General features: G+C 38.6%; 1 protein-coding gene across 8 annotated transcripts; it reads right to left on the bottom strand.

The window, feature by feature from the left end:
- Positions 1-20,265: 20,265 nt before the first annotated feature.
- Positions 20,266-55,592, bottom strand: CD36 (CD36 molecule (CD36 blood group)). 8 transcript variants are annotated; one of them, XM_064702946.1, is made up of 14 exons: positions 55,467-55,592; positions 43,439-43,675; positions 35,724-35,884; positions 33,438-33,582; positions 32,133-32,312; positions 31,901-31,992; positions 31,425-31,471; positions 29,029-29,098; positions 26,777-26,964; positions 25,833-25,951; positions 24,484-24,557; positions 23,723-23,777; positions 23,357-23,521; positions 20,266-22,656 (listed from the first exon to the last, which is right to left on the bottom strand). In XM_064702946.1, exons 2-13 carry the CDS (start codon positions 43,556-43,558, stop codon positions 23,357-23,359), a joined length of 1,416 nt encoding a protein of 471 aa, XP_064559016.1. In that variant the 5' UTR covers positions 43,559-43,675; positions 55,467-55,592; the 3' UTR covers positions 20,266-22,656. The 8 variants fall into 8 exon arrangements, with proteins under 8 accessions (XP_064559016.1, XP_064559022.1, XP_064559023.1 ...); XM_064702952.1 differs by having other exon boundaries at positions 43,439-43,672; positions 55,467-55,565; XM_064702953.1 differs by having other exon boundaries at positions 55,433-55,558.
- Positions 55,593-72,089: the final 16,497 nt, after the last annotated feature.

Here is a 72,089-nt window from a genome sequence, read left to right as displayed (position 1 = left end):
GAGAACTCCAGTATATAAATATAATAAGCTTCTGTCAGTGCATAACTGGTCCAAGCTTCCATGCTCTAGGAGCCTTTCTGCATGTATAGAGAATCAGGAACCAGACACTCAGCTGATATAAACTAATGTAACTTCCCTGTTGTCCTTACAGCTACTGGGGTTGATACCAGCTGAGTGTTTGGCCTTAAATGTACAGAATAGACAAACTGCAATTTTTGTTTAAAGTAGCCCCTCTACTGTAGGTAACACCAAAATTTAAGACTGTAATATTATTTGTGCTATTTAATACTTCCTATTTGGAGGATTTCTAAATAATGTATATAATTTTATTCCTTAAAAAAAATGCAAAAGCAAAATGACTTCTAGGCATAACTTCACCAAATGTAAAGATATGTTCTCTGCCAAGAACTTCACTGTGTACTGGTATTTTTTTTTGCCTTTTTATTTTGTGTAGTTTGTAAAGTTTGCTGAAATCTTGACCTAACAATGTGTTCTTTGCAATTGTTGTTACTGTAGATATGCGTGTTTTATTAAGAGAATCTTGGTTTTAAAACTGTAGGTATGTGTATAAGTTCCTAGCATGATGAAACTGTCATGACAGTGAATATGCATCATATAGTGTGTAAGAAAGAACAAAATGTAGTTTAACATAGTGCTATTTAATTGAATATCTAAAATGCCCAACAAAATAAAGTGTGTTGCAACATTTAAAAATTTGTTGATTCCCCCTTATGGATGTGCATTAAAAAAGAACTTCTTTTTTTTTTTTTTTTTCTTATTAAGAAAAGAAGCTGAAAAGCAATTCCCTAGATTTTCCAAATAAGTTCAAGAAAATATTTGGAGCATCAGATATAGTGGCTGGTCAGTTCCCAGCCCTGCTCTGGACTGAAGCCCCAGTCACGGAGATAACAAGGAACTCATGAGGAGTCAGAGATTAATTCTTTCAGAGATTATTCCATATAAGCACTTTGCATAAAAGCAGGTTACTTTAATTCATTGTTTAAAAAGAGAATTTAAAAAATTGTTTTCTCCTAGGACTATAAAGTAAATCAGAAATGTCTGACTAAAAGAGGGGAGTGAAGTGCAAATGCTTTTTGCTTTTATTAAACTGTGGAGGGGAAAAAACCCCACACATTCTGTGAAATCCTGATTCTTTCAGCTGAGGCTCCTGGCATTCTCCAGGCACCTCTGCAGGGAGGACAGGCTGCTGGGGCTGCACCTCAGGGAGTCACAGCTCTCTCCCTGTTTCCTGGCTTGTACTTGGAGTGAAATAACCTGCCTGACACCTACAGTACACTCCTTTTTCCTGCAGTTATCATCTGAGCATTGTTATTGCTGCTCTTCTTACTGGCTGTTTATCCAGATGGGTTTTAAAAGGAAGCATAGGTCTTCATCAGTTCCTTGGGATAATAATTGAAAATTGAATGTCACAAATACTGACCTTTACAACAAGGTTCTGGGTTGTTAAACCCAGATTTTGATTTCCCAGATAGATAGGTTGCTGCAAGGCTTTATGAGGTGTGAATGGATAAGATGACCTCACTCCGGGATTTCTGTGCTGGCTGGTTCCTAGATGTGCTGATCTTGGATAGTTACCTGCTCAGCACTCAGACCAGTCTGGGTCAGAAGCTGAGTATCCCAGCACTCCCACATGCTGTAGGAAATGTTTGGATAAGGCTCCAAAGCAGATGGACATTTATCTGAGTTTTACACTCTGAGAAAACTTTACCAGCTCTGCTCCTCTGTCCATCCTGCTCAGTTGTCTTTTGCTGATCTTCCCTGATTCATTTTTGCCCTCTCCTGAAGGGTTCAGCACTTAAGGTTTTGATCCCTTTGCTCCGAGCCCTGGCAAAACAAGACCTGGATTTCAGATGTGAGAACTCTAGGTGTCTAACACTTCTCCCTTGACTTTCAAACGTCTGTTAGATCACTTTTCTTCCTCCATTGGGAGCTACTGCTTTTTCTAAGGTCTCCCTTCTGGTAGCAATACCTTTCTAAGGTTTCCCTTTGAGTAAGTGCAGGATGCAGAACTCAGGCACTTTCTCACAAGACTGAGCAGTGTCAAGCACAGCCCCTTCCAGGCAGCCACAGAAGCCCAGAGGTGACCAGTGAAAAATGTTCCCTGCACAGGAGGGGCTGCCAACACTGGTGTGGCTCCCAGTGCTGCCAGATTATTGTTGCCTCTGGAATTAAGTGTTGCCTCCAGAATGAAGTCAGCAGATGTAATTCTGTTGTGCAGGCCATTAAAAAAACAGGTTGTGGCATTGCCTGAAGCACAGGTCTCAGGAAATCAGTGCTTCTTTATCCTTTGCACTGAGCCCTTCTCATGCATCCCCAGTGAGTTCCTGTGCTGTGAGCCCAAGTACAACCACACAGAACCAGAGCAGGTCCCAGATACACACGCATGCACACACCTACCTGCATACAGAGGAGCTTTGTTTCCATGCAGTATTTACCTTTCTTTAACATTGATGTGTGTCCTCTTCTCTTTCCACACGTGCAGAATCCGTCCTCACAGTCCCAAGACATCAACAGCTTGTCAATATTGCCATTACCATCTCTGAGAGCATTTTAAAGATAAGTAATTAGTCAACAAAAGTTGTTCTATTCACTCTCCGTTCCAGCTTACCTTGTTCTATACCATCTCAACAAAAACTTCCTTTTAGCATCAGGAGACTAGCACTAGTGACTAGTGTAAGTAATAAAACACTAGATTAGTGTAAGTAATAAAAAATGTGTTGTCATTTAACATGTCTAATCTAAACTAAAGGCTGAGATTTAGAGATGCTTTGGCATTCTGAACACACCAAGAAGCAAATTCAACACAGCTGGCTCAGCAGTCAACAAATAATTACTCTACAGTGATAGACTGTCCTATATCCCAGGATTCATTATTGAATTCCATATACAGCCTTACAAAGCAAACAGCATTTGTGTATTCTTAGCACTCTATCAGCTTCATTATTCCTGATTTGAATGCCTGATAAACAAACAGCCTCATATGCTGGCCTTATAAATGAACCTGAATGTTTGCTGAGCTCCACATTCAAGACAGTTTAGGCAAAAGGATTTCAACATATCCAACATTTTATAGAGCCATATATTTTTTTTCTAAAGGATTTTAGGAAAAAAAAAAAAAAGCCAAATTAAAAAAAGGTGATTATTGTTGTCTGTGGTAAAAGAGAGTTGATAACAAGGATTGTTTTCCAGCTTGTACAGCAACATGCAACGTGGGGAAGGAGTAAGAAAAATGCATTGCTTAACCTTGGGTTCACAACCCTTTGGATAGCTGCTGTTCCTTGGCTCTTTGCAGTAGTCCTTTCTCCAGTATCTGCTCTCCCTGTCTGCATTTCAAGGCCCCTATGAGCCGTGCAGTTTTTACTTTTTTTCAAGCTGACAACTTAAGACATAATGTCCAGGGCTTCTTTTCAGGATTTTTGTACAATAAAACCTCAGTAAAAGCTGTATTACATACAGATTTGCCTACAATATCTGCCTAAGAAATTTCATTATTTGATTCAATATTTGGAAAAAATCTTGTAATATTTGTAAGGCTTTGCTGAAAATGGCACAGAGAGAAGGAGAAGACCCCAGAAATAAGCAGAGCAATGGAACATGCCATGATACTTACATGAACACTGTGAACATTTCCTCACTGCTGCATGCTGTTATATGATGGACAAATATTGTTTTTATATTAGCCTTGAAAGCCCAATTTTCCCATAGGTTAAAGCTCACTAAGACTAAGGTCCTTTCACTGCTCACAATAAGATTCTAGTTGAGACCTTTGAAGAGCTTTTATGCCCCACCTAATTTTGGTTAAAAATTTAACCATTTCCTCCTTAAAAGCTCTTCTTTAGGGTTCTATTCCTCCTTCTCTCTATGGACTCTTCTTTATTGTTTTCATTTCCTCAGCTAAACTCATGCTGATAGTCCCACTTTAATTTAACTCTTTTCATTATAACCCTTTCTTACTCTGAAATATACTCTGAAATATATTATCTTTTATAATCTTCAAAAGATGCTGCACTTCATTTGTTTCATCAAGTTTTTTTGCTTTAAATAAAATATAAAAAGTATGAAACCCCTCCAAGGTGTTTGTAGCCTTTGAGCTTAAGAAGAAAGATTGGAACTAAACTACTAGCTACATGTATAAGTTAACACTCAAGAAACATTAAAATAATATTTTGTTCCATTATTTTCAGCACTACATTCAGGTTGCAGAGTGTTCTTTATTCCATACCTGACACTAAAAGTATCCTAGCTAGGACTTTGTTTTGAGGAACTTGAGATATAGATTTAAAATATCAATAGATTATATTATACAGATCTATTTGCCAGACTGTCAGTATTAAACACCTTCAGTTAAATTACCTGTAGGAGAAATTATTTTGTAACTCAGGTAAATAATGAGAATAATTAGTCCAATTATCCAAACGAGTGAGCTCAAAAATTGTCCCTGTGTTCTTTGGAGGGGGTAAAAGCTTTTGCCACAGAAGTGAAAGATCACTTTTATTATTACAGCAACAAATCCAGGTGCCTCCTTCACCTATATGGAACAATAAGGAGCTTACAAGTTTTCTTCCCTTTGCAAGTTTTTTAAAGATTAGAAAGATTAATGATATTTACCTATAAATGGATTTTTCCTATGCATGAATCTATCCTGTGCTGTGCCTTCCAGCTAGAGATGTCAGAGCTCTGAGGAAATGGTTAAAGCAGAGAATACCAGGAATGCTGAGCTATCCAGGGCTGCAGAAGTAGGGAATAACTTAAGCTTGGTGCCATTTGGTGACCACCTGGCCCTCTGGAGAAAGCTGGTCATCCCCCTCCCTGCAGTGGGGCTGCTGTGGCGCAGCACACAGGCCAAATGGAGTTAGAGACAGTTCATTTTCTAGTGTTGCTGGAGCCCAGCTAGAGATTAACAAAGAAAGAATTGCCTTGCCAGTTTATTCGTTCCTGTCAAGAAGGCAAGCTGTTATTTTGAAAGGAGCTAACGACACGATGGCGAAAACCATATAAGCTGAACAGAAACTTCCCCTGTATCCTCCAGCCAACTGTAAATTCAGCCAGCAGAAATCTTGGAAATGGTACAAGCTTTCCTGCTTTGAGAGCACTCAGGTTGGGGTGCCAGGAATAAATCTCCCTCTGAGGGAAACCTCTGAAGTAACTGCTGTTGACTGAGCTGTTCCTGGCTGCGAAGGCAGAGCTGAGTGTGGCAGACAGTGTCGTGCCATGCCAGATGCTGCATCCCCCCGGCTCTGTTTACACCAGATTTTGCCTTACTTGTCAGGGTGGGAAGAGAAGGAAATGCTGCATTTCCCCTTCCTTTGCCTCAGAGTGGCAGCCCTGGGCCTCTCCTTCCATTTACTCCAGCTACGCTGTGCTGTCCCAGAAAGCTGAGACATCATAAGCACCATTGAACTGCTTGATTAAGTCAGTTCACGGCTGCTTTTCATCATCAGAATTTTGCAAAGCAACCATTGGGCCCAGGCCATTATTTTGAGTCCCTCCATGAGGGCAGAGCACCAAGTTGCACAAAGACAGAGTTGGGTCATGCCAGCATCCCAAAGAAGGGCACGTGCAGCAAGCAGGAACTCTGACTTGCAAATAATTCTTGGCAGTGACCTTTTCCAGATGTAAGATGGGAGAATAGTTTCTTAAATTTTTACAGCATGCTGCACACTTTTATTTCACTAAACAAGGTGCAATATACTTTAAACTTGAAGTTTAGATACTGAAAAAAAAAAGCAGAAAATACATAATTCATAAAAGAGCCAGAATTTAAGTCAAGGAAGTTCATGCTAAAATACCCTGAGTCTTAAGCAATGTCATAAACTCCTTGGCTAATGCATTCATAATCTAGCAATTCCTATCCACAGATCCTAGGAAAGATCCAGCAAGCATTTCCTTGAAGACTTATTAAATTGCAGCCCAGTCCAATGCAGTCCCTTTCTCAGTTCCTTAAGCCAGGCTCGTAGTGAAAACTCCTACTGACATTACTCAGCTTGGATCAGTGAGGGCTGAACAAGACCTGTGGGATTTTGCTTTCTAAGAACCATGCTCACTCTCCTTTTCCTCTGTCCAGGGTCTTCTGAATTGGAAATCTTTCTCACCACCTGGTCAAGGGTGATCTATAAACTCTCCTCATAAATTCATTCCAAATCACTGAGAAGAACATTTATTTTCTGTGTTATTTATTTTAGGTTACTATGGTCATAGTTGCCATACACAAATTTAGATTATTGCAAACACACAGTAATGAGAAAATATTCAGAATATATGGGGGAAAAAAAGGGGGAAAAAATGGCCTCAGTAACATCAAGAAAAAATCAAACCCCCAAAATTAGAATTAAATTATCTCCTAAACATTCAGGCATTATGTAGAAATTAAAATGCACTCTGATGCTGATTTTATTTAACAAACCTGTCATAACTGCAATAATTTTATTCCTCTCTATCATCTCCACACCCCAAAGCTCTGGATTATTTCCTGTCCTCTGGGTGATTAGTAAGGTTGCTAAACAGTTTCTTCACTGGATGTTCTCCCTTGTAGGAAGAGCCAGGTTTTTCCAGGAGTGAATTCAGTGCTAAACCAAACGGAGCCACATGGATGGATTTGTAAGCCCAGCTGTCCTGTGGCTGTGCTGTTTAGCCCATCAGCTCCAACACCACCATTGCTGCCAGTCTGATGGATTGTGGCAGCTGGGACCTGTTTGCTGCCTTGAAGTTGCCTTTAAAGCTGGCTAGATGGTGCTAGAACACGCTGCATTGCATTAACGAGCATATGGCTCACATTGCTCTCACTGCTGAGCAGAGACTGCATAAAACTGGGGTTTACAATGTGCCTCCACACTTAACTATTGTAAAATGAGCCAGTTCTACAGTTCACTCCTGGACTAGAAACTGTTAGCAGTGCACTGCTAACCAAACAGTGTTTTGGTTTTAAGGATGAAATTTTTTGAAATGTAAATTTAAAAATCCCTTCCATTGCCGTAGGTAACAGCTGCTTGGCCATGTAACAGGGCTTTGTACCTCTGAAGTTTGTCTTCCTAACAAAGGCATTTCTACCACTTGTGCAGCTTAATTTTTCTTGCTGCCACAAATCTTGACTCTTGATCTCTCTAACTGTCTTTGCAGGGTGGTTCTGTGTTTTTTTTGTTTTTGCTTGTTTTCCTGTAACTCACTTGGGTCCATATGTAATTTAATTAATACGGCAAAGCTGCAGACACAGTTGAGCATAGCCTGAATTTATATTTTCATTTGGCTGGTCAGAAAATTGGTTGCAATTCAAAAGGAGTATGTCATTCCAGATCTCTCACTCTGGTCTGTGGACAGCTACACACACATAGCAACAGCTAAAATGAAAATGCAAGTCTCAGAAGACATTTAACCTCCAATATTTTCAGCCTCTCTTATCACCACTGACCTCACATTGCATACTGGCCTTTCCACAAAGATAAAAATGGATTCAAGCTGATGAAAAAGGAGTTATAGCAAATAAACACAATGTATATCTATACAGCCCTTATATTCTGGTTGTAAGCAAACAACTGCTGATATTTTATAACTAGCTTTGGGAGGATGATTTAGACTTGCTGATGTTGGCTAGCTGAGTGCTGTAAAGCCTGCAGGGGCATCCTACCCTGCCCAGTGATTTCCAGGCACATGAGCAAGCTGACCACAGCTCAGCCACTGCCATGGATGCAGCTTCAGGTTTGTAAAATAGCAGCAGGATCCTTTTCACCTCCCATTTTAAATCTGAATTCGCAAAGAGATTTTTTTTGCAACCCATGTACTGGAGAAAACACACAGAAAAAGAAGAGAACTGACACAGAGAAAACACTTTTCTGTTAAGGTAATATTGATACAGCTGTTTATTGCCCAGCACACTGAGGGAAACAATACCTCAACAAGGTCAAAGGGCTTTCAAATAAACATTAACACACTTTCTGCAGGAGTGAGTTTCAAATTATTGCAGAAGGATGTGTCACATGAATTCAGATTTCATTGATTCATTCATTCAGGATTTGCTGCTGTCAGTCCTCCTTCCTGAGCAAGAGGTGTTGAGCAAGACTCAGGCCACAGCGCTGGGCTGCTCTGTGCAGCGTGAACGAGGAGAAAGCTCTGGGCTGGATTTCAGTGAAATTGAGCAAGAGGGAGGTTTAATGCTCAAAGAAAACAGAGTGTTGGTTTGAATGTCAGGTGATAATCTTGAATAATTTGCTACTGAGGCTTGTGAGGCTTCTTTTTTCCTTTTTTTTTTCCATGCAAAGCCAAACAACAGCAGCACGAGATACTTAAATACCCTGCTCAAGATGCACCAAGAGAGTTTATCCCAAACTGGCTGAGAGAAGTAAATATACAATCTCTTCTGGTTGGGGAGCAATTGGCATTTGAGTTAGGCATGACCTATGGCTGAAATGGGAGGAAGAGAAGAGTCCTCCTCTGGATGTGTTCATCTGGCTTGTACATAATCTGAGAACAGTTGGAGACTCATACTGTTTAATCAGAATAATATTTGCTGTGGAAAGCCTCAAATCTTCTAAGAGCTTAGGTGACTGCTGTGCTCACCTGTGGGCAGATGACACTTATCTAATTGTGGCCAGAGAGCAGGTCAAGTGGGAGTTTTGATTTAGGCACCCAGAGAGAGAGATGCGACACATTGAAGAGACAGTTCTCCTGAACACAGGTCCCATGATCAATGCAAAAGATTAATTTTAAGATAAAACCCAAGACTTTCTCTCTAGTGCTGGACAGCCCTAAACTCAGCAAATACTGAGAATGGAGCTATTTCCTTCATGTTGCACTGTGACAGGCCCAGGCCAGGCCTCTGCTCTTGGCCCTGGTCAGATAACACAAGTGATGGGGTCCTTGTAGATCAGCAGAGCAGGGAAGCAGCAGCAGTCACAGGCAGTACAGCTGAAAGGCTGCAGCAATAACTGAGCTCCTCAGCAGATAACACAGGAATGATCACTGACCTCTCTGTTCCTGGGGATCTGCTCCCAGGAGCTGCTTCCTCCACCTTATCCACCTTCTGCAACAGAACAGATACACAAACTTAATGTTCTTTCTGAAAAGTAACTCAGACTACCCAGCACACCTCTGTGACCACAGCACCTGATCAAACTTGATTTTAAATTACCTAATTTAATTGTAGGAAATGGCCTTTGGCCTTAAGCCACTGCTTTTAAAAGAATTGCTCCAGCTCCAGTCATTATATTTATGCATGAACCACCCACTTTGATATGGAAATTGTTGCAGCCCAAGGGGATTTCATTAAGTAATTAGGGAGGAGAGCATATAATGTCATTTGCTGTAACTGGATCTACAGAGTCAATCAATAAGTGACCATATGTGCATGAGCCTGGAGCATTTCAATACCCTTAGCACCCTTGTGAAAAAGAAAAACAATGCAAGAGGGATCTCCTTTATCAGTGACACAATCTTGCAGCACAGGGCGTATTTTCATTGCTTAAAAGAATTGCACGAGCCATGCTGTCATATCAAACTGCACAAACCAGCCAGATTTATTGTCTGCCTGGAAATGCTCTGCAAGCAAAGAGCTTTGTGGTTCCAAGTCCAAGGCTTGACAAGCACTGTAAGAATAAAACCTGCTTTCTATCAGAGCTTTCAGAATCGGGCCGTGTTTTGCATTTATATTCCAAGTTTGCTACTCTTAAAGGTCAGTTTTGTTCTTGAGTCTGATAGAAATTCGTGTTATTAAGTGTTAATGCAGCTGTAAATACAGCTTTCTAGCTTTTTTTTTTTTTTAATCATTATTTGTTCTCCTGTTCTGTTGGCTAAAACCCTAGACAGCTGGTGTTTGCTAGATTGCATTCTTAGGGTGAAGAGTTTGTCCTACACACACAGAATGTGTTCATTCCTCAGGAATCAAGTGACCACACCAGAGCTAAACAATACATAAAGTTTACAATTTATTCTGGACTATGATTTCTCCAGATGCTTAAAGCTGGTACATTTATTAACTCTTGACTACAAACCACTGATTTTCAGTAGAAAAATTCTTAAAAGAAAGAGCAAAATTTTTACTGGGAGGCATTATTTGAAACTTTGCTAAATTCTTGCTGCTTCTCATTTGAAGTAAAATCTCAGCAAAATCTCTGGACATAGAAACGAGACAGAGTGGATGAATTTTCGTTTGCAAGAAACCTACCAGTAAGGCCATATGTCTTGAACTGACACTGGCTGCACTAAAGGAAGAATTTCCATTGGGTTTTTGGCAGCTGGGGTGGGCCATCTGCTTGAAGGCAGAGTAGGTCAGACATGTTCATGTCTGGCTTGCCATCCAAGCCTGTGCTGTTTAAATGGCATCCATTGCAGTTAGGTTTGGGTTCTGCTCCTCAGCTGCTCTTTGGGTTGGGTGGGTGTCTGCTGGCATCATGATCCTTTGCCCTGAGCTCACATTTTCATGGCCCATTGCAACCACAGCAACCTGAGCCTTGGGCCTGAGGTCCAGGGTAGCTGACTAACTGTTGTTTAAGGTGCCCTGAAATTGTTAGAAACCATAAATGTCAGCAGTGCTGGGATCTCTGGGAACATTTGGGTGTGAACACCCTGCCCATGGAGGTTTGAGCTGCAGAAGGCAGAACTGCTGCCTGAGGGAAGTCCCTCTCTGAGCCCCACCTGCAGCGACCAAGGGCAGGAACAATGGCCTGGAAAAGGTGTAAAGGGGTTTTATCCTTTGGCAGCACAGTTATAAAACACCTCAGTCCTGCCAGGAAACCTGTGACTCTTTTCCAATCCTTTTCCCAATCCTGTAATGTTCAGGAATTGATGACACCAGGAAATGGCTGTGCTTTTTTGCAGTCAGACTGCCAGCACGAGGCTGCCCATCTCAGACTCTGCAGCCTCTTGCTCTAGCTACACTGTTGGCACACATTGAATAAATCCCTGATATTCCATGAGGAAAAGCCCTGGAAACACATATTTTCACTGAAACCAAGGTTTCTTTAAGCAGAGGGGCTGGTGGGAGCTTGAAGACCTTATCAGTCTCATGTCTGGGGCTGCTTTATGCAGGGAAAATATAGATCATGTCCAAAAACAAGTTTGTGCACATTTTCCTATACTGAATTCAGTTTAATTTTGTTTATTTATGACAGTAAAGTTGCTCAAGACTGTGAGGCCACACCTAACTAAAGGGACATAATACATTTTTTCTTTCCAAATGTGTTCCTGTTATCTCGCTGCCATCTGACTTTGAATGTCCAATCCTGATTAATTGGGGATTCCAGGTAAGGTTTGCAGGGAGCTGGAGTCATTATCAAAGCAATAGGTGGTTATCAATTCAAAGAAATGGGTGAGGAGAGTGTGATGTAGCCCAGGATGTCATGGGTGTGTTTGCAGATGGTGAAATGGAGAGTTCCAGCCTTGTACAAGGTGAAGCAATTTTACTCTTTGGTTTTGTTTATGTGGGTATGCAGTAATGATGTCATGTGTGCAGTGACTCCTGCTTCACAATATCTCTTTTTTTGCTGGTTGCCAATGCCTGGCTGGAGGATCCCATGGCAGCCACTGCTGAGGGCTGGAGGAACCAGAGTAATGGGACAGAAGCCCCAAAAGAGGATTTTGTCCTTCAGCAGCTGTGTGAGCTCCCTCAGGATCCAGCAGCTGGAGATGAATCCACAGAATGGCAGCTGCCCATGAAATCTCCTTTGGCAAAGCCATTAATGGAGAAAGTTTAATGCACATTGTAAATCTGTCATTTTAAAATGCTTCCACCACTTCCTCAGACCTGGCAATGCTCTCCTTGCCCTCCAAACACCCAGCATGGAGCTCAGTCTTCATCAGGGAGATAAACTACCGTGTGCTGAGCTTCCACCAGGGAAGACTTGCTGCAAAGCTCATTTGTGGAGCTAATTTGGGTAATGGATACAAGTTTCTAAATAATTTAATGCACAACAACACAAAAGCCTTCACTATGGTTGGTACCAGGTTCCCCACAGGATTGCCTCTGTGCCAAGTTCTGCTCGTATGGGTAAAGATATTTAAAATTCATTTTTCTTCAGTGACAAAAACTAATTTTCTAAATAAAGGAGATTGGTATCCTATCTCCATAAATCTGTGAAGTACATAAATGTTAGGTTTAAAAAATACACAAGGAGGGATGGATAAATACATTAATGGACAAATGGATTAATAAAATGGATTAATAAAAAATGGACAGAGGTGAAGAGTAGTCATGTTTTCAACTAGACCTGTACAGCTTGCTGAGGTGCTGCTTCTCACCAGGGCTTTACCTGTTGCTTTGACAACAAGGGTCAGAAATGGCTCATAGACTGCTTACTCTGAAAACCCTACAGAACATTCTCTAGACACATTTTTGGAGGCAGACTAAAAGTAAAGTTTGCTATGTGCATGGGTTTTTTGGGGATTTTTTTATTCCAGTCATTTATGACTGCTATCATGGGCATCTTATTAACTGGATATTGTTATCATATGTCTTCTCAACTTATAACTATCTAGCCATTTATTTTTTTGTAAATATGTTTGTTCTTTCCATATACAAAAAATAGAAACATATCCTCCTTTCTCTGCAACCAAACATGCAGAGTCCTGCAGTAAAGGCAATATATCCTTTAATGGTTAGAGCTTTGATTTACAACAGAATATCTGAGAGGGATATTGTATCCACATTTAAGCAAATATCTTAAATACAAAATTACATAAATCCATACAGAGTCATTTCTAGACTCAACAGCATTTCTGCAAAACTGAGATAAAATGTTTGTGATCATTGTCAGGTGTCCTTTTAGCCCCAGGAAACAGGGAAAATCAGAGCAGGTGGGTTTTTTGGCTGGAGAAAAGAAGGAAAAGTGAGAGCTGATGCTCTGATGGTATGGTAATAACTTTATATTATCTGTCTCCTGGAAAAGCTGCAACCATCCACACTGTGTGAGGCAGTGGTCTGATGCATATTTTTTATGCTCTGGATTAATGTGAAATAAAAGGCTCCACAGCTGAAGGCTCAGCACACCCAAGTGTATCCACCCAAAACCCGGTGCAGGGTGAGCTGTTCTGGACAGGATACTCCAGGACATTTGGAGGATTTGGGGCTGCCTAGATATTGCATTGCCATCTAGTGAACATCACTGAAACTGCATGGTGAGGCCGGGAAGTTGAGATTCCCAGCGCTGGACAAATGGAAAAAGAGGCAGAGGCTTCAGAAATGCTCGGTTGGACAATCATTATGCAATGGCAGAAAGAAAGTATTATTAGAACTCCCCAGGCTCCTTCCTTCTTTTTCTGGAGGAGGACGAATTAATTTTGTGAAGGCACAGTAGGAGAAATTTGAAACTCTCAGCTCTTTCATTTTCCTTTCCTGGATGGAAAACAAGGATGGAACTCAGGGAAGAGTCCTTGGTACTCCCTCCCTGTAAATGCAGAAAGGACAAGCTGCAGGTGTTGCACACTTGCACAGCGTTTCCTCCTTCAGCTCAGTATTTCCTTGAAAAGAGAATGCAAATATGGAATTCTCATTTCTCATTCAAAATTTTTCACTGTTTGCCTTTGGAGTGCTCCACAGTTTGCACATTACTCCCACAATGTGACGCAGAGTTGTAAAGCCTTGGTCTGTGCCACTTTCTGCTGGCTCTGTGGCATTGCCAGGCTTTGCTGCATGGATGCATGTGGACCATCCTGGCCGGACACCAGATGCCTACCAAAGCCAGTCTAGCCCTACCCTGCCCAGCTAGGCTGGGGAGAGGAAATACGGGAAATGAAAGGCTTGAGGGTGAAGGTAAGGGCAGGGAGAGATCAGTCACCAGTTACTGTCCTGTGCAAAACAAACCCAACTTGGGGAAACTTGTTTAATGTATTATCAATTAAATCGGAGTAGGGAAATGAGAAATAAACCCAAATCTTAAAAATACCTGTTCTCCCACCCCTCCCCTCTTGCTGACCATATCTTTATTCACAGCTCTCTACTTCCATCCTGCCAGTGGCACAGGGGGACAGGGAGTGGAGGTTGTGGTCAGTTCCTCACACCTTGCCTCTGGTGCCCTTTCCTCCTTGGGGGAAGAACTCCACAGAATCTTCTCCTGCCCCAGGGTGGGCTCCATCCCATGGCAGACAGCCCTTCATGAAGCTCTGCAGTGTGGGTCCTTCCCCCAGGCTGCAGTTCTTCATGAACTGCTCCAGCATGTGTCACTCCATGGGCTGAATTCCTTCAGGAGCACAATGCTACAGCATGGCACAGGGTCACAAACCTGCTCCACTGTGGGCTTGGACAATGCCACAGCCTCCTTTGGGCATCCTTGTGCTCTGGCAAGGGTTCTTCTACCCTGCAGGTGGATCTCTGCTCCCCCATGGGCCTCCCTGGGCTGCGGGGCCACAGCTGCCCCACCAGGAGCTGCCCCAGGGGCTGCAGGGGAATCTGCTCTGGCACCTGGAGCACCTCCTGCCCCTCCTTCTGCGCTGACCCTCGAGCCTGCAGGGCTCTCTCTGATATCCTCACTCCTCTCTCCAGCTGCAATTTCAGAACTTTTCCCCCTTCTTGGCTATGTTATCCTAGGGGCACTACCACTATCATTGATGGCTTGGGCCTTGGCCAGCAGTGGGTCCATCTTGTGGCCATCTGGCTCTGTCTGGCATGAGGGACAAAAATAATAATTTCAAAACAGTAAAATATGTCTTTTCGTATCAAACCATGACATTTTGGGTTTCAGGCTGCAAGAGAGCATTTCTTCCAAAACACTGTTTTGGAATATCCAAGAAGTGACTGTGAAAAATAAAACACTTAGAAGAGATTAGCAAGAGAAGTTAATAGAAAACTGCTCCTGAATTATTTAGTTAGGTATTCTTGCAATTCATTTCTTATGCTTAGAAAGAGGTTTATGGGAGGTACCATAAAAGGGCTAAGGTGTGAATAAAGAACAGGAAAGGATTTAAACTTTAAATGCATGGTCCCATACCAGTGAATAAGGTAATTTAGCTGCTCATCAAGGGAGGACTGGGGCAGTTTTCTCAGAGGAACTCTGAGAAAATCAGAAAATCTAGACATATCAGTGCCCGACCTCCTGCATGACTTTTGTGGCCTCCTGCACTCGTGACCTCTCTTTCTGCCTGGTTTTCAGCTCAATAGATGTGTTAAAAAGCCCAGTCTGGAAAAATGCAGCTATAGAAAAAGATTGTAAAATTACCTAGCAAGACTTCTCACAGAACATCCCCCAGGATATTTGAGGTAACCATGAGTGACATATGGTATGATATGAATTCAGTGACTTCCTAAACCAGATACTAATAAAAAAATTATATGTCCTGAGATAGATTGCATTTATATTGATAGGTAATATTATTAGACTGTTCTGAGAATTCCTGCTTTCCCTGGTTGGCTTGCACATGTTAGGCACACACCCACGCTTGGCAGAGTATCAGTGGTGAGCAGCTGGGGGCTGCAAACTCACCAGTGATATGAGGTTCAGGGTGTCCCAACCTGTGCAGTGCCCAAGGCTCTCTGTGATCAGCTTTCTAGTTCTTCTTGTGAAGCTCTTCACCTTGCCTTTCACTTTCTAGTTTTCAGCCTACAGATCCTTACCTACATCTGCAGCCATTCTCCCTATCCTGCTCTTCCAGAGTGCTGCTATCCTCATTGCTTTGCAAGGGGGCACTCAAGAATTGCTGATATGGCGGTGCAGTTAGTTTTTGTCAAAAGTCATTCCCGTCACCATTTGAGATGCCCTTCATTCTTCCCTACCTCTGCATTTCATTCCTAATTTGCAATTTTTACTTTAAAGCCATGTATTAGGGACATGGTAGAGCACAGTAGATGAGTTGCTGAAATAGACAATTAGCATTTCCCAGTAATGTGCACACACAAGGCTCAGCAATCAATTAGAGCAGCAAAATCTGTTCCAGACTGAAGCACATCTCAGCAAGCTCTTTTAGCACAATGGCACAATAGCAAGATAACATATAATAGCAGATACTTGGAAAATAGTATTTACAGGCAATGCTTTACTGGAAAAGATGTCCTGAAAAGGATATTCATCTGAAGGGAGCTCTGTAATTTCTTGTAGTGCCACTATCTCCTGTACTTCTTTGAGCTTTGTTTTGGAAGAGTTGCTGTTACACTTTCTGTATACCATGAGCTATGGACATGACAAATACATATTTCATGTAATACATGAAAATAAATACATATTGCTTGTAAACAAATTTCATCATCCTTTGTGCAATACTGAGAACTTCTGGTCTTCTAGGGCTGATGACTAAATAGGTGAATTTAACCCCTTGTCAAAAATTTAAGCACTCATAAAGCTATGTAACAAGTCTCAGTCAGATCTGATTGATCAGAGGTAACTGCCTAAATGGTCTCATCTGTGTGCTGCATTACAGAGATTGAAACACAAAGTCAAATGTACTAATTCACTCGTAAATGGTTTAAACTCAGATATCTGTTTGATTTCTTCTGTCTCAATCCTTTGTGAGAATGTTAATAAGATTCCAATATCAGCTTTTATTGAATAATGAGATATTAGACATTATGGAATAATGGCTTTAATTTCTATCTGGAAGGCTTTGATGTGCTGTGGTTTAGCCTCTACCACCACAGCCAAGGCTGCTGACCATTCATGTTCCTGAAGCTGTGAAGTCTTGAAGGACTCTCTTACCAGATGAGTTTAATACACTTTTTAATGTTTTCACAGTGGCATGAGGCATTGCCATGATAAGCCATCTGTGTATATTTGTTCTTTATTTTTGTGTAAAATTTCAGGGACCACCAGCCTCTTCACTCAGGAATTCCAGACAGAATACCCCCTTTGAAGTGAAAAACAGCCTGTAACAGAAGTACTTAAATATTTTGAGAGTTGGTTCTCCAATGCCTAGGGAGTGCTTGGCTCCAGAATAGAATTCAGGTGAAACACAGTGTAAAGTCTGGATTTTCATCTGGATTAATAAAATCTGGTGTTCCAAGATCATCCAAACTAAAAACTGATCCACCTTTGTCCTTCCTTGAAGAGATGAATTTAGCACTTGTGTTAAGAGGTTCTACACCAGGATAGAAAGGGAGATAGAGAGTTTCTGGCTCTAGGTTTTTGACTACTTCTGATTCTAACCCAGTAAGAATTAAAACTAGCAGAAAGAGTTCTCTATTTCTCAACCAGTATTCAAACAGACCTAAAATCCCCTTCATCTTTGTGGATTAAAAATCATCTTCCTCTTGGACTTTAGCTTCATGTGAAGGAATAATTTCAACCCTAGAATGGCCTTCATCAAAGTTAGTATAATCAGAATAGGAGCTTTTGGAATGCACATATTCCACATTCTGGCTGATACTTATGGCCATTAACGTGTTCTTACTGCTAGAAAAATTGTGTGATTTGTGTGTCTGTTAGACTTGTTCAGATCATCTGTACCAAGATGACATTCATGTACATCCATTCAGCAAAGCAGGTGATGCTCCTGGATGCCAGGAAAGTCTTTGTCTGCTGCCTGGAAGATTTGATGTCTACTGGAAGAGATTTCCTGAATTAAGCTCTTAACTGCACTGACTTGTCATAGAATTAAAGTCTATGCTTTGCCAGAAGTGCTTTCTTAATGCATTCCCACTACTCATAGAAAAGATGGAAATAATTAGTGGCTTCTGGTAACCTTTTTCTCCTTGTTTGCTGTCAGAGTGACTCTGTGAATGTCAATAGTGTTCTTCATTTTCTCCTGCTGAAGACAACCAGGCTGAGCTTGTAAAGACTGCAGAATAAAATGCAGCTCCCACCACAACACAGTGTGTGTTTGTGGAGGGGGTGCTTTCACTGTAGTGATAACTTATTTCACAAAACAGACCCAGTGTTTGACCAGCATAAAGACAGTTACACCTGTGGAGTGAATGCATGGAAAAGGAAATGCTTCCACATTTATAGCAAAAACACAAGAAATGTCTGTACCCAAGAGTACCTGCACCTCTAGCAGGTACTCCAGAAGGCTTTCACCTTCTACCGCTGGGTTTAGTTCCTATCATGAAAGTATCAATCCAGACATTTAACTTCAGAAGCATTCACATGGGGGCTTTTCAGCTGGAAAAATTATGAGGGCAAAGTAAGGGCAAAAATGTGACTTTCCCAATCCCACACACAGATCTGGTAAAGTTAAAATTGCAAATCTGTCACATGAAAGAGCATACACAGAGCTCTGTGTAATTCCTGATTCATACACACATCCTTGGTGCTACACAAAGGGTGCTGAGCAAGAAGTAGAGTCCTGGAAACTTTGGGTGGGTTTATTTATATAATCAACCATGTATTTTATAAAAACACCAATTAGTATAACTTAAAGGAAACCCTAGTCTTAGTAAAACACTACAGAATATTAATGGCGATCAAAATCTGTCTTAGAGCTGCATTCAACAATCTCTCATCTAGCTGACACTTATGATGGACTTTTTGCTTTACTGCTTTAAAAGTTTTGTAATTGTATCTAGTGATGCTAACTCACAGGGGTACCAAAACTTCATTATGGCCAGCAGAATTTTTGACTGCCTGTGCCGAGGTGAAGCAAGAGAACTTGTGAAAACCTGGATATCCTTTGGGTGGCGCCTGCTGCAAAGCATTTGCTTTCTCTTCTTACAAAACAGAAGTGAAAAAGGTCCCAGCCTGGTGTTGCCCAGGTGGGCTGCAAATCCCTTCCTGCTTCAGGTACTGCTGGGAGAGGGTGAAACCACTGAGCATCAGGGCCAACTGATAGGCAAGGAGGGAACAGAGAATGGAAAACAAATAGCATTTATTTGCAAATGCAGTTTACATTTGGTATGCGCAAGTCATTTGTCTTTCTGATTTCTGTTTTTATATGACTACTGAGAAGAAAAAAAAAAAAAAAGAAGCTGCAAGCATATTTTATTAGTTATTAAATTTATTGTTTTATTATGCTGATGTTTAGACCCGTGAACAAAACAAGCCCTTCCCTACTTTCACAGTTAAAAGGACGTAGAAGGCAATAATTGTCTTTCTTTTTCGGGGTATAGTAACATGTTTGTATTACCTTGTCAGACAGTGGTAGGCGAGGTGGGAAGAGCAGGTTTTAACACATGCTTTGAATGCATAATTACAGTTAGAGATCAAGAGCTGGCACACCTGCTCTGGGTGTAAGTGTGTGGGCTGTCAGGTCTTTGTTCAGAGCCGACTTTCACAAGCAATTATCACACTTAAGGACCTGGGGTGGGTGGGGAACGTGAGGAATGGGCATGGTCAGTCTTGCCTGACACCCAACCTGCTGGGCCAGCCGAGCCAGGAAACGGTGTTGTAAGGTGTACTGGATGTGCCAACACCATCCTGCCAACACATCCAGCTCCAGGGATTTGGAAACAGGCCTCTCTCCCTGCTTGGATTCCTGGGGTTTTTTTAGAATTGCCACAGTTTAGACGTGCTGGTGCTTACCTTGTTCCACAAAGTCTTCTCTTTTTTGTGATCCAGAACATAAATCACAGAATCAAAGCGTACTGAGGTGGAAGGGATCCACAAGGGTCATTGAATCCAGCTCTTCAGTGAATTGCCCACACAGGAATCAAATGCACAACACTGGTGTTATTAGCACTGGGTTCTGACCAACAGAGACAGTGAATGCTGTATGCCACTGATATTTCTAATGTAGCACACAGAAACATGCCCTTCTAGGGAGCTGCAGCATGCCTGAGCAAAATGATTTAACAAGGTTAGCCATAGCCTAGAGTAAATGCAGGGAGCCCCTGACACAGGGAGTGATTGGCTTTTGACTCCACTGATTCAGAAGGCTGAACAATTGCTTTATTAAACTATATTACATTATACTACACTATATTAAAGAGATACTGTACTGTACTATAATATACTATACTATACCATACCACACCACACCATACTATACTATACTATACTATACCATACCATACTATTACTATTACTATACTATACTATATTAATTACATACTAAAAAAACTCATGACTGTCTGCCCACAGCCAGGACACAGCTTTGACCCAATAGGCCAATTAATATAAACAATCATTACCAGAGTCCCATTAAGAACTTACTTCAGGTAAACAATCTTCCCAACACGTTCTACATGGGCAAAACAACAGGAGCAGCAAGTAAAGATAAGAATTGTTTCCTCTTCTTCTGTCTGTGCTTCTCCAGGAAAAAAAACGGAGAGAGAGAATTATCTCTCTCTGTTCAGAGAATGTGAATGCCACAATAGCCTCAGTTATTTATCAATTCCCAAAAGTGGTTTTCTAGAAAAAGAAAACATACCCCAAAATACCAAGAAAAGAGACACAAGAGCTTAATTATTCAACACAGAAGGCTTTATTTACAATTAAACATAAGGATATCTGAAAAAAATATTTGAGCTTTATTTTATTTGTATTTTCATTAATGTTTTTAATGAAAGTTTACCCTGCACTGTTTGAACAAATGTAAATACTTAACATTAGGCTTAGTATAATGAATTTACAATAACTGTAACTGATGCTTTGGATGAAGAAACTAAAAATTACAATTCAAGTGCAGTCTAGGTGCTGGACACAGCTTAAAAGCCAAAACTTGCATTGAGATCAATGAGATTATACATATGGACAAACCATATAAAATTTGGCCCTGAGACATTTTAAATCATGGCCTGACTTGCTGGATCACTTCTGCTGGAGCACCACATAGCTCTAAATGACACTAGTAAAGCAAACACTAACTTACTGACGATGTACTTGAAGTCAAATAAAATGAAATTGAAATCTTAGCATATCAAGAACTACATGAGCACTTCTGTTGTTCCTTTCATGTTAGATCCTGACACAAAAGATATTTTATTATAGGAAGTTGGTTTCAGATTTTGAGCCCCAGCAGAGCTGTGTTTACCTCAGAGGAGATGTGGCTTAATGACTTCAGCTGTCCTCATACTTTTTTGAGCAGTCCATAGGACTCTAGGGATGGCTTCAGTTGTGTCAAATTGTCCCCAGGCTAATATGGGAACAGAGCATCACGCATGACACCAGCAATAATGTGAATATGAGAAAAAGGTGTTTTCCATTGACTACCCAGCACCATGAGTAATCAAATACACTGCTGAGAGCAGCCCTTCCCTCCAGTGTCACACCAGCTGCTCACAGCTGAAAGGAGAGTGCAGCCATGTACCTCCTTACAGACCTCACCTGCAAGAATAATTTCTTGGGATTTCTGTGGCTCATCAGCTCTACTGACAGCTACAAAACTTTGTCCACGAAGAACAATGCAATAAAACACCAGCATTATGGTCAGTTGGATTTTCCCTTTATTTCCAAAGATAAGAACACCTTACTAAAGATACCCAGCCAAAGACATTGTACTTTATTAGCAACTTTCTGGTTTAAAGTCCATTGTAGCATTGTTTCCAAACAGCAGGATGTGACAGGCTGGCCATGTTTGATTTCCCTTTTTCTTTCCAGGTCCTAAATAAGGGGATAAAAGATCCTAAACAAAATCTTAGAAAATGCTAAACTTAGACTCTTCTGAATTTATTGAATCCATGGAAAGAGACGCAGCAACATTCTGCATTTGCCCCATTTACTGTCAGAATAAAACACAGCATTCAGATCAAATGAAAAAGTCAACTATTTATGGGGATGCCAGTGTTTGCTACCTGTCTACAAGCTGATGCACCTCATTAAACAAATGGTTGTACAAATTTCCTTGTGGCAGATGGTTTATCAATAAGTAATTGGGGCTACTTGTTTTCATTTATGGGCTTCTATAGCAAGTGGGACCCTCTGATGTTTGATCAAAAATCATTATCTCAGTCCTTCCTGTCTCTGAAGCATTTTGGAATATTTTCTCTTGTCCTGTCAGGTGACATATCAGATCATTCTCCAAGGGAGGCCTCGGGCCAAGTGGGCTTAGGGCAGTGCAGAGGCTGTTCAAACAAGAGCCAGAAATACAAGCTCACAGGAGACAACGGGAAGAGCAGTGGAGCAGGTTGGGAGTTAGGGAGTGGTTCAGATTAACAAACAGCTGTGGAGCCAAATGCTGATGAGCTCCATCAGCATATGGATTGTGGTGTATCTGTGAGCCATGTCCGTATAAAATGCATGAACCACGTGTTTTAGTAAGTCTTTTATAAACTTCATGTATTGCAGTTAGTAACTTTACAAAATAAACTTCACATTCAATGCAATTCACATCCCTGAATAGAGGACAGAGAGCAGTACTATGGCAGCAGCTTCCATTCCTTGAAGGAACGGAGGGAAATATTGCAATGAGAGCAGCTAGAGCACAGCGTGAGCTCCAAGTCGTTGTCATTCCCAGCCTGTGCTCGGAGACGAAACATCAGCAAGCGGCTTTCGTTTCCTTGCAAATCCAGAAGAAAATGAGTGGCAAGTTGCTTAAATGGCAGAAGGTGGACTAAAATCCAACTGCACCTTCAGTCTGCATAACTGCAATTTAAAATGTATAACAAGTTTCAGATAAAGTCTTTTGATAGTGTAGTTTCCAGAGTGGCCTCTTTGGTGATGTCAGAAGTGTGGACCTTCAGAAACATCAGCTTATTTGGGTTAGTAAGCTGGTCTTCTCAAAATGGAAAAACATGTTGAGTTCCACAGCACATGAGTTGACTGTGCCTTGAGTCATACCTTTTGTCTCTGAATTTTAACAAGCTGCTTAGCTGAAATATCAATTAAACATTGACTGCCTCTGAAGTCTTTTCACCTGTTGTGAAATAAAATCAGAATTCAGCAAGTCTTCAGCTTAAGAATACCTCTTTATTACAGCATACTTTCCACCATAATGTTCATGTCTCTGCAATTTTTTTACATAACTCCAAAAATGTGTTTGCTTCCCCAGGCACCAGCACATTAATCCACCACTTGGTCAGTCTACCCTGATGAGAGTATATTTCCTCTGTGGGCTAGGTACATCCAGGGGGTGCTCAGACTGACATTACAGGCATGCACCACTGAGAGAAAGAAGTGAGAAATCAGCACTCAATAGAAATTGAGTGTCATTTACAGCGGGTTCTCTGAACCTCAGGCAGGGGTATGTCCTAGGAGAGCACAGCAATCTGCAGCTGTGTGGCCTCTGTCTCAGAAAGGTGCTGGAGGGCACTTCTCAGCAGTTTAACAGCCTTGGACTAAATGTCAGTCTTAAGGAAATCACAACAAACAAAAATGTTGCTCTTCTGATGAAGTTCCCAATGACCTCCCCTGAGTTAAGAGCATCCTGAAAGATTTAGGATGGGAAGAGAACTTGAAAACATCAGGCCAATTATCTGGATGATTTCCTACACAACAACTACTGAATTTTTTAGCATGTAAAAAAAATAACAACAGCGAAATAGGCAACGATTCTGAACTCCTAAAACCCTGAGGAGAAGTCACTGCCGAGGACTGAGCTGTTAAAGGTTACTTACTTATTTTAATTTCTTTGACCTGCATATGAAAAAGGAGCCCAGGAAGGCCAGGAAGATCACGGAGCCCCCGATCATCAGCGCCATCTGCAGCGTGCTCAGCATCTGGAGCCGGCCGGAGATTTTAGATCTGAACATTGCTGCTTTCTCATCCCCAATAACAGCAGACTGAAACAGCGCAAGAAAAAAACATCACTGAAGGGTACATATGCAAGACCTCACTTGGTGAATATACTCTTGGTGCACTGCAAATCACAGTGTGAGTTTAATCACCCAGTTTCAGGGCACTAAGACTGGAAAAGATAGGTATTTATTTTTTGTTTATTTGTTTCAAATCAGAGAATATTAATAGACATAAAATATACTAACCTCATTTAGCCAAAGAATAGGGAACACATAGGATTTTTTAACTTTTTTTAAAGGTCTGAAATGAGAAAAAAAGTACAGCATGTTACTTTCAGTTTCTTACATGAGCCCACTCTCTACTTAAACATTTTTTTCTTCTCTAACTATATTTCTGTCTTTCAGATGTACCTTTTAAATATACTTTTGGAGTGAAAAAAAAAACCAAATCAAAACTACAATTAATAGCTGCCATTTTACATATTGGGCAACCATAATTTCCTGTCTAATCTTCTGTATATGGGCAGTCAGACACAGAGAGGGATAAAGATCTGAGTGGTGTTATTATGCACAAGATGCTGGTCCACCATATGTACAAGATTTTTATCCATGTGCATTTGGGCCATTGAAGAGGAGAAAAAAAAACAACTTGAGTCACATTTACCCTTGTGATAAAACCATCTAGTGACAGGGAATGCATAAATTCTCTTTCTCATTGGATTTATTAGAGAAAATAATAAAAGTTTGTCTTTCTGTTCATCCTCATGGCTCCATTTGGGTTTTATAAGAATGTTATTTTTAAGAAAATTTTGCCTTGTAACCTTCTGTAGGGAAATCAAATGTGTTTTAAAATATCTGGGCAGTGTCCTGCTCAGGAAGATTTACTATGAACAAGCTTTGGGGAAGTATTTTTATTCCTTCTTCAAGACATTTCTACTGATGCTCTCATAGACCAATCAGCCCAATTAAAAAATTCTTTAAAAATAAAATAAAGAAGTAGCACTTACTCAATTCTGTCTGAAGGCTTCACAAGAAGGTTTACTTGCAGCCTTTTTGCAAATCGTAGTGTAAAACCAGTCACCTAAAACCAGTGAAAAACATCCAACAAGACATTAATTTAAATTTCTTAATTAGATGCCAAAGTCTATATATAGACTTGTCAAAAAACACTTTTGGAATATTTTATCCTTATGTTTTGAAGGATTAATTTTTATGAAATGGTTATGTTTCTAAGGGTTTCTCATTTCTCACAGAAGTTCTAATTTTGTGGCTTTACCGTAGTTACTTTTGTAATTTACATTTAGATATGAAGACAAAGTTAAATCAGTCATGGCATATTTCATATAAAGATATGATTCAGGGTTTTTTTCCACCAAAAATAAGCTAAATTTTCTTTTTCAAAATGAAGGATATTTAACTTGCATAGGGCTGAAAACAAACTTTTCACATCTGGACAAACAGATGTATATAAAGGTCAAATATTTTCTTCATATCTTTCTTCTACTCTGTCTTTCACAAAAATGGCTGTGATTCTTGAAAATTTTGTGTAACATTTAGGAAAATCTGGTTGATGTCTCTATTTCAAATAAGGTGAAAAGATTAACTTCAAAGATTTAACTTCATTTCTCCTCACTGAAGTTACATAGCTTAATTGCCTAATTTTAGTGAGAAATTATTAATTTTATTTTTTCATTCAAAGTAAGAGCAAAATAGAATTTTGGAACCTTGGAGTTCATCATACAATTCAGAAAACTTTGGTAAGTACACTTAAAGATCTGAATCACTGAAACAGAAATAGAGATAAATTTTTAGGAAGTCAAAATAAATTCATTCTGTTTGGGAGATCTGCTGGACAATTCAAGTCACTTAAATTAGGTCTATCTAAATCAGACTCTCCAGAGTTCTAGTACTAGGAAATAAACCCATCTATGTTTATTGAGTTTCAATTGAGATAGTAATTATCCAAAAAATGACTAGTTATAGATTTTTTATAAAAAAACAAAGTGTAGAAGAAACAGAAGTTTTTTCATAGAATATAATTTTCTCAAAGCACCTGAAGATCATAGAAAAGCTACAACATACTTCACAGTTTGCAGAACGTATCTTGTTCAATCCCATGTTTCCAATAAGTAAAAACCAAAACAGATTTACCAAACTTTGAAGGTCAGAGTGAGGTAAAGTTCTGCTCTAAATTTCCCCTGCTGAAACCATACCACTTTGAGAGCAGACCTTAGAAAAGCAAGCATGAAAATATTGCATCTTCTGCTTGTCCCTCTGGTAAAAGGCACACTCTACTACTATTAAATTTAAACATTGCAGGTTTCCCAAGGTACAAGTATTAAATACTTGGACTTACAGGCTCTATGTCTAGATATGTCTCATGCTCCAATTCATTTGGGCTCAGGCCTTCCACGTCGTTTAATACAGATTCACTTGCATGAAGAAAATGAGGAAGAGAGATATATACTGGTTTTTCTATTAAAAAAAACCAAACAAACAGTCTTGAACCATTAAGCCTTGCTTTGGCATTCATCTTCACATGTCATTTCTAAACATAGTCGTGCTACATAGATGTACAATCCTGATAAAAATGTTAATAGTCTAGCCCCACCACCCAAAAAAAACCCAGAAACAAAAGCCCCAACCCAAACCAAAAAAACTCCAAAATTCAAGAATTTTTGTGATTTTTTTGCTGTAAAGAGGAAAATTTGCATAGTGAAATAAACTGCGGTTATAAATGCTGCTTGTCTTGTGCCTACACTGTGGAGCTGGCAGTGCTCCCATTCTCATGCTGAGGTGAGGACATCACTGTCACTGTCCCTGCCCACCTTCACGATCTTGTTTTAGCCTGGAGGGACCTCTCACAGTTCACCGTGCACCAAATGCAGACTCAGTTTGTATTTATTTCACCAGCACCGCACTGAGCCAGCATTGTCTGTGTACATACATGCAGCTGTGGGCATACCCACCCTGCTGCGTGTGTGAATTGCCTCAGACACAAGGTGCTGAGCTATCTCTAGCTTTCGTTTCTTTCTCTCCCTCCTTTCCTTTCTCTACACACACTCCTGCAGTTTCAGTACACAATCCACAGTACCCCAACTTTGCACTGCACTATCTAAAATACAGAAAAATCATAGTGCTCATTTTGGGCAACAGGGTTTCAGAAATGTGAGGGGTCTACAAGCAACCTGTGGAAGAATTCACAAATATCCTAGATATCAGAGTAACACCCCAGCTACAGCACAAGTGTGTTGTCCCCAGTTCAGTGGCTTGTGTGGCAGTACTGTGTCACCACCATACTTTCTTTGCAGGCACTGATGTCCAGGACTCCAGCTATGGTGCAGTTCTTTGATATTTCTCTATCCGTGCAGAAGCAATAATTGTCTGGGACTTCAGTTGGTGCTGCAAACGCTTCGCGAGGAACCACGAAACGATACAGTGTGATCCCCTTCACAACCTGCTCGCTGTGGAAAACTCCATAGATTGACCTGAACACAAAAGAGGAGATATGTGTTTCCAAGCCTTTTGGATTAAAAGTCTAAATTCGTGGCAATGCTCTTGAAGGATCTCCCCAGCTGCCTCTCTCTTAAAAGGAACAATCCCCCCAGGGACCCAATGTCCAGGCTCCTGCTGCACTCTTCAGCAAATTGTGGGGGTGTTTCTCTGTAATGGAGAATATTCCACACCTTCTCTAAAGGATGTACCAGCTCAGTGGTGAACATGACAATACACAAAACAACAAACAAAATTTCAAATACTAATGATAAACAATATAGACAAAACGAACAAATTAATTGAGATCTCTTTTCTCTACACACAGCTACATCCACAGTCATTCCGAGGTTTTCGAAAGTTTCTGGACTGCAATAGAGATGCTTATCCTTATAAAGCATCTCTGACACAGTTTTTTGCTGACCTTAGGGTAATCTAAGCTTTATGATGCAGATAACATCTTGCATATAACCTTATTCTGTTGCATATGAATCAGAATACTACTTAAGCTTCTTTTTGCTAATTCATTATGAGCTGATGCAGAGGTATGGTTGCTACACAGTAATGCAACCAGGACACCAACACTTTGTATTGCAGCCAAACAAAAGAAGGGTTTTGCAACATGGACAGAACAATTTTTCCTGACCCTGCTTCTGCAGGACCTTTGGACAGCTGTTATTGTCCTTTACTGTTTATGAATTGTGAGAATTAAATGGCTGGAGGGATCTCTCAAACTGTGAGTGCAATCAATCCAAAGAATTTTATCATTTCTCCTCTGCATAGAATTCTGTTTTCTATGAATTGGGAAATGTTTTCCAGTTTGTGGATAAAATTCCTTAAAAAAAAAATCTTCATGTAAAAACATTAATCTTAAAAAAACCCCACCACTCTGCAAAGCAAATGACCCATTTTAAACCTAGTAAAAAGGAAGCATCTGTTTCCAGTCAGCAAAATAAATATAGGGTATGAACTTCCCAAAGTAAATATACTGTGATGCGCTTGAAATCTTTAATATTTCTTTCAGTGATCCCACTGGAGAACCTGGGGACACTGGATGGCCCAGCAGAAGCAGCAGGCTTAAAAGTCATCAGCACGGGATTAAATAAGCAGGCTTGTTTGTAAATACATAAAAATAAAATATGTAAAAATATCCCGTGAGAAAAATTTTTGAGTATCTATTGAGTGACAGTACACACTGTTCTGCATAAATGATTTCTTCCAGACGTGCCTAAGATGGACTTAACTGGACCCTGCTGTACCTGTTGCTTTCTCAGACCAAACAAGGCTGGGTCCTGACCTAACAAGTTGTTCATGACATTGAATCCTGTGGTCCTCAGTGCCTTTTAAAGTCGTCTAACAGCTCAATGTCACATTTTCCTGAATATACATCTGTAACTGGCTGAAATAAAGTACATTGTATTAGCTTGTTATTTGACATAAGAGTGGTAGAATCAGTCTCTGAATCATGAACACATCACAAGTTTACTTGTGTTTCAGGTGCAAAGTTTATGTTGCACTGCCTGGTTGACCTGAGCCCAAGCACAGCCACTGCAGCCACCCTCTGAAAACAAAGAGCCCCCAGAGGCACAGCTGGGTGTGAGCCCTCAGAGGCACACTGGTGTTGGGAATTTCACTGACTAGAGACTGGAAAAGTACAAGGCTGTGGCTAATTCCAAGTCCTGCACCTGCAAGATAGCGTGTCCTTGGGCCTAGCTGGGTATGATAACAAGTGGACAGAGAGATGTGGGAAATAGAGAATGTAGGCCCAAAGGAATGAGGAAGAGTTGATGGTATAGTTTAACCAATAGATCGCTTGGTTTACAGAATATTCATAAACTTATTACTTGCTGTATAAGTGTTTGATGCTCTCTTCAATAAACGGAACTTGCTTATCACTCATATTGAGCCCCGAGTTTTTCCTGCAACCGACAAATGGTTCATCCCCGACAAAGGCCGCATTCTGCGACACACTGGGGTGTGAGCACTCAGAGGCACACTTGGGTGTGAGCACTCAGAGGCACATTTTGGTGTGAACACACTCCAGGGAGGGAGCAGCCTACCTGCAAATGTCAGAGGAGAAGAAGCGCAGTACCTGATCCTTCTTAACAAACGGTGGGAAGGATGCTCCATCTGTGGGTAAAAGAAAACAAGAGCTTGAAAGCAATTCTGCTTAGAAGACATGGCTTAATTTCTAGCTCAGTACTCAGTTGTTACTTTCCTGTAAAGCTGTGATGAAAGTAAACAATATGAGTCATTTGTGGGAAAACGTTTATGTAAGTTATTGCACATTGACAGGCACTTCACAGATAACATGTAATTGTTCTTGAAAGTGAGCCAAGATATAGCAGCTTTTTTTTTTTTTTGCCCCCAGATTTGAAGCTATGTTATCAAACTCATTTAAAACAGAGGATATTAAAAAAAAAAGAAACAACGAAACTGCTTAATATGAAGCAAAAATTCTGTTGCCGTTGCTTCAAGGTTTATGCACCTATGTTTATAGACCTAAACCTTTCTAAAGATCCTTGAGTCAAATGCAATTATGACACTCAGTGCTCATAAGAAACACACCTTTAGACTTCAACACTGTCTATTTAACAATCAGTGCTAAACCTTTTCCATCAAAGATTGCTCAAGCAAGTCTCTAAGCTGAGGCCCTTCTAGAACTAATGGAGAGGAGGAAGCCACTTCTAGAGCACAAATCCACATCACCCCATGGTAGAAATGCAAAATAATTCAGAGGAGCAGCACTTGGGTGTTGTTTCTCTCCACTTTCTCTAAAAGAGTGCAGACACTCAGATTTGTATTTCTGCATTGCAAGCACCCACAGTTATGTAAGAGGAGCCTCTGCCATTTTCCTATTAAGGTGTTGCAACAAACCTTTAGCCAGTACATTTGTTAGTTTTTGCAGCAATTTCTGTTTAGTTTCTTAGGCAGCAGCCATAACCAAACAATTGCAACCATCTGTGATGTCTTTGAATCACAGTTGGCATGAGCGCCAAGGCTAAATTACACACTGCCACTTGCCCACTGCTGACAGAAGCACTTTTTTTAAACACTCAAAATCATCCTAAGCACACACTGTCTTTCTAAATCTTGGCATTCTTGTAAGGTTGGCAAACATGGAGTCCTGTCAAGCCCCATACAAATATACTGTTTTATATTTTTATCTTTATTATCTTTATTTTTATATTTTCCTATACATGTTGAGCTTTCGTGTGAAACCTTACAAGATAAGGTAGAATTCTCACACTTTCAAGATTTTTAAACCTGTTATGTCTTCAAATACAGCAATGTCACACTGAATGACCTTGTGAACTGTGCAGCAATCTTTGCTCACAAGTAAAAGCTCATTTTCACCGTAGAGCACTTAATTAGTTAGCAGCATATGTTTATTCCATCAGTTACAGAAGAAAAATAAACAAAAAAGCTGACCCTGGCTAAAAAAAAAAAAATTCTATGCCCCATAAGAAAGAGGGGAAGTCCTAGAATGTAAGATAATATTGTTTCTTATAAAATTAATTACATGGTTTAAAAAGGAACTAATCCTTTGTGGCTCACAGAGTTGTGGAAAATCAGAATCTTGTGATATATTTTAAATACTTCAAATACTTGGCTGCACAGTCTGGGTTAAAAGGAAAATTATCTATGCCAGGTAAAGCAGAATGGAAAATAGACGTGAAAAAGTCCAAACAAAACAACCCAACACAAAAGCCTTTATTTACTGAAGGTCTGGAGCTTTCTGCAAAAGCCTTCACCAAGACACCTGCCAGCCTCAGCTCTACAGATTGTGGTGTCCTCACAGCAATGCTTTCACTAACCAAAAAGAAAAATATTACCTTGAACAAATGTATCTCAAACAACTCAGCTGTTTACCCATGCACTCCAAAAGAAAATTCAAAAATATTTGTCTGTAGTCTATTCATCCCAGTCTAAATTGCTTTTCTTCTTCATCCCTTTTCATTTTCTAGTGATCTACAAGCCATTCATCTGACAGCCTCCTCCTTCGTTGCCTTAATTTTTTTTCATATATAAGGATATCCATTCTGGTGCATTTAATTAAATTTTCAACAGTGTAAATGAATGTGCATTATTAAAATGCCAAGATAATTTTCAACTACTATAGCAAAGAAACAGACTCTTAATTATATTGTCATATGAATATAATTAGTAGAAACAAGAGAACTGGATAATTTTGTTTCTCTTCCACATTTACTCTAGATGTAGAGGCTGTGTGCATGCATAGATAAAATTATGTGCAGTAATAAATAATTCATCTATTTTAATAGATACACAAATATGCATATACCATAGTAGTAGTATGCATATATAGAGATATTTAATATACAGAATACAGAACTGGCAAAGCCCAGGGTAGTTAATTTAAATATTGTAGCTCATTATTCCCTTGAAATATCAAGAAAAGTGTTGAAATTTTAAAAAGCTTTAATAGGCTCACCTGTGCCATTGACCATATCACAGTGGCCTTCCCAGTATGAAAGAGTCCTGTAAGATAAAATAAGAGTCATGCTGCATGTAGTAGATTTTACCATGCAAGTACTTTGATTACCTGTATTACCAAATAAACTGTTCCTGGATATCCTGACCCATTAGCAAAGGCACAGGATAGAGATGTTCATTAATTCAGATAAATTACAGGATCCATTAGAAGAGGTTAAAACGAAACTATCTACTTAAGAATACAAACCAGAAGTAAATACTTGTATCAAAGAATCAATAACTGTTTTAAGTCCAAGCTCCTAACAGAACTACTGAAAACTGAAACAAAGTGATGGTTTTGCTAAGCCCAAGGTTGATCCTGTTTCCTTTGAATCATTGTAGTTTTTTCTATTTATCTATAGCTCTTAGTGAATCAAGTATTTAAAGCCATACCTTGAAAATGTATTTTTTTTTTACTCTACAATGTTATGATACCTTTTATTTTTATAGCTTTCAATTATTGCTGTTTTTGTAATATTTTCTGTCCCAGTATACACACTGTACGGTCCATCAGTTGTCCCATTATACTGTAACAGATGCAAGAAGAAGGAATAACAGTCAGAAATATTGAACAAATTTACAGCATTTTCTTCCTCAGAGCAGCTTTCTTAAGTTTTATTCACAGAATGATAACTGAAGGCATCGCCTCCTCATTGGTTTCACTTACCGGGTAGAAGACTCCCACAAAAGACTTCACAGGGAAGGGGATGCGGTCTAGGAAGGGATCTGTGTATCCCCACAGTATTTCGTTGACTGTTCTGTTCTGCAGTATGGCTGAATTGGATTTTTTAATCCAAGAGTTTAGCATTGATAGCACGAAAGTGTTTGTGTATAAGGAAGGTACAGCCTACAAAGGCAAAAAAATCAATGTTTAGTATAAAATTCTGCATGTGCTTCGAATTAAAATCACAGAGACCGACTCCAAGAAATGTCTGCCAAAGCCAGTTCCCAAATTTACAACTCCCTGAAGTTAAGTTTCTACATAAAACTGACACTTCTTAACTAAACAATTACTGGCCATAAGTTACACAAAAGCAGAAAATGTTTCTTGACTGTTTACTTGACTGATTCACTAGATCAGCTTTAATCACAGGATGACAGAACAGCTGAAGTTCTCAGGGAGCCCTGGGGACCCTCTGGTCCAACCCCTGCTCAAGCAGCACCATTGAGAGCCAGTTGCCCAGGACCATGGCCAGATGGGCTTCTCAATAGCTGCAAGTAATGATTTCCAAAAAGCTGTGATCAGATCAGATGATCCTCTGAAGTGCCCTCCAACATGGGCTCTTCTGTGATTCTGTGACTGCTGGCGTGGTTTTATTTTGTATTTGCACCAACAATCTTCATACTCTGCCCCTTGCAGACACCTCCTCACAGCAATCCTGAGCACTCATGCAAACACCAGAAAGTTGGTGCAACACAACCAGGGCTGAATATAAGTAAGAAAACTATAAATATTAGTCATAGGCAAACATTCTCAGCCTGTGATAAGACAAAAACACCATGACTAAAAAGGCTCAAGCACCATTCTAGGTGAAGATCCCTATGTTCTTTGAACAACTAATGCTCAGTAGGACAGAATTGCACCTTGGGGCCCAGGATTTGTGGTGGCAAGACCATGCAGACCCTGGGTGTAGGAATCAATGCAGCCTCCCCTGCCAGGCAGACCTGAGGGTATTTTGGAAAGAGCATGGCAAATCCACCCTGTACTGTTCATGCTGTACATGAACATGTTCATGCTCTCACACAAAGGGAACCCATCCACAAACTCTTGATTTATTCCCATATTAAAATTGACTAGGAGGATGTTTTATGAGCTTTGAACACACTGTGGTGTCCCTGCCCACAACAGGAGGGCTGGAACTAGATGGTCTTTGAGGTCCCTTCCAACCCAAACCATTCTATGATTCTATGAACTTCTCCCCTATTCTCTCAACATTTGTATCTGGACATTATGGCTTTTTTCTTTACTTACTACAACAGCGAGGTTGAGGACGGTCAAGGTGTCATTTTCTGTCCCAACAGACAAATCAGGTTCAAAATGAGCAATATTAGGCAACATGTAGGTTATCGTGCCATTCTCACCTTCCGTGACATTTTCTTTGGGTAAATATCTCACCCTGGAAATACAAAACACAAACAGAGAATATTTTTTATCTTTGAATTTTGAGAAAACACATAAGTATGTCTGGCTGAAGGTTTTTGAGGAGTTGATGAACACTTTGGTAAAATGAATGTTGAACATCTGACTAAGAGGTTTATAAACTTTTCATGTGATTACATGTAAAATTCAATTTTCTACAAATATTGTTATTTTGGAAATATTTCCTTATTGGCAAATGAAATAATCTTTCTTGATACTAAAATAAAAGCAATTCATTTATAAAGGAAATGGACCTTATAATTGTTAATAATTTTTAAATGAATTATGATTTTTCACACTTCATAAGCTGGTTGCATGTAATTAGAAGGTGGTGCATGTAATTAGAAGGTGGTGACACAGACATAAAAACTCAGATATTTAATCTGATAGACTTGTCTTGCAATGAAACAGGTTAAACCCATAATGTTACTTTGATGATATTTAATATGATGTAGAGGTTTATAAGCAATCTTTCAGTCCCACTGAAGAGATCAGAGAGCAGATCTCTAAGGTACAAATTTCTGCTGCAGTTCTAGCTTTAGCTCCATTCTTCCAGTCCCACTCTCTTGCTGACCCTTCTGTGGGACAGCAGCCAGCAGGGATCAAATAGCAGGGATCCTGTGCTGTAGGTCCAGAGAGCTTATCACAGCTCATCCCAGAAGGGATCTTTAAGATATTTCAGGATCTGATCTTCCAGCATGAGTGTAGGGGAGTGCAAAGGATACAGAGAACATTTCCCCATGGTGCAGATGTAGCCAGTGCAGGTAGGTCTCACCTGAAGAGCACCTGGATCTTGTAATTATTGGCCTAATGTGTAGAGCACTCACCTAAAAGCTGGGAGATTTTCTTTCCTAATTAATGTGTTTTTGAATTGTTCTACACTGTAATAAATTATTAACTGTTTAAAGGGAGGTTGAGAGAGAGACTCAATGTCACAGTTACTCAGGTAGACCAAATATCCTAGGAAGGCAGCAGTGAGAGGGGCCTTCATTTCATAGCCATCATTTCTGACTTAGTCAGACTTAAGCTTCTGGCTGAGATTTGTCCCTGAGAAAAAAAGGCATCATCATCAGCACCAGAGTAAAATGTTTCTGTTTGGTGGGAATTCACCTTCTGCAGTATTTCTTAACCATTCTTTTCTCATTCCTATGTAATCCTTTCCTCTGTCTTCCCAGGTACTCTGTGAAACAAAATTTATCTGTTTCCATTGAGAAATAAGTAAGTGTTTAGGCATAAAGGCACTTTGGCTGAAGATGCTGAAATGGAAAACTACCCTGTGAATATAATCTACATCCCTAAAGTTATCAAAAAAGAAATGTCTTATCATCATAGGAAAAAAATATTCTAACACAGGTACCAGTGATAGCAAATATAAGCTTTATATAACTGTAAGATAATAATATAATTAATGAATTCTATGATCATTAATAGATTCATTATATATTATAATTAATTATATATTATATTTGATTATATAATTATTAATTATAATATATAATTTATATAATAATATAGTTAATATAATATAAGCTTAATATAAGCTTATGAGCTTAATAACTCAGGAAGTATCAGCTAGTTCAGGAAGTTCTATGTCAACATCATATTTAACATTAAACAAATAATAAAACCTTCCTGCATCTATGTCCTAGCTAGTCCACTCAGAAAAAAAGAATGCTTTTCTGAGCAAAATTTGAAAAAAAGAAAAGCTATTGACTAAGAAAGTCATAACGGTGAAAAAACAAAACCAAACCACATTATTAAAATAAGTCATTAGTAATGTATGGATGATAAGATAATCTCTTGGTTTTGGGGCATCTGGCACATTTTCTCCTGTTATAAAACTGGTGAAAACGGAACAGGAAGGAACACAACCATCTCTGTGATATTGTGGCTAATGAATTATTGTTTTTCTCAAGAGCAAGCAGCTTCACATCCTGTTACCTATCTCCATTTTTGTTTTCATTATGTTAGACACAATCCAGAAAAAGTTTGGGATTCCTGTGTCTAGCTGCAATTTACGCATTTTTATCATGTCTAACTGAAGTATGATGATGGAATTTCAAGAATAAATTGTATCTCAGTAGATATGGTGCCACATATTAAAGGGTCTTTTCTTACCTGTATGTGTAAGGTCCTCTTTGTTCAAATTTTGGTTGAGCCCCCTCCTCAATAACCTCTGAAGGATTTACCACATGGAAAATCCAAAATTCCCTGTAAACTGTGCTTCCTGGCACAAGCCAATTTTGAAAAGCAGTGGTACCATTGACAATGACAGCTTCCTGAAAGTACAAAAATCAAAGTCAAAATTACTCACAAAAGAAACAAGTGAGAATTTGCATTTGCTTTTTAGGTGATTGTTGAAGATTTAAAAGCAAACAGAATAAAAACACCATTTTAGCATCAGTATGAGATGTAGAGCCCAGTTGGCCAACATCTGGAGGCAGCTTGACATTCCTGCTCAGCCAGAGCAAAAGGGAGTTCTCCAAAAACAAATGAGCACAAAAACTGATACAATTGCTGATGCAGCCAGTAGCAAAACTTCGCCATTGCTGCGGAGGGGCACTCCCTCAGTTCTCAAACACTTGCCAAAACCACTGATCATTTTTAAAGGAAAATCTTTGGTGACTGAGTGATACCCAGCAGGTTACAGAATCCAAAAACTTCTTCTCATATACTGAAAATAGCCCAAGGGAGGAAATGAGAGTTTTGTCTGAGCACTTTTCAGGCTCTAGATAATTTTGCACCCAGAGAAATCACACAGTGCTCTTGAAGGACTGTTTCTTTGACAGAAAATTTTTGTCACCAGAACTGTAACTTTCTAAAAATCTCTCTAATTCTGATAACATTTTATTAGGAAATTTTCCCAGATCTAAGGAAGAAGAGACAAAACAGTACATCTGGAAGCCCTCTAGAGGAATCATCAGCTTTAAGTCAGTGCCACATATGGCAAATGGCAATTCAGGCCTCAGGACTGTACAGTAAGAGTTTTAAAGTATGTAATCAGGGGAATGCCTGCTTTGCCTAGTCTGTATCAGGCTTCTTCTGTGGAATTTTCCCAAACCTTGGGATAATGTAATTTTTCTCCTTGGTGGTAAAGATTCATAAAAGTGTTTTTCAATAAGAAGAAAATTCTAGACTGCATGTCTGCAACATAAAAGATGCCTTTTCTTTATTAAAGTGATTGAAGATGAATTAGCTAATTTGCACAACTCATAAAGTCCAGAAATTAAGAGCTTCTAATTTCTCTAGAGAGCAAGGAAAGATATTTTAAATTAAAAGTTGCTAATATTTTTTTTCTAGTTTAAGTTTGTGCTTCTAAAGCTCACTTGGCAATCACCAGGTAAACAAAATAGATACTGCCAGTTACCACCTCCTGCAGTTAGAAACAAATATCTTATCTTGGAGAATAACACAGCCAGGGTTCTGTCTGTGAAAAGCCTTTGTATGGTGCAGTTGCAAACACCTTGCTAGCAATGTAAAGCCCTGGGCTTGCTGCCTGAATGCCTGCTATAATTTATGTGAATTTGTGTGAGGGGAAGGAAACCTTGCTGCAGCAATTGTGATATCATCTTGAGGCCTCACACTCAAACCTCACAAGGCCAAAGACCTGTGGCCCAGCGTGGGGCAGATCATCTCCTGGATGAAAAGGGAAAAGCTTACATGGCTCAGAAATTGCCTTCCCAGTTTCCACAGAGAATTGCCCCAAGAATCTGGGAGAAGCAGGATGATATGAAAAGCGCAGCTCAGTCTGCCCAGGGTCTGCCTGTGATCTGCGCTCAGCAGGGTCCTGAGATGGGGACAGATGCCAGGACCTGACCTCCCACTGTGCAACTGGAGTGGGCAAATTGTTAAATTTCTAGCACAAATATGGTCAAGAAGACAAACTAATCTCTCTAAAAGACAATACTCAGGAACAGAGAATAGAGAAGTTTCAACCTTGTGACAATAGATCTATTTAACAGATCTTTAAGTGGTGTTACGTACATTTCAAAATTCTTCCCCTCCATCCATTCCCCTCCTCTTTTTAGCCCTCTGCCAGGGGCTGGAGAGGTGCAGATGACCTGCCAGCTCTGCCAGTGCGCTCTGCCAGGTCACAAAGTGTGAATTTGCAGCCCAGCATTCACTGTGACACTGATGTCACCGAGGACACCCTTGAGGAGCACTTCAAGGGTAAAACTGATCTAATCTGGCATCCAAAGGGGCAACTGGCCCTGGCAGTCCACAGCTCCTGATCTATCTATTGCACCAGCTCTTATGCCTCAGGGAGCTGTTTCTGCCTGCCAGACAGGAGGAACATAATTCCCTTATTTTTTTTTGCTTTCTGTGTTACCTTTCTACCCATTGGCCATTTGGCTCAGGGGTCTGTGTAGAGGGAATCAGCATTAGAACATGGGAAGCAGCAGGACAAAAGAAGGAGGAGGAAGGAAGATAACAAGACCATTATTTTCAGTGGCATTTAGCCATTATTGTTAACAATATTTCTCCCACAAAAGAGGTGTGTATGATTCTCTGTCACATACTTTGAGAGTGCAAATGGTAGGTGAAAGTGGAATAAAAATCTGGAGCTCTTTTTCATGTCCTCAAACTAATACCCTCACACCGGCAAGCCCTTTGTTTTTGCTGTTTGATCACTGCTGATCTAATCTAAATATTACCCCTCTCTCTGGCTGAGCATTCATATATTTCCCTAACAGCACTGCTGTGCTTTGGGATGTTATGAGAGGAGGAGCAATTTTGGAAGCTAATATGCAACTGATAGTACAAAACACTTCTCAGCTCCCTAGTCCATCTGCACCAGCTCTAATATCGCAATATTTAATGCAATCTTTAATGCAATAATTAACTACTGTCAGCAAAAGCAGCTGCTCAAATGCCATTGCCACACAGCCAAGCTCATACCACGACCCAGCTGTGCAAGACTGAGTGAAACCAGTGGGAACTTTGACCCTTTTTGTTTCTGACAATTTCCCCCACTAGAGATGGGTCAAATAGCAATCCATAAATTCAAGAAATGTTGAGCAGTCAGCAATAGAAACTTGCTGTACTTTGCTGATTCAAAGTAAATGAAGCCATTATGATTTCTGATGAAGAAACACAAAATTTAAGACAAAGTTTCTGTCTTGACAAAGAATCTGGCCAGATGGCAAAAGATGCCATTTTCAGGGAAGTGAGAAGTGTCACAAGTACTTTGGACTGTAACAAAATTGTGTATGTTGCCCTGCCAACATAAACTGGAAGAAACAAACAATACAATTCTGTAAAACTGAAAAAGTAAAGCTCAAGAAAAGCAAATAATCTTTCCCCATTTTGCAGCTGGAAGAATGACTCCTATTACTTGTTAAATGATGATTATTAGCTTATTGCTAGTCTTTCTTCTCAGACTTTTTTTGATCATAACTTTTATTTCTTTTCAGTCCTTGGTAACAGAATTGTGGGACTAAATAAAGCTTAAAATTGATAATCTGGGAATATGTGTTGTGTTCTGCTGAGAGCCAGCAGTTGCTTTAGCTTTATTAGTTTGTGTAAAGAAGGCAAATGAATGTCACAAGACAGTTTTAAATTGATATAATCTGGCCAATCACAGATCACAGATATGTAGAGACAAATGAATAAACATAATAATAGCTACAATTGAAGGCCTTATTCCTAAAAATAACTGAGACTAAGCCAGTACAGCACTGAGGCATTGTGGCAAATTGTTCTCCATTCTGTATTATCAGTTCATCAGGAGTTCAATATATTAGGTGTTATTACATGGCTTCTGTTCAGCTCCTGAGCAAATGCACTCAGGTGGAAAGCAGATCTTAGAGAAGAGGTGATAAAGGTTTTCTAGCAAATTAATCCACTACCAATAGCTTTGAGTGGTTAAGCCTAGCTGGGAAAAAAACCCTATAACGGAAGTGTTGGGATGTTTGCCTAAAAAGATAATATTGTTTTAAGGAGGGAAAGGCAAAAAGTAGAAATTGAGCTACATCAAAATATTTTTTTCCAGCAATATCAGATCAAATCTTTCTGATTTGTTGTTTTGAATACTCCTTTCCTTTCTTTTTTTTTTTAATTTGAGACATAATTATATCTAGTATTAATGACAACAGACATGATAATGTTCAACTGAAATGTGTAGAGTCAGTTAAAAAGGTGTATTTTATAACCTCAAGCAGAGAACTCTCAAACTTCCATGTTTCACTCATAACTCTACTAGGATCAATTTTATAAACCCCTATGACATTAATGGAAAGATCTCTCCCCTCTGGACTGATTCAGTGTTCGTAGAAATTAGGACAGGACTTTTGCCCTTTGCTCCTGAAATCAAAGGCACCTTTCCATGAATAGTATCAGGGCTGAAATAGTTTAGCACTAATCTCCTTTTGTGGATCCCTGCCAAGGTGCTGCTGCTGCTGGTGTCATTTTTCAAGTGACAGTTTCTTTAAAGAGCCTTGAAAACAATTCAGAATATAAATATACATATAAATGTACACACACACATATATATTATGTATACACACACATATGTATCTATACAATTTTTTTTACACTCTGTCCTTTGCTGGAGATTAGAGTTGAAACAACTTATCCAAATTTTTGTAGACACAGGTAAAGCATTCTGAGGCTAGTAAACATAGCCGTGTGCTCTGATTTGAGGCACAGATGTCTGATAATGAATTGGAACAAATGAAGATGTGACATCTGGGTGTTTTATGTTACATGAACTTTGTTTGGTTTGTCCACTCATGGACTGCTCATGGGTGGAGAACAGCACCCACCCAGCAGGAGAAAACAGCTGATAGAGTGTCCAGTTCCTAAGGGCACCTGAGATCTTCTGTACGCTTGCAGATGCTTTCATTTTGCTTCAAAAACAGTTTGCAGCCCTTTCAGCACAATATACCCTGCTGTGTTTACTCTGACTAATCTCTCAATGACTGCAATAAAGGAGAAATGAGGCTGCTAAAGTGTAAAGACGTGTGTGCTTAAGGGAAGGTTAAGAGAAATATGGTTAGACTTCTGCTGCTAGCAGAAAAGGACAAAAACTCTATTGATTGCAATGTTTTTTGCAATTAAAGTCCCTCCAATTCGTTGGGAGATGCTAGAGAAATTCATCTGGACTTGATTCATCTTGCTTTAGAGTAAATTGACTGCAATGTTATTTGACTAAACCTTGATAACAAGTTAATTTAGGCCAATTTGTCTTGCTATAGTACAGAGTGTCCTAAAACTATTCAACATTTGTTATTTTAATCCAGCAATAACATTTGATACGAGCTTACATTTCCAAAAATATAGAATTGGTCCTACTACTGTGCAATAGACTAGAATTTTTTTGAGATAGGATGGGCAGAGGAAAAACTAGGGGTCTTTTTTCAAGTTTTGACTGTGAAGAATTTAAGACAAGATTTTGTCTCTACTGTTTGTGTCTGAAACAGTTTTTTACCTTTCATTAGACATATGGCATACTGAGCTTTCATCCACTGGGTGAGGACATCTTTTAGATCTTTTCCTCATATGAGTGCAAATGGAAATAACATTGATTCAGTAAGGCTGGAAAAGACCTCCAAGATCATCCAGTTCAAACTTTGACTCCAGTGCTCACTAAACCACATCTATAAGAGCATCTCTACTAATGTTTTGAACCCTTCCAGGGCTGGTGGCTACAACATTTCCCTAGGCAATCTGCTCCACATAAATGCTTACAGGCCATATCTGTAAGAACATCTCACTCTGTTATTTTCCTGTCCTACAGTTACTAGTCTTAAGAAATTCCAAAGAAATTTGTCATGGAAGCTGATCTGTTTCTACCCAAGATTTTTCCATAAAAATTACATTTCCAAAAGTGAAATAGTTCAGAAAAAAAAGTATTTTGAGCACTCTGTGCTTCGCAGATCTGTTTCCTTTGCAGTCAGCTCCATATTTATCTTAAATATAACTGCAATGAAGAACAAATTTGTTTTTATTAACAGACCTTTCATCAACACGGCAAAATAAGAATTAATTCAAGCCCCTCCAGAGCATGTGCTGTACTGATCACATATTTCAGCTGTTGTACCTGGGCTCATCTTGTCTGAAATGGAATTGCTTTAAAGTCTTATGGTGTTTCTGAATAGTCAGCACATTAAACAGAAAGACAATAGTCTGGTATGACTTGTGCTTAGGGAAAAACATCCATTTACTTAAGTAAATAAAGCCTCTGCAAATGTACTCTTATGTTTTATGTGATTACTGGCACATTTTATATATATACATCAAACAAGCTGCCTTGAAATAGGTACAAGCATCTGAAACATGATCACAAAGAAGAAAATTAAAAAGTGGTTGAGGGGAAAATTACTCCCTCTAACGCTACCACTACAGACTCATGCAGGTATAATTGACTATGTAGACATTTGCAAACCATGCTGTACAACTGGTTCACCACTGTTAGTAAATGGATGAGCACATAACACTATTTGTAATTTGCTTTCAAAATATTGAATGGTATGAGACAACACTCAGGATTAATATAAATATGTATTCAATATAAGGAGATATAATTTTTTTAATTTATATGCTTTTTAGGAAACCTGTCATTTCCTCAATATGGCAAACAATTAAAATTGTGACTTTTTTGTAAAATGCTGAAAGGTGGTTGAGACATGATTTAGTGAGGGTTATTTTTTAATTCTCTATAAGCCTTAAAATTCTTTAAATTTTTGAAAAATACAATAACAATTGGAAAATCCCTCTACAGGTTGGTTTTCATTGGATTGCCTGAAAAATTAAGATGTTTATAGGAGCTATTTTTTTTCTTTTTTTTTTTTTTTAATGATACTATAATATATCCAGGGCCTCAACAGACAGTTCAGCATTTCCTGGGAGTTCATGTATCCACCTCTTCAACTGACTACAACAACTACTGGGCTAAGGCTACTCTTCCAGAAGAACCTTTGGATAAGTGTTTCCAAGATGTCCAAATTCTTCAGCACCACAGAGGATAAATAGCAGGACTAAGCAATAGCCAAAGATCTTAAGATTTTCAGATTTTTGACCATCAGAGAACCAACTCTGGGGGCAGTGACCCTAAGGAGATTTTATGTCACCATAGTGGACATGCCAGGTCTTCTATTCCAGATTACTCCATGACTTAAATCCCCAGTTATGTATACTTTTCACCAAAGATCTAGCAAATTAATATTTTTTCTGTTTTCTTTGCATGAAAACCTAAATTTTAGGGACAGAAAATAATCTAATAATCAGGAAATAATGGTATCTGCCAGGTCTAAAACATCTTGTTTCAATCAATCTTCCCACTCAAAATGGAGAGATGCATTTTATTAGAGCCTCCAGTCATGGGGAGAGCATCTACTCGGATCATAGAATCATCACCTCACAGAATGTGAGGTGAATGCATGAAGTGTAGGATTAGATTCTGCAGCAGAAGATTGTTCAGATTATTTGCAGTATATGAATATAACTGCATAGAGTGAGTACCAAAGTATGAAAATAAAATTAAAAGAAGAGAAAAATAAAGAAACATGAAAAAATCATAAACGCAATAAAATAAAACCTGCTTACTTCTAAACTGTGTTCTGAAAACACAGTATTTTTTAGCTTCTAATGTGAAGCACAAGAGAGAGCAAACAAGTGAATGTGGAAATATAAATAATGTATTTTTTAAAATTTTGCCGTTACATGTATTTCCAGGGAAATTTGGAGCACCTAATTTATAAAAACTATGTTTTACAAAGTAATGAAAAAAAAAGAAAAGAAAAGAAACAGAAGCAGAACATAAGATTTAAAAATAATGAGTATTCAATAACCACAAATTAAATGTCCGGGGGAGGTGAAAAGAAATAAAGTACCTTTTTTACTGCTTTGTTTATAAGATGATCTCCAAGAGGTATCAGAACTCCTCCGAAGATGGCCAGGACAGCCCCAATGATGGCCCCAGCGAGGAGCCCACAGTTCCTGTTACAGCCCATTCCTCCTCTCTGTTAGGGTGCTAGTGAACAGTGCACAAATATTCTTGCTGTGAGGCTTGATGGCTTTTCCTCTCTTCCTGGTCCAGACAAACGCACGGATCTTCCTCAGAGAAGCTGCTAATATAAGCAGAGAGTGAACAAAAATATCAAATTCCAAAGCTCAAAGTACAAAGTACATGAGATGAAACACATAGGAAGATAACAAGACAAAACCAGCCAGCCTGGCAAAAAATAAACAAAAAAAAACCCCAAACAAACCCAAACAGACTAAAGAAACAAACAAAGTTGTAGGTACTTTTTGCTTATTGCCAACTGCTTATTATGTATGATTATCTTCATTCCAGTTGCCTAAACCAACTGGTAAGTTTCATTTATCAGTCTTTTTTTTTTTTTTTTTTTTTTTTTTTTTTGGCTCCGTTGCATTAGGGCAAGCTGACATTGTTATTATTCATATGACATTCTTCCTGATGTAGACATCTCTGAATCTCCCTCTGCCAAAGGAGGAGGCTATAGATAGCTCTGCTTTTATCTCAGCCCATGGCTCCCACACCAGGCAGCAGCAGGAGTTGCACTGCTCTGGAATGAGCCCCCCTGCCTTGTAACAGTAGGATCAATCTGAGTTTTTAAAGCAAGACTAGAACTTGATCCTTGAAAGTTCCTTGAAATACCTGTAATTTAAAGATTATTCATTCTCAGAAGAAAAATATCTGTGGTTAGTCATTGGAAAAGAAGATTTGCTAGTCATACATGTTAATATGTCTTACAAGCTGGCTCCCAGTGAAAGGGGGGGTAAAGAAAATCAGAATGACACTGATGCTGAAGTGGTAAAATATAAGCTCCCAGTGATATTTTTTCAGATTTTTTTATTGTTTATGAATAATTGAGACAAAGAGCTGCCAAATTTACAATTTATTCTTTATGATTATGAATTAATCAAATACACAGAATTTGAAAGTTGGTTATTTGCTTTAGACCTCCAGTTAACAGATAATCTGCCCTTTTCTGTTTTAGATGTCACTGTGCATGTCCTTTTTATTCTTACTAATTTCTGTTTGTTGACGTGTTGCAAACATCTCTAAATCAATTTTAAACCAGGCAATAGTTAATTACAGTTTCAGTTTCAAGAGTTAATTACACATTCAAGGTCAAACATAGAGAGAAGGAAAACAGAAAGATGAAGTGGAAAAACAACTCAACCAGTTTGCTCATGAGGACTAAAGTACTAGAAGGACTTCATGAGTTTCTAAATAGTAAAGCAGCTATAGGAACAATGTCTGTTCTGTTTCCTTTATCAGTTATGTGATCCTTTTATCACATGAAGGATGTACAACATGCCCTAACAGATTTGGTACCATGGTCAGCGGGCCACTGACCATGATGTGTCCTCCCTTGTCATGCCAAACTCACAGTAATGTCACATCTCCACCTGGCACCAGAGCCCTCCCTTTAACTGCACAGAAAACCCACCTTCTGCCTGCTCTTGGGCAGGTTATGGCTCCCTTGCCTTTAACAATGTCTATTTCTGTACTCTCGAGATCATTTGGCATGCTAAGAATTTCTCCTTGGATATTTTCAAGCAGAATGACCAAAAGACTCTTTGCAGTCTTGGGAAAATATCCCTTCTATCCTTACTATAAAAGTCAGTCTGTCTGTCCACCTGCCACCGGGTCATTCCATGTGGTTCCCACTCCAAAGCCATTAAAGGCTTTTTGATGTAGTGGATGTGTTTAACCACAATTTTCAAAGCATATTTAAGTTAGAAATTTATTAGACTTGAGGAACTTTGAAGTGAAAGCCACCAGGACCAAATCTCTCATGGTTGTAGCCAGGCTGAGATCAGGATCCTCAGTCTGGCAAAGACAGAACGGTAAAAGGCAACTAATGGAGTAGGTGGTGTGGGCATTTGAAAATCTGATTGCTGCTACATACTGTAGCAAATCTGAGGAAAAGCAGACATAATTAAATCAAATTCTGAAAAGTTCCTAACTCCATTTGATTTTTCCCCCGGTACAAGAAGATTTTTTTTTTCCCCACACATTTTAAAATTTAAAATGAAAATTGGTTCTTTCAGATATATTTAAAGGGGTCTTTTAGATGTCATCAGACTTTTTTTCTTGACTTACATACTGAAGATTTTCAAATACCACAGTAATACACTTTTCACCAAAATACATTTCCACCTAAGTTTCTTCAAGCTTTTCCAGTGATTTTCTTTTTTTTTTTTTGGGAGACTAGGCATGTCTCATGAGCACCAGCAATAACCAGCTAGAAAGCAAGTGACTGATAACAACTTGTGTCTATTCCAAGCTTCTGCAAATTGAAAAATATTCACCCTTCTCCCACCAAAAACAATGTAATAGCAGTCTAGACATCCCAATTTATGCAATTCAAATTATAAATTACACAACTGTGAGTGAAGAGCACTCACACCACAACACTCAATTCATATACAAGTCAACATACTATTCTCATCTATCAGAACTGAATTTAAAATGTGAAGATTAAGGTAGAAATTTCAAATAGGAATGCACTTTCTGGGAATTTATATTCAAGTGAAAATTATATACCTTAAGCAGAATAGAAAGTACAATAAGAAAATTAGTCATGGTCTATGAGGCTATTGTATCATTTAGACTCAGATTTGACTGCAGGATCAATAAGATTAATCACCCCATTCCAGGGTGTTGGGTATATACTTTTTAATATTTTTTCAAAGATCCTAAACAGAATATTAATTAATAACAATGAAAATGGTCCACTCAAATCTCTTAAGGACAATTTACAAGCAACTGTATAAAAGGAAAGATGAAAAATTTTATTAAATTCTTTCTTCACTATTTAACTTAGACTTCTGTACATATCAACTTAAAGCAAGCCCTTATAAAATACAAATAATCTCATGATATATTTGATGTTCTTTGAAATTATACTTTCAAGCTTTTTACTGAAATAGTGAATGCTAGAAAATTTTCTTTAAAATATGCATTTTTAAAAATAAATTCATATGACTCCAGAATTGTATTTTCAAGAATATTAAATATCAAAACACAGAATGTAATTGGGAAAGCCAGCCATACTAAACATAAACCACCACTGTTATCATAGTAACAAAGCATTCCACTAATCCATGTAAAATGCCACTTTTTCTTGCAGGCAGCTTTGTAAAATCCCTCCATTTCATTTTGCATTAAAAAGCAATATTTTCAAGACCTTCCACCCAACTGACCTTAGATGTGCTCCTGAGGAAAACCCCCTGATTCTAAACGTTGTCTCATTGGGCTCACCTTGAGTAGGGGCGGCTGATTTTTCAGCTGAGCACACAAGTCCTCAGCACATGACCTGCATCAAGTTACCAGGAGACAGACCAGCAGCTCAACCTCCCCACCAAGCATGGACTGTGAACTGGGGGGGAGTGTTTATATATTCCAAGAGACGTCAGTTCCCTCTTTATTTTTTTTTTTTTTTTTTGGCCAGAAGAAAAAGTTGAGTTCTGCTGCTGCTGGGGGAAGGGGTTATTTTTGCAGCCTGACTAAAAGCCACTACCTACATCTCGTGGTAGGATACTCAGTGGCTGCAATCTTTATCCGAGTTGGATCCAAGTGAGTCAAAGGTCAAGGAGACAAAAGGGTAACTTACTAGCTTGGTTTTTGGTCGGCTCTTCTTTCATATCTGCCTATTTGTATTTTACTTGTCATGATAGTGTATTTTCAAGGAAGAAAAATATGGCAATTTCAGAATATTTTGAATAGGATTTTTTTCCAGGTAACAGATATAATGCTTCCTTGCCAAGTGCTAAGGCTCTTCCTATTTTACTGGAAGCTCAATGGACGTCATCCCAAAGGCTTCTTTTTCTGAATGTATCTAAAAATACATTTATTTTTTCACTGACCTCTCTATCAACCAATGTGTCACTCCATCACAATGTCCACTAATAAATAATAACATTTTGATAAGCTTTTGCAGAAATATTTTATAAATGCCTCTTTATGTCAGGTGAATTCAATGAATGGATTGTTTTAAAAGATTCTTCTAGGAGCAGCAAGAAAAAGTGACTATTATTTGGCTTAATTATGAGAGAGAAAAAATATTCCTAAAAATAGATTCTCAGGTCCAGACTGAATAGTTTGTGCAGCACTGCATAGTTTGCAAGTCACAGGTTTAGTATTTTCTATCTGTTTTGACTGACTGCTATTCTGTTATTTTATGCTGCTCTACTTGGAAGCTTAGCTTTTATGTGAAAATCTGCTTTTTTGTAATCTAATTTCTGCTAGGTAAGTCTCAGGTGGATGAAAAAAAATAAATTTGAGGTTTTTACCTCCTAGTTGTGAAGCAAGGCTGAAAGTGAGCCTGGTCATTTGAAAACAACTTTTTGTGCAGTTTTCAGCACAAGGCTCACTGCCAGGGCAAGCTCAAGACCCTGAATAACTCCAGCTTCTCATCCTTGAAAAGTGCAGAAATTTTGTTTTCCTCTCTTTTCTAATTAAAGAGGGATGTTTAACTGCTGAAAGTTAAGCAGTCCTCCACACTGTGCTTGCCATGAGCTACTTTCATGGTTATTAATTGTTTCCATTGTACATGTCCTCCTCGGATGGTCTCCTGAGGATGTTCTTGTTTGGATCCTCCTTCAGGGCTGCCTGTGGAGAAGTTCCCTGCCATGCTCATTTTCCCTTTTTGCAGTGTGTGGGAGTCAGTCTGCACCCTTCATGAGTGCTCATCTGTGGTTTTTTTTGTTGGAATCTGCTACTTTCAACATAAAGATGTTCAGTTTTCAATATATGCATGTGAGCTGTACCACTTAATGTTATGATTGACATATCCTATGATCATCCTGCATAAGCAAAATCTCTCCCAGCAGCAGTGCTTGGCAGTGAAATGAGGACAGCCTGGTTCAACTGCAGAAACAAGCTAAAAGGACAGGAATCTGAGAGAGAAGCTGTAAACTTTTGGATGTCAGTAATTTCTGTTTCTTAAAAACAAACCAGAGCAAACCATAAGTACTTAATGGTCCCATGTCCTCTGACTTCATATCAGAGTTCAGAGGTTGCAGAGGAGAGAGTAGAGACACACAGCAACAGAAGCAGGAGACAAAAACAAACAGTTGTGTGCTTCATGAGAGTTCCCAGTGGTGCAACAAACTGTCCCACAAGGAAAAGTTGTCAAAAAGGAGAAACAGAGTAAATGACACTCACACGCCTCATGAAGACAGAGAAAACTGCAGGAAGCAGAAAATGGGAAGTGCTGTTGTTATTTCCAAATGAAGTCCACATACATTTTCTGAAGTAAACATACTACTGACAAGAAAAGGCTGAAAAGATGAGTGCTATTCATGGCTTTTATACATATCTCATAGTGAATCCTTTGGAAAACACAATCTTTGGGGTGCTTTCCTATATGCAGATTCCTAAATACGTTATGTCACCTCTCTCTCTCTTTCTTTCTTTCTTTCTATATTAAGGTTCATTCTATCAGACATATCTTCATTGTACATACATACAATTTAAATTTTCAAGATGATTACATAAACATTCCCACATTCCTGTATGAATTCTTTGCTGTACAGTATAGCACAGCATGAGTTTATATTCCTGTGTTTCCCAGTTATAACACTCAGATTTTTTTCTTCAACTGCCTATTATGAAGCTTATAAAAACTAGTGTTAACATTAATTCTTTTTCAGATGTGGAAATGTTAGCATATGTTAGATGACATTGGGAAGCAAATTAGAAAGCTCCAGGAAAGTTCTGTCTCCACTTTTGCACCCCCTGAACTTTTTAAGGATGTTAACTGTTAAAAAACACCCAACAAAATCTACTTGATAGTTGTTAGGTAAAATGCCAACTTCTGGGGCAAAAGATTAGACTAATATTGTCAGTATCTAAAACATGATTTTCTATCAGCTTTTGGGTACTCTCCCTGCTTTTGAGACAAATCATACTAACCCACTTTCCATGGTAAGTTAATGCACACATTTATTGTTTATCCAGGTGATTCTGTTAGCATCATTTTATGTGGCTTCTATTGTCTCTACCAAAAAACCTATTGTCACCACTCAGTGGCTCTCTGGCTTCTTCACAGGAAAGGGAAATGTCCCACAGGATGGGTTGTACCTTGCTCAGTAGTGAAAGATTAAATCATTAAACCTTCCCCCCTCAAAAGAAAACAAAGCATACACACACACACACACACACACACAAAAAAAAAAGAACCTATGTCTTTTGTCCCCAAATAAGCTCTTTCTGATTCAACACACTCGTGTTCACCCTTAGTTCTACTGAGAAGGAGAGTGATGGAAATGAATCATCTGGGGAAGAAAAAAGAAAATATGCAATATGCTACAGCTGGGTGAGACTTCTGCCTCTCTCTGTGTCCTGGAGATACTGTGAGGTGTTACTTTGTAGGGAGAGATATTGTGCAGTCATGAAAGATAATTTGATTTCCTAAGGAAATTAAAGCCTTCTGTGTATCACATCATCACACAGCGCATGAGAAGCAGCACATGAGTTTCCACTCAGACCAGCTTCAACAATTCACTGCACTTCCACTTCACAAGAGCCATCCCAGAGTGAGCATGGCCTATCCTCAGGTTTTGCACATAAACAACATGAATATACAACACATACATGATCAAATAATAATACAGAACTAATATTATTCCCAAATTCCATATTCACTATTTCTGTCTCATCTGTTCTCACAGTGACTGCTATTTTGTATGACCTGATTTTCCAAAAGCCACAGGATAGAACAGAGTTTTCTAAGTCAGGTCTACTCACATAAAAGAAGGAAGAACAGAGATATCTTAGTTGTTTCAGTTTTCCTTTTACTATCTTATCTATACTGTTCTGAAATAAAAGAAAGGCATAGTTCCATGTTGTTTTTCCTTGTTTAAGTTAGTTACAAATATTTGTTACCGATAAACTTATCCAGCTAAAAGTAGGCATCCGGAGAAGAATATATTCCTTTTCCTCTCGCTAGAGATAAGTGAACATAACTCTTCTCAAGTACTTGAAATCTTTTCTTAGACAAGACTATATGGAACCATAGAATCATTAGGGTTGGAAAAGATCTCCAACCTTTGACCAAGTACCACAATGTTCACTAAACCATACAACAAAGTGCTACAGCTACTTATTTTTGAACAGTTCCAGGGAGTGCATATCTCTTAGAGGTACTGATATTTCCCCTTTAACTGCAAAGCCTCTAAACAACACACTTAAGTTAGGCACCTAATGATTAGAATGATAATGTTAGAACAATTCCACTCAAAGTCCCCAAAAAAGGTCTTTCATTTCCTCTCCACATCAGTGCACCACACTCATGGTAACAAAACAGTTGCACAGGGTTCTGGTAAATGCATACAGATTATGAAAATAATAGAAAATTCAAGAAGAAAAGTTCAAAATATTTACCAGCTGGCATTAATGGAAAGTTTGAACAAAGATTGCAGACATGGTATTACACTTTTTTGCTCGGCTCACATCACAGATTTTAGTACAGGTGTGTTGGCCTTCGAGGATTGCCAGGGCATGCCCTGGCTCATACTCCAACCACTCATATCAAGCATTATTCAACCTCCTGAAAAAAAATATCCTCCCCAACATGCATTAATACCTTATTTCTCCTCACAAGAGTTTGGAAGACTCTTATGAAGCTGCTGTGTAGCTCCTTCATTACCCACCAGAGACTCCCAGCTGTAGCTTTCCCAGCTCTGTTAAGTGTTAGGTCCTAAGGTGCTGTCCCTTGTGGTTCCCAATGTGTCCTGACGATATGGAAAAACATCCTAAAATACCAGTGGCTCAAGCCAGCTTGGCAGCAGTACAGTGGAAACAGTGGGATATATTTGGCTCCTGCCATTGATGAGTTCCTCTGTCAAACTGTAATGAAGCTCTTTAAGGGTAAAATGGGTGATGGAAAACCCGGCAATTGCTTCAGGTTTTTCCCCTAGATATATTGCTTTTGGGCTCTTCCTCACTGATTGTGGCATGCATAAGCTGCTGCCTTTCTCAGTCCTCAAAATCACTTTTAAAATTTGTTTTCAAGTGATTCTAGCAGGGGGATTAGGTGAAGAAATCCCAAGAGCAGCAGGGATAGACCAGACTCTGATTCTTCCAGTCCTGTGGGTTCATGTGAGAGTAACTCAGAGTATAGATAGGAGGGAACTTAGCAAAACAGAATCCAATAGAGAAACTCTAATATTATACCATAGACTTCTTGCGAGTCTGGAACAGTAAAGGGCTATGGAGATCTCTTACTGAAAGGGTTGGGTTGATCTATTAATGCTAGTGAAAACAAAATGTTGCCCCAAAAATTATAATTCATCACCCAATGTGCAGTGAACCAATCACACACAGAGCCAAGGGCTTTGTTATTTCATATTTGCACAAATATGGGTATTTTGTGGTGAATCCCTAAAGTAAATCCACTATCACCCTAATTAAAAATGATAAGGACTCTTTATATGCCGTTAATTTTTATATGTTCTTCTTATCTAATATATTCAGTGTTTAGTATTTGCGTATTTCTGAGTTTTGTTGAGCTGGCTTCTTATCTTGGATGACTTGTTGCTCATCAGTTGAAGAATTTACAGTTCTATTATTATCAGGCTGGCTTTCTTGTCTGGGGTGTCCTGCAATAGCAGATTCTTCCTCCCAGTCTTTGTTACTCCCCTGGGTTTATGCCATTTGAAGTGGGTGAGGCCCTGAAATGTAATAAGGTAATGCTACTGAGAAAAAAAAATTGTCTTAGGGATCACAGGGAGGGCACAGAGAGCAGGCTCCAATGGCAGGAGACAAAGATTTTAAAGCAAACATCTTCTGAAAGTCAGGAGAAATTTAATAAATCCTCTCCCTACTTGGATATATTCCACTTCTTGCAAAAATCTTCTCCTTAGAGAATAATGGAGTAATTCTAAAATCTTTCACTAGTGCAATACCTGGTTGAGAAATACTTACCATAGTGAATCATCCCAGACAGTGTCCGTGGTTTTGAAGAATGACTGGGTACTCCTTATGTTAATTTTGCCTACCAGCTACACTGTAATTTTGTCTCTGTAATAATTAGGAACAACATATGTACAGGAGATTTTTTCCAGTTGTGAATATCTAAATTTAAGGTCAACTTCTTGGTGACTTCTCAGGTACTGAAGACCTGTCAAATGACTGATACTCTTATCTTTCAGTTTGCATGTTCCAGACACAAAAGATCTTCCCTGGGCCTCAAACACCAAAGCCAAACCATCAGCCTACTGCTGGGGCAAGCCCTGCTCCTCATCAGACCAGCAGGAGAAGAAAGTTTTACTGAAAGTACCCATGGGGCAGCTGCCAACTCCACTTAAGGAACCAGAATCAGTGGCTGGAATTGAGAGAAACTTTTTCTGATAGAAAAAAGGATTCTTTTCCCCTTTTCTTCATATTTTTCTTGAGAAGATATTTAATTACCTCAATAAAAGAATCATACGTAATTCGCACACAGACAAATGTGTGTGAATTACTATGACAATTCACACCCCAACACTGAAAAATAAAATTACCCTTGCCACAGGAGATCCCTTGGCAGCAGCTGAAGATCTAAAGAGATTATGAAAAATTGTGTAATATCACAGAGTATTGAGAAATATTAACCCTATGAAGAGCAGAGCAGTAGAGAAAGTACTGGCAGTAATTTCTGCGCACTAGCAGTAAATTAATGAGGGAACTAACAGATACCCTGAGCTTCTCAGATCATGTAATTTTCAGTTCCAAGATGTGGCATTATCCTTTCAGATGAAAACATGTTACAGAAATATGCATGTAACTATCAGTTACAGGAAAAAAAACGTAGTTGCAAAATACAGTAATTTAACCCAAACTCCTTACATTTCTGATAATTTTCCTGGTTGTGCCAATTATATACATGCTTTTGAAGTCTAACTTGAGGACAGAAAAAAGCCCCAAACAAACTAAGCAACTACAGACTACATATTTTTTATGAGTAGGATATTTCTGCCAAGTTAAAAAATTCACTGGGTAATTATAGTTATTGTGTCAATTGTCAAGAAAATAAAACACTAAAATAATGCATGATTATGTTACGTTTATTGGGTACCTCCATATATATAAATTAACTAATATTACTTCAGCATATTTATTATATATTATTTTATATTTTTATATATGCACATAAATTATAGTTTTAAAACTACACAGAAAGATATATATGCTTTTGCCCTCTAAGTAATAGTTATACCATTCCCATAATTTGTAATTATTACATACAATAATGATTAGTTCTCTTTCATTAATAATTAATACATGTAATAATTAATAATCTTTCATATATTCTTTTATATAACATTATTAAACGTATACAGCCCCAAACTTGATATCTCTGCTCATATTTTTTATAACATATGTATTTAGTTGGTTATATAGTAGACTTTCATATAGAAGATAATTATTAACAGGCAAACTATTAGTACTTTTTTTGCAGTTAAAGTTTCATTATATTTCTTTCTGAAATGAAATAGTAGCAATAAACACAATATTATCAAGATATGCAGGTGAAATAAGTTGATTATCAGTATATTTAATCTTTATAAATTTTAGTGAATTGACTTTTCCGGGATTTATAAAGAGTGAAGAAATAGAGGCTGAATAACATCTCTCTTTGCTTTCAATAACCAACAGTCAGGAGCATTTTGCAAGTTTTAGGATGCAATATTACACTCACAAGAAGTTTATACAATATCCAGCTGTGTGCTCAGAACCTGCCCCTAGCCCAGGAGCAGGGTCACATACCTGTATAGATAGAGAGCTGCTCTCACAACTCTTGCCACAGGGAACTGCAGAGCTGCAGAGGAGCCTGCAAATTCCCCTCCTTATTTACAGAAAATTAGAGTTGCTGCAGTGACCCCAAGCAACCCTGCTGCCCAGAGCCCCACCACCCAGCTGAGCTTGCTTCAGCCACAGACAAAAAGCTGCACGCACCTTTTAAACTCCCTTGTAGGTAAGCTGTCTCAAGTGATAAGGAATTACGAAACCTCTGGCTCGAGATAATTCCCTCTCAACACTTATGCTTCACAAGCAAAACCAATTCTAAGAAATCCTTTCAGTACCAGCCTTTGCCTGGGGTCCCTTCAGCCTCTGCAATACTCCTGAATTTGGAGGCAAGGTATCAGGTCCTGTTGCCAATCCAGAACAAATTTCATTGACTTTGCGGTAACTCCTTGCAAACATGGTCTAATCCCATTTAATCCCAACAAAGTACTGGAAGCAGGATAATACGTGTCATATTAGAGATAATTCTTCAGATTTGGCTTTATTATGTTTATTTACACCAAGCACAGAGACAGGTCAGGATGAGGGATCCCAGCTGTGAGTACAGCTGTTCAAATTCATGGGACTCTCTATAATATTTCCACAGGCTTTGCTTCAGAACTTAGTTGTCTAAATAAAGATCTGAGCCAAGTGGCAGGGCTGTTGCCTCCTCTGCCTGTCTTTTTGGAACTTTTCGAAATCCTTTTATCATAGCAGAGCTATTACTTTTCTACAATTATTAAATTAATATTAATTAAGCTTGGAATTATTTTTTTATTTGAACAGCCTATAGATGACCTCCTTCTAGAAAGTTATAGCAATAGTAACAGTTATCAGCCTGTCTGCCAAGTCATATTTAAGATAATAGCTGTCTCAGAGGATTATCAGGAACCTGGAGGTGAGTCATTATGACAGGTGCTATAAAACTCCATATGTACTAACTCAAGGGACACTCCATGGCAGAAATTAACTGTTGAAATTTCTGCTTCTCTAAAGTTAGACAGAAAATCAAGTGACAAGGAAAAGTTAAGAATTAAAAAAAAAAATTGTGAAATTTGCAATAATATGGATATTTTCTGACCTATCCTCTTATGATGTAAATGCTGTTGTTCTACCTTTGATCTTCTTGGAGTCCTGTTGATTGCTTCCTGTGTGCCTTTCACAGCTGCAGCCTCCAGCTTGTTGCCAGACTTCTGCCTTCCTTCCTACATGTGCTTCCTTTCAGCCCTGTTTTCTTCTCTGAGAATCTCCTCCCACCTCCAGCTCTATGTATGTCTCTCACCTTCCACCCTATCATCTCAGCAGTCACTCCTCCACCAAGCATCTCCCTTACTTTGTCTCCTCCCTCCTTGGATTGTCCCCTAGGTTTTTTCTTCCTGCTCTTCCAGAATTTACTGCTTTCCATAAATTCTGTCCTTGTTTCTTGTCATTAACATTTATATTTCCCCAATCTTCCTTGATAATTTTCTTTCTTCTATTTCACTTCTTCCTCCTCTGTATAAAGTTCAGGTATATAACCTTCTCACACCATCAGTTAATCAAAAAGCTGGTTGCAAATGAAAACCATATTTATCAGTGCTCTTTGGCACACAGAAAAATCTTACCTGAAATGGCTAATTACAAATAATAATTTAAGTTTGGTAACTTAACACTGTGTTGTTGTTTGTGTTCCTTCCTAAAGTCTCAGAAGAGCACAGCCCACAGTATCTCTACCCATTATCTATTTTCTGCCCAGCTGCTGTTCAACACTCATTTTGAAATCCTCCCACTTCTAAGAAAATGAATACTGAGCAGCTTCAGCCATACAGGACAAAAAAGAGTAAAGAAAAAGAGAAGAGAAAAGAAAAATAAAAAAGAAAAAGAAAAGGAAAAAGAAAAAGAAAAAGAAAAAGAAAAAGAAAAAGAAAAAGAAAAAGAAAAAGAAAAAGAAAAAGAAAAAGAAAAAGAAAAAGAAAAAGAAAAAGAAAATTTTTCCCCCTCTTACCTGCACGAGAACTGGGAGAGGATCTGAGATGAGGCTGGGAAAAGCTCAGAGTTTTCTGAATACAGTGCCAGGCACGTTCAGTGGCAAAGCAGGCATGCTGGGCTACCAAAACCAGTGCTGTGCCCTTCCTTCTAACCCACAACAGCTAGAAAGGAAATGGGATGTATCATTCATCTCTTGCTTATGATTTGAGAAGTCAGAGCACTCGTTAGTGTTTAGCAAAAAAAAAAAAATCCTTAAAATTATATAGGATAAAGATTACAGAATTGTAAACATGTCGTCACAACATGAAACACCCCAGGCGTGTTTGTGGCAAAGCACACACCCTCTGTATAATTATACTCAGGCTTCTCTGTTTTAGGCAAAAAGTAACAATAGTCACTTATCAGATTCTCAAAATGGTATTGGAGAGGATTCAGCAGGACACTCCCAAGACTTTCTGGGTAGTAGCAGCCATAGGATTGCAGACACATAAATGCTTGGTCCCTCCAGTTTCTGGAAACTATTTCATCCATGCTGCACTCTGCTCTATTAGTGTTATTCTGGTTAGCTTTTCACCAGTCTGTCTCTCACAATTCATTTTCTAACTCTGCAATTCTAGCTCAGAGTTCTCCTCCTCTCCCCAAATCTCACTACCAGGCTGTCTACCCACCTCTTCTCAGAGGATAAATCTTTTCCATATCAGAACAGTATCTCTAAAAGTCTTGTGTGCTCGTTTCAGCATTGGACATTCATGCAGTGAGGAAGTTTTTTTTCTGCTGTACTTCTGCATGTGAGATTGTTTTAACAGCAGTTACACACTCTAGGTCTTACTGAGCATTGTATTTTCTGAAGTCTGTGTGCCCAAGGGAGCATTCTGGTATCTTGGACACCTATCAGATGATACCTGTAAGGATATCTGTGATGCCTCTGACTACAGTTTAATGTGCCCTGGGTTCTAATGCACACATGCCTAAATAAAGTGTGCACATTCCAGTAACATGTATGGATCTCCTTAAAAGAGACAGAAACAACGGCAGTGGGGATGGTTTTTCACAGCTTCCCAACAGCATTCATAGCAGACAGCTTCCATCCATTGGTACTATGAAAAACCTACTAAAAGACACTTAGACCCAGCAGATCCTGGTATTTTGATGTGTCATCTGCCTGTAATAGGAAGAATTTTTGTCTTGGCATGACAGGCATATATTGACTCATGAGCTGGTGAGGCTTGTGACAAGATATTTTCTTGAATAGTAAACGTGAGGGCATATTTTCCTGTGGATAATTTACTTTCCTTTGATCTAGTAAAATGTGGAGGCCCTCCTCTGTGAGGTCAATAATATTCCATTTTTGACCAACTAAGTACCTTATACATGCTTTCGTGTTCACATGAGCATACATGCTGGTGCCTTGTTTCAATTTCAGAGTCTACCTGAAGCTTAGTGGCAGCCTGAGTTTTTTGCCTCTTGCAACCTTGCCTATTGCCATTTTCCACCACACAAGCACCCTGCAAAATATTACCTTTTTCCTTGGAAAATTCCAAGTGAGCCTCGCTGAAATGCATGTGGTTGGGAGGACTTGTGCCTCAACCTTTCAGCTTTGAAATTGTGTTGTGATTCCTTGCAGAGCCATACTTTTCATACCATCCAGGTTCCTCACCGGAAGAACACGAAGGGAATACAAACCTAATTCTTTGGCATGCTGCCACATTTGGTGTACTGACTAAAGTGAGGTGCTTTCTGAAGTGCTACAGATCTTTTTGATGTGGCTGCTGCATTTCTATGTAATCTTCCCTGTCTTGGGATCAAACTCATCCATGAACAGACTCCAACTTTTACAGCTCTCCCTCCCCTAAATACCACTTCCATACTCTATGTTTAATTCACGTTGTATGCCGGGTGTGTATCGAGTGAATCCAAAGCTTTTGAAGGAATTTCTTGATTTCAGAAATACCTCCTACTCAAACTCACAAGGATTAGAAGGGAGCAGAAACAAAATTATTATATAAACTTTGACTTTTTCTAATCCTCATTTTGTAATTCCAACTTAAGTGATTAGGGGATTTATTTCTCTGAAAAGACTTTAGTCCTGAAAAAGTGACTGTAGTTAGGGAGATTTGATACAGTGACCAGAATTTAAGCAGCCTATAAGCATTGTCCCAGGGTTTTACTCAGGGTGAATTTCATGACAGCTCAAAGTGCTCATATGACCCTTTATAAAATAATCACAGCATAAATAGACATATTCTACCTAATTCATTAAGTGTTTAGTCTAATTTATTTTTATGTTCTTCATTCCACCATGCTGCAATTAGTAAAAATTAATTGATTACACAATTGATTAAAAATTAGAACTTTTCAAACATTCTGTGCTTCCAGTGCATGAAACCTAAGCTTCATGGAGTGCAGCACAGAGTGCAAATGGAATTCCAATCAGTGGTTTGTGTCATGTGGTTTTAGAGACACATAATGGAGCCATCACATAAATTAAACATTTATGAGTCAAAATCAATTAGTGACTAAGATATAAATTAGTTCACTATTAAGGAACATGCTAACTTAGAAAGACCATGCAATGATGAGTGATATTAATGCAGAAATAATACAGTAACAAATATTTGACATTTATATTAGTCATAACATGTCTCTAATAAAATGAAAAAATGGGATGTACTGGGCATGTCACACTCCTTTTCAGAAACTACAACAGCATTATGCCGTATGTAACATGAGTAATTGATACTTCAGTTAAAACAGGGGGATAGTAAGATTTTTTTTTAAGGGAAAAATCAAAATAGTTCAGGAAAAGTTCAGTGGGTCAGTCTCTGACATGACAAATAGATTTTTATAGAGTTTGTCAAGTTTGGAGCCCTTGGAAATAGTGTTCTACTTGCTTAATAACAACAGAGAGACTAACGAAGTAATGAATAAAAATGTAAAAAGAAATGTATGCACTGTTACACCTTTTATACATGTTCCAAATTTAAAAGTTAGTTTGAGCTTAGAACCTACCAGATGGGGTTCTTCCTTGTTTAAAGACAGCCTGTCCCTGCCGGATTTACTTGGGTAATTAACTGAGTGCTCACAGTCCCTGCAGAGCCTGGGGGAAGCGGTGCCAGGTCGAGGTGGTGGGACTGGAAACTCCTGTGGCACAGAGCAAATGTCAGAGGAGGATTTTGAGCTCATCCCTTGCCTGCCCTGCTGCCTACACACCTGGAATCAGTGACAGCTTTGTCCCTTTCCCTGAGTCTGGATGTGCTCAGAGCCATTCAGGTGGAGAAGGCAGACCAAGTGACGTATCACAAGAATCCACAAGTATTTACGTTATTGAAGAAGTGAAGCTACATAAATCTAAGGCAATGGAAGAGCAGAACCTCCATGTTTTGGTTTTTTTTTAATTTTCAGAGATAAATCCTGTTTATTTCCATGCATTATTTTAGTCTCAACATGTGTGAAAACAATGTTTCTGCTCTATTTCTGAAAACCAAACACTGCAATATGTTAATGTACATAAATCCTAAAATTGTTATTCTCAGAAGTCACAAATTGTACTGGATGCCTTGAAATTTATATTACTGATTTACGAAGATTGCTGTTTGTCCTTTGAAAAATGAGATACCTTGCAATTGAAATTTCCATGTTCCTCAAAACAGAGAAATAAGATTTGCCAAAAAACTTTTAAAATAAGAAATTGCTGGTTATTTAAATAATGAGTGTTGTGTTTGTTTATACAGTGTTCACACAGTGAAAAATAAAGTTGTTTTAGATTATTTTAGTCTTGCCAAGTAGCAATTGCTGTAGTCATTTAAAAAAAACAAAAGAAACAAAACTCCAAACCCTTTTGATCTAGATTGCTCAGGTGGATAGTTCTCTGCTATCTCTTAAAACATAAGTAAGAAACCTTTCTGTCTGGTTTTCAGTCACATAACTCAGATTTTTTTTCCACCAGAATCAGCAGTACTGCTCCCAGGGAATATTCACAGTGCCCTGCTCCTTTCCTACTACCTACAAGGATTCTTAAGATTTGTTTTTCATCTCAGGAGACTTTAATTAGCTTTCATTTCTTTGGCCTCTCACTTGTATTTTTCAAACAAAAATGCTATGTCTGCAGAACACCTTCTGATGAAAATGTAAGACTGAACATGCCTTATGTCTTTTGACCAAGCATTGTCTTCCAGTTTAGCCCAAGTTTCCTTCAGCTTTTTTCCTAAAAATCAGTTCAGGTCTATCATCGGAGGATACTATTAACATTAATACCTTAATTCATAAATTTACTTTTTAAAACTCTTAAGCTTTCATATAAAGGCTGTCAGCATCACCAATCTGGTTATTACACTTCTGAAATAAAGGATCCTTTATTAAGGTGCTTGAATGACTGGACTGCTCTTGCTTCCTTGAGGCAGTGGTCCCCTGTGAATTGAGCAGTGGTAAGAATCTATTTCTATCTTGAATAAACATTTTTTTTTTCAGCATTTTCAAGCTTAAACAGATAACTGAACTTTTTTTCTATGCCATATGCAGTCTTTTTAATTAATAAGTGAAATGATCCTAAGTAAAAACTTGTGTTCAAAATCAACTGATATTTGCATTATTATCAAGATCAGAATGCAGAATATGGCGTGAAGACCGAAAATGTATCTTGTGCTCAAGGATCTCCTGAGCAGCAGTAACAAAAACTGATTGCTGTTAAGTTAGGAAGATACTGAACAAAATGTCACAAGGATTCTTCTTGCACTTTGTGAGGACTTGGAATCACACATGCACTTTGGGTCTCTAATGGCTCTGGCAGCAATTGTGGGAAGAATAGCAGCTATGCCAGAAAGAAAGAGCACAAGAGCAAGAAACATCCTGGGAGTGAGACAGAACTTGACATTGCACAAGTCATTTTTAGATGAGTGCCAAGAACGACTACTCAGAGGCCAGTAGCCCAAAGATACTTGGCTTCTCTTTTCAATTTTAATTGTTCTGTTCCAGACACGTATAAACAATACCTAATTGTAGGAAAGCTGGGAGGCAATTTCTATATCCAAGGAGTAGGTAAAAGGCTAAAGGAAACTCTGATGTCAATAATGGAGAACAAGACTTAAGATGTTCCATCTGAACTGCCTCAAGGGACTTGACAGCAAATTGACTAACAACTCTTAAGCATGAGTGTGCTGTGGAGTGAAAGTAGGAGAAAAGTAAAGGTTCAAAAGAGATGCTTAAAATAACTAAGGAAAAAAAAAGCTAGAGAAGTGTGGTAGGTTGACTCTAGCTGGATGCTGTGCCCACCAAGTTGCTCTATCACTCCCCTCCTCAAGTGGAGAGGGGAAGAAAATGCATTGAAAAGCTCCTGCTTTGAGGTAAAGACCAGGAAAGATCATTCACCAGTTACTCTCACAGGCAAAATAGATTCATCTTAGGGAAATTAATTTGCTTTATTGCCAGTTAGGCAGAGTAGGATAATAAGAAACAATTAACACGTCTGAAATGAACTTCCTACACACACTTTTCTTCTGAACTCTGCTTCACTCCAAACTCTTCTACCTCCTCCTCAGTAGCACAGGGGGATGGAATGGGATCAGTTCATCACATTCTGTCTCTCCCCCTCTTTCCTCTGCAAGAGGGCTTGTGTGTGTTGAAATTTTCCAATTTTTGCCAAAATTTATCATCATTTTGTGAGAATTCTAATGGCTACTTTTTAAATATTGGAATACATCATTACTACAACATTCTTGAGGGCAAATAGCATTTTTAAAAGATATTTTCTCTTTCCTTAATTCTGGCACATTGGTAATAATTTAAGAACTATATTCAGAAAGGAACCTAATCTTTACAGCTTTTTTGTAAAGAAATAAAAAAAGGAAATTACAAGAGTCAGTGCTGTCTCAGGAGTTTTCAAATAAGGCATATATTTTTACTTAAAATACATTATTACAGACTACCAAGAAGTGCCTGGAGAGGCAGATTTCCTCCTTTGGTTTTGTTAATGATCTGTTACATTTCAATGGAGGGTTCTGTGTTTCAGCTCTTTTTTTTAAACTCAGAATACATTTGGACACCACTTCTGAATGTCCTCGAAAATGAATTCCTTTTCCTACAGTTTCTAAACACACAAGTGCAGGAAATTGCTATAAAAAATGTTCTATAAACAGCATTGTTTTAATGGATTAACATTTCTGATTCTTTTAACCCTGCACTGATTTTCAGGCAATAATCTAACAGAAAAAGTAAGGAAATGTTCTTGAATATGCAGCTGTACCAGTAGCATCTAAGGAACCAGTTATTCTTTTGAACCAATCTGAATAAAACAGTAAGTGAATTAAGTGAAAAAACTGCCATTGCTTACAAGGAAAATGTTCTGTAGTGATTCCCCAGTGTCTCAGGGTATCTCTGCACAGAAAAGTATGTGAACAAAACAAGGAAGACAACCCTTAATCATGAATCTGACAGGCCTGACCTCGTATGCCTCATTAGGATGAGGTCAAGTCCAAGAGAGGATTTCTCAATTGCTTTGTTTCATGCATTGCTATTTTGGTGTCTCATCATCCATCTAGCAATTACAATTTATGTCACTTACAATGCAGCTGATTTAATACTGGCCTATTTAAAAAGAATAATTCAACAGTACCTGAAGGCTTGATGAAAAAACAAATCTATAAGTGCACCAGTGGCAGCTGAGTAGTATAGTGTAGTATATAGCAATAAAACTGCCTTCAACAAGTATTTAATTATACTTTATTAAGCAAGCGCATAGATGTATTACCACAAGGCAGTTCATAATAACTTTTCTGACAATGCAATGGATTGCAGGCTCTTGAAAAGGTGAGGTTGCATTCATGTGGGATAGATAGATTAGGTTTTCATTGTAAATCCTGGATTTACAATGAATCCATTCATGTAGGTTTTCATTGTAAATCCTTGATTTTTTTTGCTGAGGAACAAGGCAATCAACAGGATTTTGAGGCTAAATCTTGCCATATCATGAGAGCTTCCAAGAGCATCGGTTTTCATGACATGCCACAGTCATCATCACTTTTTTCAGGCTTCCTATTGTGTTTGGTTAATTAAAATAAGGCTTATCTGAATTGCTCAATGGTATTAAATATCTTATCCTGCTCCAAGGTTACCACATCAGTAATTTTCCCTCTTATCCCAAGTCATGCCTTCATTTAAACAGAAAAGTTGGGCGGAACTGACTGACTGATGACAGCAGAGCCTGGCCTTCCTTCCTTGCCTCCCACTTCAGCACACCTGCTTTCAGTGATTTCCTGATGGCTGCTGTGAAGAAACCACTGCAAGTGAGGCTGAGCTGATGGGAATGAAAGCTGACTTTATCAGACTGTTTTGCTATTCTGGGTACCTTATTAATGTATGAAGAAAGCTGAAGCTCAGTTACATGACCTATGGAAGAGTCTGTTCTGTGTTCAGATATTATTGGTAAAGAGAAGCAGAGGTGGGTTTTTTTTCACTTCAGCAAGAACTTTGGGCAATTGCCAAAATTAAATTTTTTTATCTGGGGTGTTTAGGTTGAAATTTCTATGCTAAATTATACAAAACAAAATCCAAGCCCTGTTTATATAGATCAAACTAGTACAATAAATGCAATCATCTTTTGAGAAGTATATGCCTTCCATGTAGAAAAATGATCTTATTTTTTAGCTGGGATAGAAGATTCAATCTACAATAGTAAGTCCAGCACTCAGTGCAGCTGGTTGGGATTTTTCCAATTCAGTCAGCATACCAAATGAATACACTTGCACACATACTCACTTTATTTGCATAAAGAAATCAATTGTAAGGCAAAGTCCTAAAATCTTCTCTGGCGCCAGGAATTTATCTGAGAGAGGATACAATAAAAAGTGTTCAAAGTCTGTCCGAATTGAAACATAGTCTGCAAAAACATAATCAGAAATGATTAAATGAAAAATTCCTTATCAGAGGAAGGACACATAGATGTCATCCTATAATATTCCATGTCATCGTGAAGAGCTTTTAGCTTATTCTGCTTTAGATGCAGTGTTAAAAATGCAGTGCAGAAATTACCTTTTTATTATTGCTCTGGTCTTAGAAATAAATCAAAACAGTAGAGGATTAATCCATTGTTTAGAATTCAGTCCAAATTATTCAGGTAGAGGATTAAGATAATATTGTTCTACTTTAAAAAGTGAGAAAAAATTATGTAGTAATTTTATCAAGAACTGAAAGCAAATCATAACATTAGAGCTGCAGTTAGAATCATTGAGCAGATCTCTTCTAGCTGGTGCTGTCTGCTGGGTTCCCTGGAGGAGATGAGTAACAATCAAGGGAATTGCATGAGCAACACTAACAATCTAGGACATATTTGAACAATAATTAAATGCTGCTGGCCACAGGTTGAAGGGAGGCAATAAAGAGAGGAACACGCAGAGGAGAGGCCCAGCTACAAAGCAAGATATAACAAATTCAATGGGAAACTACTGTACTTCAACACTATTAGAGTAATATGCACACACAAGCACGGATCTTTAAAGAACCTTCACTAAAAAGAAATAAAAGAATCCTCAAGTTTTACACATAAGCTCAATGGTTTTTCAGTGAAAGAAGATGGTTGCTATGAGCAGAGATTTGGGAGGGAAGAGCTCTCAAAAAAAATGAGAGGGAAGGAAGCTCACAGCAATGTGAAAGTGGAAAAAGATTGATAAGATGGTAAAAATAGTCAGTAATCTGTTAGTAACCACATCATCTTCTGCCAAGGTGAAGTTCTTCACAGCTGTTCTAAAACCTTGGATTCTTGTCTTCAATCCAATTTGAGTTGATGGTTAAGTCCTGCCTTCCTCTCTGCTGTTCCTCTGTGTGGTGCTTTGAACAGCAAAGGAGTGAAATGAGACTGGATGGGAGAGAATCTGAGCCTTGCTCTCCAGCCCTAGCTCCGCATTCCCAACCACAGACTCCTGCACAAAATGAAAGTACTTTTGCCAAGGGTGCATCACCCATCACCTGTGCTTAGGTTCATCCTATTCACTAAAGGTGCATATGCCGGCATAATGAATCCCACTCCTACAGCCTGTTCTGCAGCCTGGAAATGCCAACGTTTTTTTTTAAATCTGGTCCTATGTGAGAATATGAGGAACTGCTTCTCAGACTACTTATGTTTCTTAATTTCTCACCTAAAATTTAAGTAGCTGAAGCAGAGAAGCACTATATTTCCAGTGTTAAATAGTTTGAATTTTTTAGAAGTATGACCTTATTTTTAAATATCCAGTCTTCCAGGTCCACATGCAAGCATTACCCCCATAGTCTGAAATCAGTCTTAGCACACAGAAAATGTCTTCGTTAATTTGAAGCTGGGAGATGATATGAACTCTGTTCTGACATAACTCAAGGAAATAGGTAAGTCTCAGGGAAAAAATTAAAAATGCCTCCTTTTTGTCAAGGAAAGTCATGCCTCAGAGTTTTCTTTGAAGAAGCAAGCAAGAGTGCGGATGGGAAACCTGCATGTCAGTTACTTCAATTCGAACAAATTGTTTAAATCAGCCATCCACTAACTACTGTTGAAGAAACTAAAGTGGAAAAGCACAAGAAGGAAAATCCTTAAATAACAAAGAACTGTACAAAAGATGGGCAACAGACCTCAAGTAGAAGTGAAAAGTAATCAGGAGGTTTTTTTGTTTGTTTGATGTCATTCTTTAATTTTTATATCTTTATGAAAATTAGTAATTTTATGTAATACCAAGGAATCTGACTGATTCTGGCCCCTGAAATTAAACTGAGCAAAATGAGCTTTCTGTTCCTCAGTTATGTTCCTCTTCTGGCTATTTTGAGTGAAATGGCATGGTTCTGGGGAACAGATTCTAGGGGTAGAGAGGAGACAGTTTATTGCAAAAGATGACCTTTAGGAATTCTTTGTCCCTTTCACTCACTTGTTCCACTGCAGACAATTTGTTTCTTCTGCAGGTTTTTTTTTTCTTTTGTTATTTCAACTCATTTAACTTTGGGGCAGTCTGAAGAGTAGGTTGACTAGCCAAAGTTGTGAGATACAAACATTTGGCAGGATAGGTCTTGTACACAAAAGTTCTTATTGCTGCTAGCTGTTTGGCACTCTGATGTTGATTTGTTTCGTAGGTGTACATCTTTTTATGCATGTAGTGAATAAGGAATCTCTAATCCCAGAGAGTGTGTCAGAGATACTCAGACTGAGTGGATTAATTTAAGGAGTCACAAAGAGTTTCTTCATAAACACAGTTGAATAAAAGTTGAGTATCCTCCTTGTTTGAATATCTATTTGAGTTTGAATAACAAAACAAGCCACAGGAGTATCTTAATAGCGGAATAAATTTTTTCACTTCTACAATTTGTTTTTTTTTTTTAAAGGCATACACAATTATAATTAGTCAACAATCTTGAAGCTCTGAGAGTGTGACTTTTTTGATGAATTTTCCTTTTTTATTTCCTATTTAGACTTTCTTAGAAGGGGAAGAGAAAAAACATTCAAAAAAGAATGAAGTATTAAGAAAATATTCTGGAAGCATTCCAACAACCATTAAGATTTATAAACAATTCCCAGTAATTTATTTTCCAATCTATTGTTCTATTTTCTACTACTATTTTTACCCTTTAAGAGTATAAATATTTTTAATTTAAAATAGATCCCTCTTCTATGCATCTAATAGATCTCTTCCTGTACTCAACTATTAGTTTTCTCTCTTACTAATAACCATTAGTATTGCCTTTTCTATCAGCCCTGAGATTTCAGATTTCTTTCTGCAAATAAATATGTGTTTCCCAAGGTAAATCTTATTTTCTGCTCAGTAGCATGTTTTTCTAGTATTTTCCATATCCTCTTTAGCATTACAGTACTTGTCCCCTTGTCGTCTTTGTCTCCTTGCTGGTATTTTGTTACTTGTTTACACTGACCTCAGCAAATCACTGAGTTCCCACAGTCATGCTTCCCTTAGTTTTAACTCCCCCTCCCCAAAAAGAAAAAGATTGTAGGATTTCTGACCAAGATAACTGACTGAGATATCAAGCCTTGGCATGAAGAGTGCAGATAATACAGAACTGACATTAAAAGTGCAGCGTGGTGACAGGATCACCAGAAGCTCTTTCAGACCCTGGTTGTGTAAAAATCCTCTGGACCTTTCCCACTAGAACATCTCCCACTCGTCATCCTCTTGCCTTTTTACTGCCTGTTGCCCAATACTCTGGTTCTTAATCTGATCCCAGAAGTGCCAAATAAGCATCAGAAGGATCAAGAAGGGGAAGAAGCACTAAAGAAGGGAGTGACAGTGTGAGGTACACAAGATACCAAATTGGCTCAGTTTTAGGAGAGGCTTCCCTAAGCTCCAGATTTCCACTGATTTCTCAATTGTCACTTTCAAGTTACTTAACTCCATACCTTCATAACTCCCCTAAGTGTTGCAAGACTTTGAAATAATTTTTAACATCTCACATAGTTCCTAGTGTGAACTATGTGTCCTTCATACAAAGCACAAACTAGGGAACAACTGCAAAACTTACCAGAGAGGAAAAGCAAGGTAAGTGTCTATATGTTAGATACATTCCTCATTTATCTCAGGATGTTTAGCTATGAACTCTCAGCTAAGGAGATGGTCTCCTCAGTAGTGGGATTGTTGGACAGATCACCTCTATTTCAATATTTGAACCAATTCACATTTCCCCACCTGCCTCTGAATGGCAATCTTTTGCCATAATGCTGCTCAGGGGACACTGAAAGGATCAAGGTGCTGATGGTTTTTTCCTACCTGATCCACCAAGCATGGCTCCACCTTATACCTCAGCAGCTTTCAGCATGTTCACTGACAGCCTGTGTGTCTGTTTAGAGAAGCAGGGGTAACCCGGGTTGCCATGAGTGTGAGCACTGACTGTTCATGTGTAACACTTCACAGTTCCTTGACCATTTTGAACCACTCCAACCAACTCTAGCACTTGATATAGGAGCATCAGTGCTGCTCAGACTCAACATTCCTCACTTGGCTATTGTACCTTTTTATTTTGCAGCATCAACAGCGTCCTAGAATCAGGTGAATGGCATATTTTAGGATGCTTGTAATGTCTAAATACTGGTTAAAGGTACCTAAAGTATCTCTAGGTCAGCTAAATTTATCTCCCTCTTCTCTCTTTGAAGAAAGTCAGGAGAAACAATTCAGATCTTTGGAAACTAGTCCTTTTCTGCTTTCTATATAGTCCAGTGGGAAGCTGAACTGGCTACCCTCCTAATCTCAGTAAATCTACTAAATAACTGGATTTGTTCCCCAAATCCTCTTGGGTGTAATTTTCTAGCTAGCACTGAGGATAAATGGATGTGTGGGTACAACACACAGTGTGACTGGGGCCAGAGCAAAGAGTGAGTGCTGTGTGTTTAGGCAAGGATGAGATATTGTAACTGCTGGCAGTGAGACCAGGGCTCTTGCTCTGTGCCTTCACCAAGGGGAAAAGCCTCGTCATAATATTCCTTTTTAGAGTCTTCCATTTCATTTACTTCAATGCTGAAACCATCTCTTTTCCTTCACAGAGCTGGAACACAAGATCCTCTTTTTTCTCTTAAAGCGTGCATGACCTAAACAGTTCTTACAACATATAATAATAATAGTTAAAAACAAAAGAAAAGAAAAAGCCGTGTAATCCCACTAATTAAAAATAAGTGCTTACTATAATTATTCCTTAAGAAAAAACCCTTAAGTCTTCCTAGTTTGCACAAATGTTGGTTGCACCATGTTTGCACAAAATATTCTTTAATTAGCACAATGCTCCCTATTCCAGAATTGCCGGGTGTGGACCAAATATTCCACGCTGCCCAGGCTGCATGTTCTGCACCTTCACCACCTTCAAAGCATTGTCTTGGCAAATGGTGCAGAATCTGCAATCCTGATTCAGCTCTTTGGAGGACTGTGGTGAAAATCCCCACTGTCTTGTTGAGGGTTTTTGGTTTTATTTTAATTTCTGAGATTTTTCCTTTGCATGTTTTATAAACCGCGCCAATGCCTACAGCTAAAGACACAAAAGGCAACCTGCAAGATGGTACTTTTTAAGGCAATGCTTAAGCCTTGGAAGTCTTGGAAGAACACAGTAATCACCTGGGTCATGATTTCCAAAGAGGTGGCATCCCTAAGACCTCTTATATGGAAGGACTTTCCTATAAAGTTTCTTGAATTTTGTCATTCAGACACAGTTTTAAAATAGAAAGTTGCATAAATCAAGGACCAATATTTAACCACTGAGGCTGAAAATCTTCTATGTCCAGAAAGAGTGCCAATGATTCTAATTTGTCTTGACTTTTGAGAGTCAAAAGTATTTTTGCATAAAATTGACTGATATTTATAAACAAAGCCATCATATTTTTAGGAGAATCAGAAAAGTTCACTGGCTTGACATAGACACTAGGTAAATTGTTCTGTTTCAAAATTAGTTATCTGTTATTACCCATATACATAAACTATAATATTTTTGATCCCCCAAAAAACTTCAAGTCATAACCAATATAAATTAGTTTGCTCTGCCTGTTTTAAAATACACTTTGAGTGCTTATGGATCATCCCAGAGTTTCTGCTGAATTAAACAGATAAAACATTTAAATCCTGTGCACTGCTGGCATGACTGTTTCACCTGTGCTATAAGCAAATATGAGACTTAAGTTCCAAAGCTAAAAAATAATAATTCCAGTATTGAGAGTACAACAAGCATACGGCATGGCTTAAGCTACATTCAAATCCTGTTTTCAGGACACATGGACTTTCTCCTAAGTCAGCACAACAGCCGGTGACTTTCCAAATTTGATTTACTGTATCACAAAGACTTGAAGCACAGGACAAAAGGTGCACAACCACATCATGGGGATCCTCAGGAGACAAATTTGAGGTTGATCTTTAGAAGCACATATAAGGAAAACTGGTTCAGTTAAACAGTCTCTAGTGTAAATGAACAAAGAACTATTTGCAAGAGGAAGTACCAGAAAAGATACAAAAATAGCTTGTTCGTTATGAGTAGGAGTCATGACAGGAAAGCCACAAGTGTAGAGTCACATGAAAAATCTCCTTACATACTCAGTCAAGGAAATCCTTCACCCAGAGATGATAAATTAGATCTCTTGGTTTAACTACTGAAAGAATATAAACTTAAACCAAGCAAAAATTTTAGGGATCAAGGTGTATACCTATGATGGCTTCCAGTCAGATGGGCCATGGCAGAAAGTACCCAAATGGCCACAGTGGTGGTTAATAGTTGTATATCACATCTCTAGAACCAAAGAACCAACCCTGGTACTTGTGCATGACAGCTGATTAAACTAAAGAAAAGTCTTCTCACTTCAGGAGTACTTTAAGTGTAAGCAGAAACAGAAATCTTGTTCTACAGTAAAGTCCTGACAGCAGAGAAGGTCAAACTTTTCTAAACCTCTAAATTCACTTTTGTAGATCACATTGCAGTCAGCATAATGTCCTGAAGGCTCAGTGGAGAATTTGTGCTTTTCAAAACAACCAGTTTCTTTGAAGGGAATAAAATAAGAATGTTAACTTCTAATTATACAGTCTGAGGGCTGATAGATGTAAAGAGGCCACAGCACAAAGGATTGGTCTAAGCAGCGAGTGATAATACACATTACATAATTGCATGTTACAAGCATTTAGATGGTGATGGCCACACATTTTTCAATTAAGTGGTGAGACAATTTACGTCAGATGGTCAGCTTGGACACCATTCCTGCCTGATGAGAGTGTCCCTTCAGCAGATGTACAGCTTATTGACCACTGCAAGTCAGAACTGAAAAATGAGCACCTGAGAAGGAAAGGGTTTCTGCACAGGAAGGAGAACCTTGAGCTGTCTCTTTTGCAACAGAAGATCTCCTAGAAAAACAGTTCAGCACTACAAAGGACTTAAACATTCCTTTCTTCTTTTGCTGTGTTATTTTAAGCATTCCTCATCAAACACCAGGTTGTTGATCTCAGCCCTTGATCTGCTCCTTAATCATTACAACCAAGCCCCTTTTTATTCCTTGATTAGTTTCCAGCTGGATATGTTCCCTAATACAGCAGACCTGAAGCAATACACACAGATGGATTAAATAGAATGGTGAAAGCATAGGAGTTGCCTAATTATTTTAAATGCATATTTATGCCAAATATCTAAACATGGCACGTGGCAGCTGGAGGGCATAACCCTCTCCTCATAGTTAAATTTGCAATATAATCCAAACATTAGTGGGGCTTCTTTAGTGTCAAACAGAATTGATAAGGAGTTCCTAGAAATCTCCTGGAAGGAAATCCATGTTCGAAAAATGCATGTTTAATGGCTTCATGACTCACTGTTGATTAAAATGTAGTTTTTGTCACAGCTCATAAAAATGGCAGCATTTTATTTCTGTGCTAGGGGTCAGGTCTAGAAAGAGATTTGATTCCAAAGTATCCCACCCAGGGAACAAAAAACCCAAACAAAACAAGCAAACAAACAAACAAAAAAACCATACCTGTATATGTTATAGATGGTTGTTTGAAGGATTATTTTCACAAGGCCAAACTCCTGCCCATGGTGCCATGGTTAATCTCCCTGCTCAAATTTCTCAGTCCAAGTATGCTGGAGCTCAGGATTCAACTGTCTCTGCAATAATTAGGTGAAATACAGCTGCATAATGGAGGCAAAGTTTGATTTAGTAAAAATGAGAGTCCCCAAGAGTCATAAAACTCTTATCTGAAAGTAAGAGCATTTATAGGAAAAAAAAAGAAAAAAACCCCAAACCTAAAGCGAAATTGGTAAGAATATATAAAAAGGCAATTCATAATGACTCACTTCATTTCTTCCAC

Source organism: Zonotrichia leucophrys, chromosome 1A, assembly GCF_028769735.1.
Source record: "Zonotrichia leucophrys gambelii isolate GWCS_2022_RI chromosome 1A, RI_Zleu_2.0, whole genome shotgun sequence".
Classification (NCBI taxonomy): domain Eukaryota; kingdom Metazoa; phylum Chordata; class Aves; order Passeriformes; family Passerellidae; genus Zonotrichia; species Zonotrichia leucophrys.
Note: the sequence above shows the minus strand (reverse complement) of the source record. Positions and strands in the feature narration are given on the sequence as shown.

Bases quoted from the DNA above. Each gene is read 5' to 3' on its own strand.
- CD36 (XM_064702946.1), bottom strand. From the start codon at position 43,558: ATGGGCTGTAACAGGAACTGTGGGCTCCTCGCTGGGGCCATCATTGGG. The intron at 32,313-33,437 runs GTAAGTAAAGAA...TTGCCTTTGTAG, and splicing joins TCCTCAACCTCGCTGTTGTA to GCTGTACCTTCCTTATACAC. The intron at 25,952-26,776 runs GTATGGTGGTGA...TTTTTTTAATAG, and splicing joins CATCAGTGCCTGCAAAGAAA to AAAAACCAGTATATATCTCT.